The sequence below is a fragment of the Setaria italica genome, chromosome V, assembly GCF_000263155.2.
Source record: "Setaria italica strain Yugu1 chromosome V, Setaria_italica_v2.0, whole genome shotgun sequence".
Taxonomy (NCBI): domain Eukaryota; kingdom Viridiplantae; phylum Streptophyta; class Magnoliopsida; order Poales; family Poaceae; genus Setaria; species Setaria italica.
In genome coordinates this window covers 39,952,263-40,021,889 of record NC_028454.1, presented here as the reverse complement: position 1 = coordinate 40,021,889, position 69,627 = coordinate 39,952,263, and the positions used below count along the sequence as shown (strand labels likewise).

General features: G+C 45.4%; 6 protein-coding genes, 1 non-coding gene and 1 pseudogene across 9 annotated transcripts; 3 read left to right on the top strand and 5 right to left on the bottom strand.

Annotated features, from left to right (window-relative positions):
• The first annotated feature begins 19,614 nt into the window (after nucleotides 1–19,614).
• LOC101768033 lies at nucleotides 19,615–21,175 on the top strand (annotated as a pseudogene).
• A 5,479-nt stretch (nucleotides 21,176–26,654) lies between these two features.
• On the top strand, nucleotides 26,655–29,181 carry LOC101768416 (trans-cinnamate 4-monooxygenase). The gene is made up of 3 exons (XM_004970328.4): nucleotides 26,655–27,586; nucleotides 27,734–27,867; nucleotides 28,239–29,181. The coding sequence occupies exons 1-3, from the start codon at nucleotides 26,670–26,672 to the stop codon at nucleotides 28,835–28,837; spliced, it is 1,650 nt and encodes a 549-aa protein (XP_004970385.2). The 5' UTR covers nucleotides 26,655–26,669; the 3' UTR covers nucleotides 28,838–29,181.
• A 1,968-nt stretch (nucleotides 29,182–31,149) lies between these two features.
• On the top strand, nucleotides 31,150–41,446 carry LOC101767744 (probable inactive serine/threonine-protein kinase scy1). 2 transcript variants are annotated; one of them, XM_004970327.3, is made up of 21 exons: nucleotides 31,150–31,487; nucleotides 32,682–32,780; nucleotides 33,183–33,334; nucleotides 33,499–33,571; nucleotides 34,017–34,139; nucleotides 34,454–34,562; nucleotides 34,925–35,004; nucleotides 35,146–35,227; nucleotides 35,415–35,554; nucleotides 35,679–35,789; nucleotides 35,888–36,004; nucleotides 36,105–36,194; nucleotides 36,622–36,675; nucleotides 36,783–36,857; nucleotides 37,397–37,472; nucleotides 37,593–37,692; nucleotides 38,563–38,632; nucleotides 39,128–39,201; nucleotides 39,526–39,635; nucleotides 40,290–40,538; nucleotides 40,820–41,446. In XM_004970327.3, the coding sequence occupies exons 1-21, from the start codon at nucleotides 31,362–31,364 to the stop codon at nucleotides 41,182–41,184; spliced, it is 2,475 nt and encodes an 824-aa protein (XP_004970384.1). In that variant the 5' UTR covers nucleotides 31,150–31,361; the 3' UTR covers nucleotides 41,185–41,446. The 2 variants fall into 2 exon arrangements, with proteins under 2 accessions (XP_004970384.1, XP_004970383.1); XM_004970326.3 differs by having other exon boundaries at nucleotides 31,151–31,487; nucleotides 39,526–39,641.
• An 88-nt stretch (nucleotides 41,447–41,534) lies between these two features.
• On the bottom strand, nucleotides 41,535–44,000 carry LOC101767633 (putative pentatricopeptide repeat-containing protein At3g11460, mitochondrial). Its single transcript, XM_004972175.3, has one exon. The coding sequence runs from the start codon at nucleotides 43,937–43,939 to the stop codon at nucleotides 42,017–42,019; it is 1,923 nt and encodes a 640-aa protein (XP_004972232.1). The 5' UTR covers nucleotides 43,940–44,000; the 3' UTR covers nucleotides 41,535–42,016.
• Nucleotides 44,001–44,896: 896 nt separating this feature from the next.
• Nucleotides 44,897–47,401, bottom strand: LOC101767347. Its single transcript, XM_004970325.2, has 3 exons — nucleotides 46,890–47,401; nucleotides 46,634–46,783; nucleotides 44,897–46,502 (listed from the first exon to the last, which is right to left on the bottom strand). The coding sequence occupies exons 2-3, from the start codon at nucleotides 46,749–46,751 to the stop codon at nucleotides 45,271–45,273; spliced, it is 1,350 nt and encodes a 449-aa protein (XP_004970382.1). The 5' UTR covers nucleotides 46,752–46,783; nucleotides 46,890–47,401; the 3' UTR covers nucleotides 44,897–45,270.
• A 947-nt stretch (nucleotides 47,402–48,348) lies between these two features.
• Nucleotides 48,349–48,422, bottom strand: TRNAI-AAU. The gene has a single exon. It is a non-coding gene; the product is annotated as a tRNA-Ile (tRNA).
• Nucleotides 48,423–49,094: 672 nt separating this feature from the next.
• LOC101766948 (probable inactive receptor kinase At5g58300) lies at nucleotides 49,095–54,366 on the bottom strand. Its single transcript, XM_004970324.2, has 3 exons — nucleotides 53,949–54,366; nucleotides 50,639–51,991; nucleotides 49,095–50,009 (listed from the first exon to the last, which is right to left on the bottom strand). Exons 2-3 carry the CDS (start codon nucleotides 51,918–51,920, stop codon nucleotides 49,384–49,386), a joined length of 1,908 nt encoding a protein of 635 aa, XP_004970381.1. The 5' UTR covers nucleotides 51,921–51,991; nucleotides 53,949–54,366; the 3' UTR covers nucleotides 49,095–49,383.
• A 2,077-nt stretch (nucleotides 54,367–56,443) lies between these two features.
• On the bottom strand, nucleotides 56,444–61,303 carry LOC101766529 (uncharacterized protein DDB_G0271670). Of its 2 annotated transcripts, XM_004970323.3 has the most exons (5): nucleotides 61,030–61,303; nucleotides 60,833–60,930; nucleotides 59,517–59,637; nucleotides 57,504–58,610; nucleotides 56,444–57,145 (listed from the first exon to the last, which is right to left on the bottom strand). In XM_004970323.3, the coding sequence occupies exons 2-5, from the start codon at nucleotides 60,877–60,879 to the stop codon at nucleotides 56,729–56,731; spliced, it is 1,692 nt and encodes a 563-aa protein (XP_004970380.1). In that variant the 5' UTR covers nucleotides 60,880–60,930; nucleotides 61,030–61,303; the 3' UTR covers nucleotides 56,444–56,728. The 2 variants fall into 2 exon arrangements, with proteins under 2 accessions (XP_004970380.1, XP_022682984.1); XM_022827249.1 differs by lacking the exons at nucleotides 60,833–60,930; nucleotides 61,030–61,303 and having other exon boundaries at nucleotides 56,628–57,145; nucleotides 59,513–59,637.
• Nucleotides 61,304–69,627: the final 8,324 nt, after the last annotated feature.

Below are 69,627 nucleotides of genomic sequence, written 5' to 3'. Positions count from 1 at the left end.
GGACTGCCAGGCTGCATTTCCACACAGATATCTGCAGCCGCTCTTACCTGAACTATCTTGGATCATTTAAGGCACGTGCATTAGAAGTTGCCAAAGCTCAAAAAGTACAGGACAGGTAGCATTATGCACCTTAAAGAACTTGAGTGAGTACACCAAGATGTACGCGTTAATGATCTAACAAGAAAGAACAAATCCCTGTTGATCATCATTCTCACAACAAGACCCTATTGATCACTATCAGAAATCAATATATGTCAACATATCAAGTGAAATGTGATACATGCTGTATGCGGTTGGTGTGAGACTTGATGCCAAATCTATGACCTTTTGAAAACAGTATGCAAAGGTACCACTCATGAGCTGTCCAAAGTTGCTGTCATAAGTTTACCTGTACTAATCATTTGTTCTCAGTTTGACTGCCTTTTGATTGTAGAAAGCAAGGGTTAGCCTGATGCCTTGTGTAAATAACTGGCTGTGTTTGTATTGACGTTAGTTGCATGTTCATTAACTTAATTCTTTTATGACTAAAGTAACACAGGCATTAGGCAAGTCTTTCACTCATATTACTCATGTAGACACAGTTATGACTATCTTAACCATCTTTGAATTCTGGTCAAAAGTAGTTGGAAAAAATGTCCCCACAAGTTTTTGTTAATCTGATCAGTAAAGATAATGAAGTATATGCTTTGTGAGAACTCACAATCCGAATGATACAGTATACTTTCCCAGCTCAATATTTGGAATGCAAAAGAGGGAAGATGCTGACGGGATTCTTACATGTTTCAGGTGATGTGAGCACGGTGATGACACGAGTACAGGACAGTCACTAGCTATGTTTCATGGTCAAAAAAGTCCCTCTCCTGAGCATGCCTTCAGATTACTTTTCTGAAAATCAGGCTGCAGCAACTGGGACCTGAATTCATTGCAATACCACTTTCTTTGATGTAAATCACTATATCTTCAGACTACCACTACTCAACCACAATATCGCAGACTTCATTGTGCTCAACCGACAGCTGGAATTGTTATGGAATAAAACTCCGTGTCACTGTAATAAAGGATCACTTTAGAAAACCAGCACGATGGTCACGTGTTCATATGAGGTCATTCAGTCACGGCACAGGCCATGATACCGAAAGTGATTTATATGCTTTTCCAAAAGGAAGCCACAGAAATCTCTCCAAAGTAAGCTGATTTGGACTAGACCATAAGAAATCCAGTGCGTTCAAGTGTTCCAGAATAGTTTAGAAGTTAGCCACTTCTCTGTCGTTACTAGTGTAAACTATAAAAAGTAGCATATCAGCCTTACAAAACATATTTTGAGAATCATGTCAAAGTTAAACGAATGGTTGGCTAACATTCATTTCATCGGTGTATACATGTATCACGATGCAGTCATAGAGATGTGCTTAGTTTACCTCATAAGCGTTGAAAATTATGCCAGTTGCAGATTGCGACCATCTTAACGCGTTGGAAATTGATGTGACCTGCGGTCTTGGGCTCAGGAGATGGGTCATCCAGCAGTCCAGCATCAAACCGGGCTTGTCAAGGATGCAGATGACCAAAAAATGGGGGTGAAATTCTGGGATCCTGAAGTGTTCAAACAACAGTTTGGCCAAGAACAGTAGTACAGCACCATAGGCCATCGGGCTCGCAGAAACGGCGGAACAGGCAAGGAGCAAACCTGAAACCACCCTCCGACGGTGCCTCAGCCGCGGGGATCCCGCAACAACCAATAGCGTAGGCGGCGCATGCTACCCATCGCTACCATCCCCGGTCGCGCCGTCGTCTCCTTGCATGATCCGTCGTAGGACGTGTCCGAGAGGCGGCCGTGGCCGCCGCCTCCCGCGTTGCCGTGCGGGGAGGAGAGGATTCGGTGGAGACTTTCGTGGGCCGCCGCCGCAGCCTTTTCGCCCTTCCTCTCTCTCGTTTTGCGATCGAAGATTTTTTTTTGGTGGGCTCCTGCTGTACTACGCTCACTAGTCACTACTCAGAGTAGTGGGCTTTCTACAAGGCTTCAACTGCTTTCGCTGGGCTTTTTTTTCTTGGCAGACTGGGCTTCCACTTGCTGGCGCTGCTTGCATATTTTGGCCCTCTCCTCTTGGTGCTTGACAGGCAGGTATAGGCGGTGGCCATGATTCCTGCCTAGCCCTTCTTCACCGGTCGCGAAGCTCGACGGTCATCAGGCCTGTCACCAAGCACGGCAGTCTCCTTGCCCTGGCTCCGTTCTACCGCATGATTGGATCGGCACAAGGGTCGCCGGCTCGCCGCCCTGCCCTGGCACAAGAGTCATTCTGTCAGCCGCTCGCAAATTCTTTTTGTGCATGGATGCAATGGCTGGTTTTCAATTCACACTGTAGGGATACATGGCTAGCAGCGACCCTAGTCACAACTCACATTACAAACCATCACGATAGAGACCCTAGTCACAACTCACATTACAAACCATCACGACAGACACGTTATCCTATGAGATCATAAAGTAGTCATAGCAAGCCATGATACTGAAAGTGGCTTCTATGGGGTTTTTTTTTGCTGAGAGGAAGATACTGAACTCTCCCCAAAGTTAGATAATTTGGAATTTGGACTAGTACATAAGATGAGTTAACCAGTGCAAGTCGTGAGCTGCAGAGTAGTCTCTACTCTCTACTCTGTTACTACTACTAACAAATTAAAGTATCCTCAAACCAGACTAAGAATGTGATTATGCGAGATGAGAATGAGAAAATTTGGTGGGATTGGTGGGCTACTTCCTGCGCCGTTGCGTGGTCCAAGGTTCCGTTGGGCTGCTTTCTGGAGATCCCGCGTCACGAAACATTTTTGTTGGACCGGGCCCTTCTGGTCTGCCGGAAGCCTGGAAGTGCTAAGTGGGCTTCATTTCGTTTTCGACCGTTTTGCACTCAGCAGAGGGCCCTTCTGGCACTGAGCAAACGTTTGAGGGCCCACGGCCCCCTCCTGGTCCTGGCCCAGGCCCCGCGTAGGTGAAAATTTTGGCTCACCAGCGGCCCATATGGTTGCTGACTGGCGCTGGCGCTTCGGAGAGCATTTACAAACCAGAGCCTGTGTAACACACATGTATGCATGATAAAGACTATATGCTACATGTGAGATAAGATTACCTTTAGTTGAGTCTTTTCTAAATAGCTACATGCCTGGGCTGAGTAACATACTTCTCAAACAATAGTGTCTTTACATCAAACGATACTGCAGCTTCCCCTTGAGCACTAAGTACAGAATCCACAAATGCATCTTCCGGCTTGGGAGTGTCTACCCATCATCCGGGTGATTTCTTTGGCAGTAATCAATCACTTTTTGGACCAATAGCATAATGGCATGTCATAGCTAAACACAAAAAGGAAAAACTGAGTGATACAGGCAACTATTTACAACCAGAAAAGCAACTGACACGCAACGGAATAAAACTGAGTGATAACATATACAATTCCCGTATCTTCCCAGTTCCCACTTCCCACACGACTCCGCCTCACCCTCGCCAGGAAAACAGGTTAGATAACCAGAGACTTGCATGTGACTGGGCGGCAAAGAAACAAAAACGAATCATGCGGGAGTTCACCCTGTGGCATATCAGAGACCGCGGCAGGGAAGACGATGAAGACAAAAGAGAAAGCAAAGGCCAACCAGGCTGCAAGTGTCAAGAACGATGAAGAGATGAACACAAGAATATGGTATGATGACTGAATTCAGGAGCAAGATCTCAGTACAAGCACTGCTGGTGAGACGGCAAAACTACTTCTACCGCTACCAACTACCTAGAGTTTACTGTTCATCTTCTCAATACTCAGCAAGTCCTCGTTCGCCTTGAACAGACTAGAACGATTCCAAGCAAATGGAGAAATTAATTAACTTAAGTAAAATACAGAGATAAATGTGCTTAGGCGCTAAACAAGGTAAACTAAAGTGGGCTGTCGGTCTTCAGTTGAACTTGGGTGAACCGGTATCATCCACATGATGCTACTCTGATGAAACTGACTGTCTTAGCTCTGACAGAACTGAATATGAATGAATAGCTCAAGACCTACTGAAGAGGAAGAAAAACATCAACCAAACAAGGTACAGACCTCTGATTATGTGTGTTAACTCTAATAAAACTGAATATGACTGAATAGCTCAAGACTACAAGAAGAAGAGGAAGAAAAACATTAATCAACCTCTAAATATCCTCCATCATCTTATTCTTTTTTAGCACTTTTAACACAAGGGGCATAGGGGTGAGAAGCCGAGGGAGGGAGATACCTGTTTTGTGTTGCCACTTGATTCTATGACCATAACGCAGAATTGGGAGTAAGATCTCCATAGTTTGTTGTGCAGGTAGTAAGAAAATTGAATCAATTATAAAAACAAATGTGGCGGCAACTGAATATCTTGCAGTTCATAGATAGCAATACAAAATGAATAACAGAATTGGCCAAAGTCTTAGCATTGCTCTTAAGTATATTCTTCCACATTCTTCCACGTGCGTTACCAGAGCAATCCTTGTCCTGTTACATACTGCATTATAGTAGCCCCTGATGTGAAAAACAAAAAATAAAGCACTGAATGGGATTGAAAATTTTGAATGATAAGAGATACTGAAAACCTAAAATTGAATTCAAAACATGCAAATCAAGATCAAGTTTCCAGAAGTTTTGCAAACCTGCAAAAAAATGAATTAATGAGGAATGAATGCATAAAACAAAAAACAGAGTAGGAAAGAATAAGAGGCCAAATAGTTAAATGACTAAACAGAACACAGCACACAAAAGCGGAGAGAAGAGCTATTCCACTAAACATAGATAAACTAAGTGCTTCCATTTTCATTGAGTCCTGGACTCCTTTGTTCATCCTAATTTCAGTTTATGCAGCTCACAACCAAAGTAGGAAGAGAAATAAACTTTGCAGAGGCGAATTATGGCCAAAAGGTCAATCAAATTCACTCAACAAACCTAATGGTTACCAACACAAGAGGATAATCTAGGCTAGGTGGGTGCTTCATTGATTATTTCTTCCTTCCAGCTTCCATACAAGACGATATGAAATGACAGTATGCAGCGTTACTACTGAAAGTTGAGACTTGAGACTCTACAACAAGAAGGGAAAAACAAGCTGTAACATTCGAATGAAGAGAAGTAGGCCATTTTGGTCTGAATGGTCCAAACAAGAAAAAAAAATCATCATGTATGCAGACTTGCAATGGCACAAGTCAGTGTATAAAACAATAATTAAACAACGAGGATAAAATAAAATGAATTGATAACCTATCACTGAATAAACCTAAGATTGATAACTGATCAGGTGAAACTTAACACTGAACACATCTGAACTGAAAAATGGGGAGCAGTTAATCCCCACAATCGCCCATCACTCCATGACTGCAGCAATCGCAAAAGACATTCGCTCCCCCCCATAACTAACATTAAATCAAAACTCATAACCATACCACTACCACATGAATCCACAATGAACATTCATGCAGAAATCATGGCGCGAAAGATAAATGAAGACAATGTGTGCGGGGCACCTAGATGCGCGGAGGACAGAGCCGCCCTCTCTGCTGCCCACTGGCGGGATCACGGAAATTTCTACGAGAAACAACCTGCCGGGTCCCAACTGCCGCCACCAAAGCTATAGGGGGGCAAAAATGGATGTCCAATGCCGGTAGCTAACAGGCCGACGAAAACAAACGGGCCAACAAATAGGGCAAGCAGCAATAGCTGCACGAATCTCAAAAGAATCGCAACCACAGAAATCCAAGTGAAAAGGAGATAGAAAAACAACCGAGTGACGTATAGAAATTCCGCAAATTTTTCTTCACCTGGAGCACGAAGCCTCAAACTACCCGTTGAAAATTCTCCTCAAATTACCTCCATCAATCCACGCACGAGAGTCTGAGGCCCAGCTGATTGGATTGGAGGCGCCTAGGCGGATGCATATGGAATTGGAAGGGGTTTTGTCACCGGAGAGGAGGGGATGGGTAGCAATGGGCAGGCACTGCAGGGCAGCAAACATCAATGGCAGCAGTGAGGTGACGGATCAATGTTGTGCTGGAAAGTGGTGTGAGGATTGCTGTGTGGTTACAGAGACCAGGGAGAGAGGTGAGCTTAGGGGATGAGACAGATTGGGAGTACCTGCACATGAGAGGCTGACAGCCGGTCCTGAGAACAGCCAACGACGACGGCTGCGCTGACATCAAGGTCTTCACACGTAGAGAGAACATTGCTGATAAGACGAGTAGATGTACAGCCATTGATCGATAAAGTTGCCTCCAGGTTACCTACTTGGAAAGGCAGGCTACTCAATAAAGCAGGCAGACTAACTTTGGTAAACACGGTCCTCTCAGCAATCCCAACATATTTCCTCACTGTGTTTGCTCCAAAGAAATGGACAATCAAGCAAATTGATAAAATTAGGAGGAACTTCCTCTGGAAAGGAGCAGATGAAGCCAATGGAGGACATTGCCTTGTCAGATGGATCAATGTGATGAAGCCTAAGAAACTAGGAGGATTGGGCCCCTTGAATATGGAGTTTTTTAGCCGAGCACTGAGGTTAAGGTAGGTATGGTACCAGTGGCGAGAACTGGATAGAACTTCAGCTACAAGCGATGCACCAGTTAATGAAGTTGATCTGCAACTCTTCAGAGTCAGCACAGTAGTTACAATTGGAAATGGCCACACAGCACAGTTTTGGAATTCCTCCTGGTTGGATGGTAAAGCTCCAAGAGACATCGCCCCAAATCTCTACAATCTTGCGTGGAGAAAGAATAAGACAGTCCATGAGGAGATCATTGAGCACAATTGGACTAGAGGGCTCTGGAGAATGAATTCAGTTACAGAAATGGCAGAGTTTCTTTTACTGTGGGACTCAGTTCAGAACATAACTCTAAATGATCAGCCTGATGCAATTGCCTGGAGATGGTCTGCAAACGGAGAGTACAGTGCCAAGACAGCGTATCTAGCTCAGTTCAGAGGATCCTATTGCACATTCCAACCAGCAGCTATTTGGAGGGCGCAAACTGAGGGCAAACACAGGTTTTTCACTTGGCTACTGCTGCAACAAAGAATCTTAACCGCTGACAGGCTTCTTGCACGAAACTGGCCATGCAACCCTGTCTGCCCTCTCTGCCAGGTGGAGCCTGAAACTGCTACACATTTGTGTCTCCAATGTCCATTCGCGTTGCAAGTTTGGCGAAAGGTCAGTGATTGGGCAAGTGGTATGGTTACTGTGCCATTGGCCGGTTCAGAGCTTCAGACATGGTGGTGTTCATCCATCAATGCGGCTGCGAAGGAAAAGAGACGAGCAACAACAGCAGTTCTCATTTACACGGCATGGAATCTATGGAAAGAGCGTAATAGGAGGATTTTCGATGGAATTCAGTGCTCTGAGTTGCAAGTTTTCTTCTTTATCAAAGAAGAAATTCAACTTCGACAGAAGGCCTGTGGCACGCCGAGTGTCGACTAGGAGCAGCATAGTGCATCTTAGAGCTATGAGATCGGAGTTTATATTTCATCATGTAATCTTATTTATGTAAACGGTTCACTCATCTCTCTCCTTATATGATATGGCAGTGCTCCTGCCCCTTTACGTTTCAAAAAAAGATACTGGAGATCAACGTCACGACAGCCTTGTCCACTACCAAACCGATTGTCCTCACCTCAAATGAATGATAAACGCACATAGTATGGAAACTTTTGTTCCCATTGGCAACTGTCCGACATGGTCTGGCGCATCAATTTACCTTTATTTTAGCTAATTAAGTGTAAAAGGCTTGATGATACGATACCACATGTTCTGGCATGTAAAAGGTTTCTTCGAAATTGCTATCACACCATAAAAATTGAAACTATGAAGAAACTTGGTACAGAGCCAAAATCTGAATGACAGTCTGACACGGTCTTCAAAACAAAGTTCGTTCAAGGTGCAGAGCAAAAATTTCTGACAGCCTAACTGGTTTCCTCATCCTGGATGACTGTAACTAAGAAATGAGTTAAGTACTTACAAGGTTGCTTGGAGACAAATCAAACAGCACCCTAACCATCTCTACTGTGAAACAACAGCCAGTTCCAAGCATGTTATCTGTTAATGATTTCTCTAAATGTTAGACAAAATTCCTCCATCATGTCATAAGTCAATCAAGTTTAGAAATTTAGAGAAATGTCAAAGTTCAGTTTATCTGATTACCAAGCATTTCAAGCTCAGGTGTATTATTCTTTCCTTCCAACTCACAGGTGATTGCTGATGATCCCTCAATGGTAATTCCTTGAAAAATTGAAACGTAGCCAGGAATCAATAGATCAACTAAAGCATGGAAAAAAATAATCAAATTAATACACTGTCTTTGTCTGATACAAATACTGCACAAAGATAAATAGAGCTATAGAGGAACCTGCCAATCCTTCCTAGATCCAAATCCTAAACCAGGAAATAAAAAAATAAAACAACAATTTACGTACCAAAATTTAATGGCCAAATGATGCTACCGGTTCATATCAGATGGCTTCTGAAGCATCAGCATGGATCATTATGAGCGCATAAAAGAGAATTCAACAATTCGTTAATCTACATCCCTATTATCACATTCCCCAGCCATCATGAATAACCGCCTAAAATGCGATAGGTCTGGAAGTTCGTCAAAGTAATTAACAAGCTGCCGCCTCCATTATTACTTCTACACTGTAGATGGATTGCTTCAAACAATGTGACCATTTTGTGCTACATAATATTAACAAGGAAAACATCCACTGTTTTGAATAATAAAGAAAAAGTAATAAGATATTTTAGTACACTTTTCAAGTTATCCAATTAATTCATTTATATGTGGAATGTAAATGTTAAAGGTGAAATTTAGATATAAGAAAAAAGGATGGGCCACTGGATGATAAAAGAGATCTAGTATATAATTCAATTGCAGACAGTCGCTATGCTTCTGGTGCTTCTTCAAATAATGTTGTTCCATTATACTCCCTCTGTCCCAAATTACTATTCGTTTTCGCTTTTATAGCTACATAGCTTTTGATATACACCTATATATATGCAATGTCTATATACATAGCAAAAGTTATGTATCTAGAAAAGTCAAAACGAGTATCATACTGTTCAAGAGGAGGAAAGTGATCAATGACTGATCAGCCTATGCCTAGTATTAACTGATACAATTTAATGTTTTTGAAAGTTAAATTAACCATAACTGAAGCGAAGTCTTTGAGCTGAAATTAGCCATAACTTAAGTTTTTAACCATAACTGAAGTGAAGTCTTTGAGCTGAAATTAGCCATGACTTAAGTGAAGTTTTTGAGCTGAAATTAGCCATAACTCAACTCATATTTGCAAATGGCAAAGTGAATATAAATGAAAATGATGAGACCAAAAATGCAAATCTCATGTGAACAATGGCACTCGTAAAATAGTCCAATATGTGCATTCCATAAAGTGAACTACATGTCACCAACATAGTTTTGCCATCGAATTGAGCTGGTTATCATCGTGTATTGGAATACAAAACCGAACATTTTCACTACCAAAGAAAACAATAGTTGATTTTTGCTACACACCAAGGTTTGACTGAACTTGTAAGAATCATGATGGTAAAACAAACCCCATATGTCAATTAAAAGAGCATGCACCTTCCTCAGTTAAGTGAATGTATCCAAGGTTTAATGGGTATGTTAACTTGACAAGAGTTAAAACAATAACTGAACTTCTTTATGTGTTAAGCAACCATAGCTTCACAAAGCGGCCGTCAGTGCCACCAGTCCTCCCCCATCTTCCCTAAACCGAACCTTTTTGCATCTGAATTTTGGTTATGTATACAACAATTTTCAGCTCACTGAAACAAAATGTTAAACATATCAATGTGATAAGAGAAATAATTACTAAGATGGTCCAGCAAGCCTTGTCAAGCTTCAAGCTTCCTGACACTGCGGATCTTATATTGCACCCTATTCTAACCAAGGAGAGCAATACAGTTTTCGTTACAACTACAGATCTTCTATAGCAAAAATTCAAGACTAGGCTACTTCTAGTGCCACTTATATCTGTTAAGAGGAAGAAGGATCCAAGAGATTTACAACTTGGATCAAAGCGTTAAGGGAATAATGTCCATTTCCATTTTCACAGAACAGAAATAACGTCTGGATGCAACCAGATGTTTGAGACAACGAGAGAGAAAGTGTGAAGATCCCAGCAAAAGAAGCCATATTGACATCTTACACAGTTACACTACCCTAACTGACCTAATCTCCATACCAATTAGCTTATTTAACCAACTAGTATGCTGTTGAGTGCACAAAGCACTAGCTGACCACACAAAACAACACTGCTCTTCCAGCAGCAACACCATCTTAAACCTGCTTCAGACAGAGGAAATGCAACTTCTACGATTGATCTGAACTTCTCGCAACTGAGTTTCCAACACTGTCAACCTTGCAGTTCAGACAGCAGCACTTGCTTCTTCTGAAGCGGGTAGCAGTGGACATTCACACACCGTCCTTGGCATCCCATCACTTTCAGCACCAGAGTCCGCACCAGCCAGTATAACCTCTCGTGTGTTGTTAGGGTACAATCCTGCACAATAATGGATGAACACACAAGCATCGCATCTCATGGATGTTTAATCAGTTTTTTTTTTGTCAAAGGAGCCCTTATTTCTCACTTTCCATGTTGCCCAGCAAATTGATGCCAACCGTACCCCTAGTAAACATATGCCGCACTCCTGTCAAAACTGTTTCAATCCAGCTACAAAACTGTTGGTAGCTGTTGGGTTTAGTATTAGCCCCAAAACAGGAAGCAATAATAGCACATGCCACTCATCACAGCACAACCAAAGAAAGATGATCCGCAGTTTCCTCTTGATCACAGAAATTACACGATGGGTCTCCCTGCCATTTTCTTTTCAACATATTATCTTTAGTCAAAATAGCCATATGCAACCACACAAAAATCTTATTTTCTGCAGAACCTTAGCTTTCCAATTCTGTTTCAGATTTTTCTCCCCTATCATACTTGGCCAAATGCTCATAAACAGATTTCACTAAAAAATTCCCATTTTTATTCCAGATCCACTCAAACCTATCCTCCTGATCTTCTAAGACCACATTATTTAATCTACCTAGTAGCCAGAGAGTAAAATTGTTCTTGGAAGAAAACTGGTAGATTTCTATTGAAAATGAGTCACCCACCAAGCTGCAGCAAAGTGCACGAACCTCATAATAAGACACCCTGGCCATAAAAAACCAACTGAAAACAAAACCAATTATCATCCAACCTTATTTCGAAAATTAGTATTAATACGTCAATAATCTTATCTGACAATACACATTGTTATCGTTTCAACAAGGGCACTGGCAGAGCCAGGGCCTGGGCTGCAGCCCTGGTTCCAAGCCAAAAGGACAATGCAAATTCTCTAGACATTGTACAGGTGTCAGAGGTTCAAATGACTGGATCTTGAATTGACACTTGATTAGCCCGCAGGCTGATTGCCTGTTTCTGTCTCCGCCCCTGAACAAGGGGGCCCTTTGTACAAGATGCAACTAATATGACTAACTGCTGGCTTGCTGCAAGAACCTACTCTCCCTGATTTGGTGGTACAGACTCTAAAGAGGAACCAAGAGCTAGCTACCATGAAATTCCAGAATAATATGACACAAAATTGCACCTTTTCTCACTCATTCACAGGATCCAGCAGTTTCTATGCAGAAATATGATAAAAATCGTTACCAGGGATTCTGAATTCCAGCATAGTACGGCACAAAATTCCAGCACAATATGACACAAAATCGCACCTTTTCCCACTCATTCGCAGGATCCAGCAGTTCTATGCGGAAATATGATAAAAATCCTTACCAGGGATTCTGAATTTCTGATTACAAAGGAATCCGGCGCACTGTTTCCCCCCTCTTGCCGCAAAGACCAAAGGCACTCATTACAATCACTGCAAAGATGACTCTCTCCCACCCCCCAACTCCATCCGCTATTCCTGGAAGCTGAAACCGGAAAGAGCCTGCCAGCCAGTAGTCAGGCGGCGATCTCCCTCCGCCGACAACCCTAACCTCGATCCTTCCGATCTCCACTCCCTCCGCCGACAACCCTAAGAAGCCCAATTAGAGGCCTGCCTTGCTATATATGTAGGCCTTCAGGACAGCCCAACAAGCTGAAAAGATTCATCAGAAAGGCCCAGCAACAAAACTAAACTAATCCATCAAATTATCCACACACACTCAATGAATGAACATTCCAATGCACAAAGATCAATCAATCCAGTAACAACCGATCAAAACTTCTAACCTCTTACACAGGCAATTGCCTTCACTCAGCAACAATAATCTTGCAGTATATACTGCAAACCTCCTGCTCAACTGCCTCCATACAGTTATGGGGCTCATGCCTGTCGCACAACTTTGAGCCGCCGCTGGGATTCGGGAACAGCCGTGGTCGCAGAGGGACTCCCAGGTTCCCGTCCTCCATCTCCACTGTCTGAAACGTCAATGGCAAGGAGGTCACGCAATGAAAACAAATTGAAGTTAATCAGCTAGAAATTAAGAGTAAAACCTTAATTCCGTCAGTTAGATCACCCGGGAGCTGATGGTCGTGGATCAACAGCCATCCATCCTTCCTGACAATATCGAAAACCTGGAAATCGTCTGCCGCGTCATGATGGTGGTGGTGCTCTTCACAGAACCAAGAGGAAAATGCCAGCTCACACCCGGTACAAAATCTATCAGGGAAATGCCGGCGGGTGTAATCACAATTGACGAGTTGATGGACAATATCCCGATTCTTTCCGCTCTTAACTGCGGCAAGCTGCTCGAAACAACAAACAAATTTTCACATGAAGCCAGAAAATCACAGCTTGGCAATTTGATCAATAAGCGTTAACATAACGACAGGAACACAGCAAAGAACAACATGAACCGACCAAGAAACGGAAGAGATCAAGAAAACCGCAAGAACGAACTAACCAGCCAAGGAGGCCATCACCATACCTCAACGGCCGACAGAACCCAATCAAGAACCGATTTGGGAAACAAGAATGAATCTCTGTCAAGAAGCTCGAAAATCGCAACTTGAACATCCGATGATGAGTGGCAATGTGATCAAGAAGTGCTAAAACAACGGCAAGAACGACATCAAACGACCAAGAAACTGAAGTGCTCAAGAACGCCGCAAGAAGCCAAGAACGTACTAACCACCCAAGAAAAATCCATCACCATCCATCAACGGCCAACAGAACTCAATCAAGAATCGCTTTGGGGGTCTTATGTTACCTTGCAGCTCGGGCTGCAGTGCTCCATCTGGACCGGGATGTGATCACCGCAGGGCGCGCACTCCCCCTGAAACCAGTTGTGAGGCAAGTTTGGCCGCTCTCTGCCGAGCATGACCCAGCTTGTGCCCTCGTGTTCCACCCTCTGAATCTTTGACCAATTATATCCGAGGCCTCCTCTCTTGACGTTGAGGGCTGAAACCGCTGGAAAGACACCCTCGAGCATTGTGATCTGCAAAGACCCAACGAAAGCTCAAGCTCAAGAAGTTATGTTCATAGTTCAAGAACCAAGACCAACGAAAACACAAGATAGAACGCGGAGTTTTCTTCTACAGAACTTACATCCATTGTACGTCGGGGCCCGACCCCGTGATCAGCAACCCCGTGATCGGGGCAGCACCGCAGGCACACGGCCTCCCGACAGATGCTGCAAAATGTCCAGCCGCCTGGACATGGGAGCCTGAAATCAACCTCCAGTAGGCTACCTAGGTAGCCCGCCATTGCTAGCTCGGGGGAGGCTGGGTGAGAGAACCGTTCGGAAGAATGAGAAGGGAGGGAGGAGGAGAAAGTTGAAATTCAATTGTTTCTTTAAGCGTAGATGAAAATTCTTGATTGGTGCAAACCTTTATATTGACACTACCCCTGACATAAGCCATAATGAAGTCGGTAGCCGGATTCAGTAACTTGCCTCACGCTGACTTACCTCTTCATCTCCCCTCTCCATTCTTGATCCAATGGCTCACATTGATGCAACGGAAAAACATTAGAACTTGCAGTTTCCAAGCACAAGAATTGGTAGTACTGAAGCAAAAACCGAACTGATTACACAGGAAGAAATTATGCAACCAAAAACTGAATACAAATTAGGCTTCAGTTCTTTAACAAGTCACTGAATCAGACTAAGACTAGTTTAAGATGGTATAAAAAATCATGATCACAAGAACAAGTGGATTGTGTTCAAGTATAACTTCAGTGTCTTGATAAGATTCAGACTGCAGTTTCAAGAACAAGACTGCAGACTGCAAACTTTAACGAGAACTGATTCAGCAAGAATATGCACTCTCTCTACATTGCCAATCTCTGAAACTGCATTTTGGTCAAATTGGAGATTCACCAACTTCAGTAAACCAAATCACAGATCAACAACACAGATCAAGCACACATCAACTCAGGTCAAGAACATAACATAGGCTTTGACTTACAGGTCAATAATGATGCACATAACATCAAACAAGTCCATCCAATAGTCTAAAATCTTTGTGATCTGAACTGGTCTTCCTGGTGTTGCTGAATTTGAAGAATGTTTGTGTTGTTTGAGAAATTGCATGTTCAAACTTACAGTATGGTTAGTTTCTTTATTCACAAATGACTAATAGTAGGATTATGCAACTTAGTACCCATGTTCATGTATGATAAAAACTTTACAATTACGAGTGACAAAATCACAAATAACAATGACTGTAATTTGAGCACCAAAACACAGATTGAGACTTGCTTCAGTTTTGGTGGATCAGTGTGATTACTTGTTTCAGTAAAGACCATATAATGATGCCTGTGCTAAGGGAAATGTTTTGTGTTGGAGACTATCCACAAAATGTATGTTGTGATGTCAGCCTTCATGGTTTGCCCTATGCGAGCACAAGATGCATGTTGTGAAATCAGCCTTCATTAATGTCCCTGCCTCGTTATACAGTAGTTAATGTGGATTTGTATGCTTGAGCTAATCATGGATCACAACCTGTGCTTGCATTGATATAACGGCTTATGAGGCTTGCAACACAGAGCTCTTCTGTAACTTTGCATACGACTTGGTGGTTTAAAATGGTTTAATAGGTACAAAACAATTTTATAGGCACCCACTGAACACTGAGCTCGGTAACTAAATTTTTCTGAACTCCAGCATGCTTATTTGTAATCTGTATAGGTAACCGCAGAATGTTAAAATGGCTTAATGGGTATAATCTGTATAGATAAATGCAGGATGAACAGCTGTTACTCGGTTTCCATAAACTAATCATCTCTTATCATGTCGGATAGGCCAGGAAGAGTGCCACATACGGATCGGCAACGATTCGGCGGATGGTTCTTATGGTGGCTCTGGCTACTGGAGTTCCTGTTTCTTCTCAACCTCAGATCCACCTCCTTTAAACTTCCTGAAGTGCAGTGTAGAACAGAAAGCTGATGCGCCAAAAGGAGGCCACAGCAGTCTGTTCTTCACTCAAATTCTCAAAATCTTTCTTTTCTCTAAAATTTATTTACCACTGTTACATTTGGTTCAATAATCTTCGATTCTATTCTCCGATTTTGCTTTGTCGGATTTGATTGACGTGAAATTGCAAATGGATGGGATGTAATGATAGCATATGTTACTGCTGACTTCTATAGTACAAAGGCAGATCATAAGTTAAGATGCCTTGATCTATTCTATTTTGTTAATGCCTTAGTAGATATGACGTTTTGCAACTAAGAGTTAATTTGCACATTTTTACAAGTGAGGTTTCTATCCAGTATACCCTTTGCAGATGTTGCATATATCTCGGTGCGTTCCATATGTTCCTTATTTGCTCGTTTCTTTTAAGATGAAAAAAGGTAGGTTCAAATTTAATGATTGAAATATGTAGAGGGACCCAAAACAACTCTGGCCTGATTAAGTTATGTAATCATCTTGCTTCTCAATTTCTCATCCAACCAGATAATATGCAAGTCACCGGACTTGGAAAAGGATCAATAGCACATAGCTCATGTATTTTGTTTCCCAAAGTTAGGATGGTGCAATATACAGTTCTGGAATCGGGAATGAAATGAATATTATTCTAAGACTGACAATTTTTAGACCATGGCATATATATGATGACGATTGACGACGAAGAGGAATCTAATATGGGTCTATCTAATATGTATGGAAAATTGGGAGTATGATGTTATTGTCGGATGAAGAATCGTGAGGCTCTGGAGCACTTAGTTTTTAGGGTACTTAATGCTCAGACACCAATATCAAGTGCATCAATTTGTATGAAAGAGGACACACATTTGCAATGGTAGCTGGCAGTAGAAGGTCTATTCAATAACTTCTTTGCTTACTCATCACATTGTTTACCCCCCCCCCACACACACAATGGCTTATAGAAAGGACTCTAGGGTACCCCTAGGCGGGTTGCCGGTCTAAAACACCGACACAGCCCTCCGATTGGGTGAAGCGTAGCTGTCAGATGAACTCATAAAAAATCCACGTCTGCCTCCATTTCACGCACCCACATGGGGTATGCGCCACCCGACCCCACGTGGGGCCGCTCGCCCCCCTCCCCCTCGTCCCCATCCCACGCACATGCGCGTGGGACCGTGAGGGCCAGCTCGACGGCGCCCTAGCAGCTGCAACACGTGAGTCCCATTGCGACATGTGCAACACCAGATCTACTTTTTGCAACATCCAGTAACATAGGTCCGAAGCAATTAGAACACAAACATACGTCTGGAACACTTGCAAAAACTTGCAAATGCTGGAAAACACTTGAAAAGCTGTTGCAAAATATATACGACATCCTGATGAAACATTTGGAACGGATGTTTGCAACATACGTGTATAGCCACTGCAACATATGCATCATCTGGATCTACTTTTGCAATATACGTATGAAAAACAGATTAAACATTTGGAACAGATGTTTGCAACATACGTGTATAGCCACTGCAACATGTGCAACATGTGCAACATCTGGATCTATTTTTGCAACATCCATATGAAACACTTGCAACATACATCTGAAACACATGGAACATATGCAACATCTGGATTTACTTTTGCAACATCCATATGAAACACTTGCAACATATATCTGAAACATCCGAAACACATGGAACATACGCTTGCAACATGCAACAAAACCTGACGGGAAGAGCACTGCACAGTGGAATCCAGTGTTAGGAAACGATGGAGGAGGAGGATGACAGCAGGTGGACGACACCTTTACCCATGGAGCAGCTCCTCCGGTGGCTGGTGCGGCTTGCCCCTAGCCCAAGGGAAGCGGTGGCCTAGGCCCGGTCGTGCCGTAGCACTCGAGTGGCAGCCTGGGCGGCTGCGGAGGTGGAGGCAGGGTAGGAGAAGGGGCGACGGCCTGGGTGGGCGCGAACGCCGACGACGACGGGGAGGCTGCCGCGGTCGGGAGCCAAGCCCACTCCCTGGCTCCAGAGGGAGAGAGAGATTTGTTGGGTGAAAGGAGCGGTGGGTGAAGGGATGAGGCAGGGAAGGCTTCCGTGAGACCGCGTGTGGAAGTGTCTAGTGGAAGAGAACGCTTGGACCAAACTGGGCCATGTAGCCATCCGACGGGAGGACTCGTGTTCGGACGTACGACTTATAGCATTTCCGTTTTAGGTTTGGACCTAATTTTAATTCTGGTTCCACCTGTTTCTTTTTTCCCCACGCTATCCTCTCCTGAATCACGCACCGATGATGGACCAGATCCGAAAAGTCAATTTTTTTTTCCCACGCTAACCTTGCGCACGGACGGACCAGAATCCGGAGCACTCTCCAAATCCAAAAACTCGGTTTCTTTTTTTTTTCCACACTAACCTCTCCTGAATAACTCTCAACAAAAACCGCGAGAAGGGTTTTGAACCCTGGTTTTAGGCTTCCCAAGAAAGAAGCACACCACTTGCACTACAATTTTTTTTGTGTTATATGAGCGCATTCGACCTCATTTGAATGTTCCAGCACATCCCATAAGCCAACCGGTTACTATCATCAGTCATGCGTGGCAATAGATATAGTCGCGTTCCTTTTATTATACGGGTATTAAAAAAATCCATAGCATGAAGTTTTTTATAGAAACAAATTCTAGCTAGATGTTTATTTTTCAAACTTTAGGACTATTTATCAGCTTGAAAAGAAAAAAAACATGTTTGGGGAATCTAATTATATATTGGAGTAGAAGAGGATAGAAATGAATGAGTATGAAATGGCGCACTAGCAAATATGTAGAGATTCACGGAGTTCAATAAAGATATAGTGATAGAAGTGGAAAAAATCCACGAGTTTCAAAAATCCAATTATCATTTCACCATAGCAACGTATGGCATTTTTCTAGTCACGTACTCCCTCCGTTCAAAAAATGATATTTTAACATTCAAAATTTGTCCTAAAAGAATGACATTCTAGGATTTTAATCTTATGCATGCATATAGAAAATGGAGAAAATATTCTTCATTTTTTATTCTCCATTTTCTATATGCAAGTTGAACTAACTAAGGGTACATGCATCTTTTTCATTCACCCCTAATATGTCTGAAAAATCTAAAAAATCAATTTTTTTTGGACGGAGGGAGTATGCAATGGCAACACAAGTTTGTGTTGGCCTCAGGATCCACGTACGTAACGTGAGTTTTAAAAAGGCAAAAAAAAGCATTGAGATTTGCAGTGAAACTTAATTTCTTATTTACTAGATATTTTAAAAAAAATCACACGCATGCTGGACGTGCATAGAACTAGTATTGAGAAAAGAGAGTGTTTTGGTGGAGTACATTTTTCCCAATACAATAGTTGGACTAGGGATTGGGCGTATTGTAGATGCTACTGGAGTTCGGTTTGTTTCTTCCAAATTTAATAATTCATTATTCATCATTTATCAAAAGTAATATCTCCTTTGATAGTCCAACGAGCAGTAACTATATCCCTCTAACTATCTGACGACAGATTTGATCATAAAAATCTATCTAATTTCTGACCTTCTGACTACAATTAACGGCTCTCTTTTTCCTTCTTACTTTATCCGCTCCCTTCCACATCGTGCCTGACACCGCCGCATGCTTCTGCCTAAGGACGCGCTCCCCCACCTCCGCCCAGCCTGGCTCCGGCGGCGCCATAGCATGGAGCTGCCGCCCCCGCGACAGCTCCCTCCCTAATCCGGCTGAATCGGATGCCCCCGCACCAAGCTCTGCCCAACCGCCATCCTCAACCACCGTGGCCGGCGGTGCCCCCGTCACCTCACCGTCCTACCCTCCGCCCACCTCCTCCGCCATGCCGACAGCCTCCCCAAGCATCTCTCTACAGTCAGGACCAAACCTGAACCGAGTTTACCGGAGTTAGCCATTGTTGGAGAAGAAGAGGAGCTCGCCGGAGAAGAAGAACCACACGAATCTCAAATTGAGTCCTACAATAACAAATTCGACAAATTTCTCCCCCAAATCTGTCAACGGATGTCAACGGATACTTAACAAAACTCTAACTATTTTTGTGCTAAGCATTGTGATTCTACACGGGAAGTAGTCGTAAACCGACAACTCGTAACCTGCTACACGGCTGAATAAATATGTGCCACGCACCCCTTGTTTGGCATCGTTTTCCAAAACTTTTGAACGGTGCCCGTCGTGATGCCGCCTGTGCGACGACCCAGCGCCCATCCCGCCGCAAGTCCGTACACAGACGGGTGGCTGTCACGCCGCTACCGTATCGCATTCGCATCTGACGTTGGCGGCGGTGCGCCTCCGACCAATCTGCCCGATGACATCCTCTTTGGGATCTTCTCCCGCGTCTCGGGCGCCGCCGACGTGTCGCGCTGCGCCGCGACCTGCCGCCACTGGGGCCGCGTCCGCGTGGTTGCCGCGCGCGCCGCCGCCATCTCCCGCGCCCTGCCACCGCCCGCTAGATTCCTTCCTCGCCTCGCCCTCGGCTTCTTCCACCAGCAGCAGAACGGCGTCAGCCACTCCGTGCGTGTGGGGGCGCAGCTGCGCTTCATCCCGATGGCATCTACCTCGCTGCTCCTAGGCCCGTCCGGCGGCGGCGCCCGTCTCATCCACGAAGGCGGCGCCTTGTTCGAGCACGCCCGCCCCATCGCGTCCCGCAACGGCCGCTTGGTGCTCGAGCTCCGGCGCGAGGCGCGCGCCGACGGCCTCGCCCTTTGCGTGTGGAACCCCATGACGGGGGACGCGGCCGTGCTCCCAACCCTCTCCGGCAAGGACTCTCCTGGAGATTACGCATGCGCGATACTTACCGGCGACGACCTCGACGGCGTGCCGCCGCGCTCGACGGACTTCTTCCGCCTCCTCCTTGTCTACAACCGCCGCGCGGCTCCACAGCACTGCGGTCCTACTCGTCGGACACCGGCAGCTGGGGGGCAGAAGGCAACAATCCCGGTGTCAAGATCAGCTGCCATGTGCTCCGCCGGCTAGGCCCGGCCGTCGTGGTCCGCGGCGTGGCCTACGTTTGGCGTGCGGCTCGATGACGGTACGATGGCGGCGGCGGCAACCATGGACGTGTGCTCGGTGCCTTACGCGCTAAAGAACTGTAAGCTGGACAAGCACGTGCTGGGCGTGTCGCCGGACGGGAGATTGCGCTTCGTCGCAACCGGGTTCGTTGCAAGACGACTCCTTGTAATCTCCTCGTTGATCTCACAGCTTCAGGGCAGCGTCCACTACGACAGCACCGCCGGTGATATAAGCATCGCCGTACCCCAGATCGAAGTGACGAGGACAAATTGGAACACCATCAAGCTGCGGTGGTTCGGCGAGAAGACCGGCACGCTCATCTTCACCGTCGGGGAAACCGTCAGCACATGTGCGATCTTCGCGTTGAACCTTGCTAGCAGATCACTGGAGAAGCTGCCCCACGGCGTGAGCTACCATGCGTGCAGAAACCTCTGTGGTTATGAGATGGATCGGGCCGCGCTCCTTGCGTGGCTAGCTCCTCAGTAACATATCCCGTGTAATCTTTCTTCATTGGTCTCAAGTTTTGAGCGGAGATGCTAGCGTCCGAACTTTCAACTCCGATGCTACCATCGGACGATCGAGAAAAGGGAAAATTCTCGCCAAAAATAGTTATACGGATGTTTCACGTAACATTTTATCTAGATCTCGATTGAGATGGATAATGTGCACGTATACGTAGCTGATGAAGCTACCATGGCTCACAGGCTCACAGCCAATAAAAGCGTGATCACCGTTGTATAAAAAAGATGCAACACGGTACTGTATTTTTTATTTTTTTAAAAAGCTCAACATTGAGGATGTACTACTTCAACATTTTGAATAAATTGTACTAGTTTATTCAGAATTTTGATTTATATTTCACAGATTGTTAATTAAGTTTAAAAATATTAAAACATGTATAAACATACAAAATCATAATCCTATAAATATTGTTAAACATAGAGATTGGAGGGGGAAATGATAACAAAAGAGCAAAAAAGAAAAGCTTATTTCTCTATGCTATATGGCCTATTATTGATGACTAGTAAGAATTAGACCCAGGGATATTGAACTACTTTGCATGTCTTGTGAAATCATCTTTCACGAGATGGATGATACAGGTCCTGCGCTATTATATTGACCAGCGATCTTTGACGAGTTTTGTGCTTGCCTAAAATTTGTTTCAAGATTTTCTTTCCCTCATACTCTCATAAGTTCTCTGCATAGCTTAGGAAACATGATTACTCTTTTTTGAAAGCAAAAACATGATTACTCTTGAGAAGACCAAAAAACACTAAGAGCATCTATATCAGGGTTTTAAATCTTCGGATGTAGCTACCGGTATCTCCACATATAGCTGTTCGATAAGGGTCCAACTATTTGCTCTCTAATTCAATATAGCTACTGTAGCCTCATTTAGCCGGCGATTAGTTGTTTGAAGGCATATCGCTAAATGGCTTAGCCGAAGATTTAAAATAGTGATCTACATTAACGAATAACTAAGACGATGACCAATCACTAGTAAAAAATTCACCTTCCATGCGTCCCATTTTGTCCCGGTTTAAAGTTGGTCCGGGATAAAAGGTTCACCAACCGGGACTAAAGCTTGGTCACTGGTGGGGGGCTCACCTACTGGAACCTTTTATCCTGGTTGCAAAGGCTAGTGGAAAAAAAAGACCCTGAGAGGCCTTTTGTCCCGGTTTGAAACACCAACCGGGATAAAAGGCCTCCTGGGATTTCTTCTTCTTTTTTTTTGCAGCGCCTGCCGTGGTGACCCGTTTTATCCCGGTTGGTATTACCAACCGGGATAAAAGGTTGGTCTTTTGTCCCGATTGAGTGATCTGGGACAAAAGGACCCCCTTTGTTCCGATTGGTTTATCCCGAATGGATTTTTGGGAGATTTGCACCTTACCAATCGGGACTAAAGGCCAATTCTTTACCGGTGAATAACATCGTCGTCTGCTAAAGTCACAGTGGGTGTAAGATAGCATCTGGAGCCAGCATTGGCCGCGACGTCGCGTGTCGAGATGCTGTCAATCACCTCAGGACCATGTCGGAAGAAAATAGAAACGATGCCATCCCCATCCTTACCTTGTTAGATTTTTTTTTCTTCTCGAATATGCAGGAAAGTCGCGCATCATTGTATTAAGTAGAAAAATAGTTTACATCTACGCTCATCGGAGGAGCTGTTTTGTTACCTCGTTAGCCCAGACTAGCAGTCTGGAACCTTCCTTGGATTAGTTGGTTGGTTAACCACCCTTCCCCGGAAGTGTCCGCGTCGTGGCGGTAGGTGTCATCACTGACCACTCCATGGACTAGCTAGTATCTGCGCGAGATGGATGCAAACCTACCAGTTTATTTTCTCGGACTTCCGCTGTGCCACCAACCAAAAAAATACGTACGGGCGGACGGCCAGCCGGCGCCCATACAAAGCTGGTTCGAAGAACATATGGCGTCAGACGACGGCCACACAAAGTCCATGCGTCACGGGTGACTACAGCTGCTATTGGTAAGCAACGTCACGGGTGATCACAGATGCTCCTCGCGTAAGCAACTGTAGTTGGTGCTGTCGTGCGATTCTCCTTCATTTCCTTCGTATTGATGGCACCTATCAGCTGTACACGTGGATTCATTATACATAGGTGCCATGTATGCATCGACCATGGTCCTGTCCTGTGTGTTTCACCGTGAAATGCAGGCTCGGAAAATGGGCACTTCAAGCTCTTCCCGTACTCCCTCCGTCCCATAATAAGTACATTTTTATAATTTAAAATTTATCTTAAAATAAGTGCACATATAAAAATGAGATCACCTAACTTTAGGTTATCTTCTTCTACTTTTTCTCTTCCCAAAGTGTAATGATTACATCTTTATAGGGTATATATATATAATTTCTCACTAACATTAATCTCTTCATCCAAACTCTAGAAGTGTATTTATTTTGGGATAGGGTGAGTATGTAAGAATCAATATTCACTATGCCAGAAAACATTTCCACTTGCGGTCAAAACCAATTTCTGCTGGCGGGTCTGGCACCCGCTAGCAAGCCACTACCAGCAGAAATGGTCTCTCTACTGGCAGGTGGACACCCGCCAGCAAAGATATGATTCGTATTGGCGGGCGATTAGAAGGCCCACCAGCAATGATATTTTTAGGAAAAATAAAAAAAATGGTTGTAGTCGCTCGTGCTATCGCAGCACCGCCACTCGTGTCGCCTGGGTTGCCCACGCTGCTCGCTACAATCGCCCGCGCTGGCCCTGCACTCGCCGTCCACCAGAAGGCTGCACCTGCCACCCGAGGCTGCCCCGCCGGCTGAACGCGCCGCCGACGACGGCCATCGGCTGCTGCGCTGCAGGCCATGCCCGAGCAGGCCGCCTGCGCTAGGCATGCCGCACCGCTCGCAGGCCACCTACGCCGGCATCCCCGCCGCCCGAGCCGGCCACCCGCCAGGCATCCCGCGCCGCCCGTCCAAGGCCCAGGTGCAGCTGCCCTGCAGGAGAAAGAGATAAGATAAAGATGTAAGGATGCGGAAGAGAGATAGGAAGAGGAAGAGATAAATACCAAGGGAGCTGGGTCCACGCGTACACGGGGCACGCCGTGCCACCCGCCCAAGCCTCAGGTGTAGCTGCCTTGCAGGAGAAAGAGATAAGGTGAGAGAGGAAAGAGATAAGATAGAGATATGAGGATGCAGAAGAGAGATAGGAGGAGGAAGAGATAAATACCGAGGGAGTTGGGTCCACATGCGAAATGCATTTGTGCTGACGGGTGATATAAGTACCCGCCAGCACCGATGGAGGCCATCTATACTGGCGGGTGGTTATGTCACCCGCCAGTACAAATGTGACGGGTTTTAACGGGGTTGGCCACTTGACCATTTGTGCTGGCGGTGGTAATCTTGCCCACTAGCAGTAAAAAATCAAGGTGGCAGCACAAATCGTTTCTGGCACAGTGATTTAGCATAAACCAATTGCACCCCCAATATTTAGAATTATATTGGATCCTGTCACAAATAAGCAGCACCGTTTGTCACGTGTAGTTAAACATTACCAAACTTTAGGTACACATTACTAATAATGATTTCATGTGCCCCACAAAACAAGAACATCGATCACTCTCTGACTACTCTTTCTATACAAGCACAGCCATGGAGTACGTACGGTGCACCCACAAAAGGCCGGCTGGACAAGCAAAATGCCAACCCGACCTGATGCACGAGCACGACCCAACCTCCTCGCCGAGAACGATCTGAGACGGACGAACGAACCGATCGTTCCACCACGTAAACCAAAAGCCCCGGAGAGATCCATCACACTCTACGGAACACCAGAGACATGCCCATGCACAGTGTCTGCGGAAATGGGCGGCCACCAACTCACCGAGGAAGCAGCGGACAACATCGAGCGAGTGACGCGTAGCAGTCTTGCACGGCTGCTTGGAATGCTGGATTTGTGGCTGGCCGCGATGCCAAATGGCTGTGGCTACCCCTCCGGTGCCGGGTTCACCAAACCACTCTTTACGGACGTCGTTACTATGATGTACCAAATATATATACTATAAAAATGAAAAATATAAAGTTCTCTTATTGTGTTCTTTAGGTGATGCGGATTTAGATTCTTATCCCCTTTCTGAACAATTTGATTTTATATTATGTATAGTTCTTTACTAAGTAAATTACACCCACCATACAATAGGTGGATGCAAATTGGTCCAACAACTTGTAAAATGCTCAATTCAATATAATAACTTGATAGGTGGGTGCAGATTAGTCCAACAACTTGTAAAGAGCTCAAGTTAGCTTAATGACTTAGCAAATTTGTGCACCTACAGTCCAAACGTTACATGACAACGTATTAAGCAAAGTGCATGGACATACAAATTTTCTTGCAATCAATAATTCTGTTTTTTTATCGTTAATCGTGACATGTCTGTTGCTTCTCAACGGTGCTTAACTTATTTGTTCATTAGTTAAATTGAATCAAATTTAAGAATTATGCAATTGGCATTACTAAAAGACTAAAATAAATAAGAAAGATCTTTGGACCTTAGCTTTCTTCTGTGCTTCTCCTCATGTATTCAACTGTAAAAGAACCATGTCTATTTCTATTATTTTTGCTCATTTTACTTTTCAAAAAACTACATGAGATTTAAAAAAATATTTATGTCGAATTTCTAAAAGATATTGTTAGTATATATTAACATATTATTTTTTAGCTAAACAAAAATGCATATCATCAAACATATAAAATAGTGTGAGCAAATTTATCAATATTGAATATGAAATTAAATATTCCTAATCAAAATTAAATTATTGTATAAAAAAATTAATACGAAGGTATAACATTAATTTCCTAAAAACATAAAGTTCTTGTTCTGGGTGAATACATTACCATAGCGACACGAATATTAATGGTCAAATAATGCTCAATGACTTGTTCGGACGCGAATATACTCTGACCCAGCATTAGAAAATAGGTTGCTTATTATATTACCTGGACTGCGGATGTACCAATTTGACAAGTTATTGCACTAAATTGGGCAGTTTACAAGTTTTTTATTAATCTACACCAAGCTATCAAATTATTATACTAGATTGAGCATTTTTCACGTTACTGGACCAATCTACACCCACATGACAAGTTATTGTACTAGATTGAACATTTTATAAGTTGTTGGACCAATTTGCACCCACTTAACAAGTTATTATATAGTTGGTGCAATTTACTCTTCTTTATTTTGATAACAAACATCGTCCTTCTCTATATTTATATAGTTCTACTGTCATTCATTTGTCTTTCTTGTCTATTCAACGAATATAACCTATCAATTCCTTTGAGCTCTAACCGAGCAAGGGATCATGAGTTACCATCATATGGGATCAATTATTGAACATAAAGTTTCATACATCTATGTATCGTTCATGAAAAAAAAGGTAAACGGAAAAATAACAACCAAACACTTGGAACATGGACCAGAGTCAAAAGGAAGCTCTCACCTACCCACCAAAAAACCTTTTCTGTGCTACTCCAAACCCCAAAAATCATTGGCCACACATCTCCTCCACTCTGGTACACACCCTGCAAGCCCAACCAAGCGCAGCGCCCTCACTGCCGGTGGGCCCCGACCGTGGACTCACTAACGCCGCATCCACCAAACCCCCTCCGGTCCTCCCCTACGGCCCTACCTACCGCATCGCCGTCAATTGTAACGCCAACTCCTCTGTCGTCCCGCCGGCTCACCTTTATATGCGCACGGACGTGTCCCTTGGACTCTACACTCTCCAGGAACAACCGCCGTTCCAGCGCGCCAACACAACAGAGACACACAAGAACAGTGAAGAGGGCAGCGTGCCCGCCATCCATCCCGGCTTCGTCGCCATGGACCTCCGCTTCGCGGAGAAGCTCCTGATCGGCCTGTTCGCGTCCGTCGTGGTCGCCATAGCGGTGTCCAAGCTCCGCGGCCGCAAGCTCCGCCTGCCTCCCGGCCCCGTCCCCGTGCCCATCTTCGGCAACTGGCTGCAGGTCGGGGACGACCTCAACCACCGCAACCTCGCCGCGCTGGCCCGCAGGTTCGGCGACATCTTCCTCCTCCGGATGGGCCAGCGCAACCTGGTGGTGGTCTCCTCCCCGCCGCTGGCGCGGGAGGTGCTCCACACCCAGGGCGTCGAGTTCGGCTCCCGCACCCGCAACGTCGTCTTCGACATCTTCACCGGCAAGGGCCAGGACATGGTGTTCACCGTGTACGGCGACCACTGGCGCAAGATGCGGCGCATCATGACCGTGCCCTTCTTCACCAACAAGGTCGTGCAGCAGTACCGCGCCGGGTGGGAGGCTGAGGCCGCCGCCGTGGTGGACGACGTGCGCGCCGACCCCAGCGCCGCCACCGAGGGCGTCGTGCTCCGGCGACGCCTGCAGCTCATGATGTACAACAACATGTACCGCATCATGTTCGACCGGCGGTTCGAGAGCATGGACGACCCGCTCTTCCTCCGCCTCAGGGCGCTCAACGGCGAGCGCAGCCGCCTCGCGCAGAGCTTCGAGTACAACTACGGCGACTTCATCCCCATCCTCCGCCCGTTCCTCCGCGGCTACCTCAGGATCTGCAAGGAGGTCAAGGAGACACGTCTCAAGCTCTTCAAGGATTTCTTCCTCGAGGAGAGGAAGTGAGTAGTTCCTTCATCCATTCCATAATTTCGTTGGACTAGTGGCAGTGAGAGAAAGTGGGAGAGCAACCGGAACAAACAGAACAAGCACCGTGCGACTCTGACGAAAAATCATATGATGTGCTCACATGGTGGGTGTTTCTGCAGGAAGCTAGCGAGCACCAAGGCCATGGACAACAACGGGCTCAAGTGCGCCATTGATCACATCCTGGAGGCGCAGCAGAAGGGGGAGATCAACGAGGACAACGTGCTCTACATCGTCGAGAACATTAACGTTGCAGGTACGTGCAGTACAGACTAACTTAATCACCCTTCAGGATTAGCATGGCAAAAGACTATTGTCCCTGGAATTTAGTAGCCTAGACTAGAAGTTTCTGTCATGCACTTCCAAGACGCAACGATGGCGCCATGTGAGGCCCAGGAACATTCTGCAACAAAAACTGTACTACAGCACTTGTGTTGACAAGAAGGCTACAACACCTGCAAAAACGCTTGACGTGATAGCCCAACATACCAACCAGTGTCAACAGTGTCCGTGCATTGCAATTTTCATCACAGCTACAAAAATAATCGATCAATTTTATCACAGTCGGAGCTGCAATGCAACTGACAGCAGTAGCTCACTCGTTCTTGTCTGTTTGTGCCTCTGCAGCGATCGAGACGACGCTGTGGTCGATCGAGTGGGCGATCGCGGAGCTGGTGAACCACCCGGAGATCCAGCGGAAGCTTCGGCAGGAGCTGGACGCGGCGCTGGGCCCCGGCCACCAGATCACGGAGCCGGACACGCACAGGCTCCCCTACCTGCAGGCCGTGATCAAGGAGACGCTGCGCCTGCGCATGGCTATCCCGTTGCTGGTGCCGCACATGAACCTCCACGACGCCAAGCTCGGCGGCTACGACGTCCCCGCCGAGAGCAAGATCCTCGTCAACGCCTGGTACCTCGCCAACAACCCTGACAGCTGGAGGCGGCCCGAGGAGTTCCGGCCGGAGCGCTTCCTGGAGGAGGAGAGGCACGTCGAGGCCAACGGCAACGACTTCAGGTACCTGCCCTTCGGCGTCGGCCGCAGGAGCTGCCCCGGCATCATCCTCGCCCTCCCCATCCTCGGCATCACCATCGGACGCCTCGTCCAGAACTTCGAGCTGCTGCCGCCGCCTGGCCAGGACAAGATCGACACCACCGAGAAGGGAGGCCAGTTCAGCCTCCACATCTTGAAGCACTCCACCATCGTGTGCAAGCCGAGAGCGTTCTAGCTTCGAAGAGCTGGCCGTGTGTGATCGATGCTCCGGAGTGGGAATGCTCTGTTCCATCTCTTGGCTGTCTTAATTATATAGTAGCTCTCTATCTCTTCAGAGTAGATAAATATTCAGACAAATGTTAATCGCAAGAGAGGGTTGGACAGATAAAAAACAAGGGATGAAATGTAGAGATCTGATAATTATTCAATGCAGCGTTCAATTGAAAAAAAAAACTCGTTGCAAATAACCAAGTCTGTATCAAGGTTTTTGGAGTCAGTAAGAAGCATGTACGCACACATGCCACTTACCGCTCACTCCCAGAGCTCTGGCAGAAGCAATGCAGTTTTCCTTTCAGATTATTGCAGAGTCTCCGCATGACTTTGGGGTAAACAATACAATTTCTATAGACCATTCCAATTTCTCCAAAATAGTACTGATATCATGGCAGTTTTCTTCTGGTTTAAGCAAAGCAAGAGTTGGCATAGGCAACATTGGTTGTGATGTTTAGTCTCTCCTAACTCTTAACTGTCTTTTTGGTAGCTGGATGCATTATCCCGCGGGGCGGTTTGGTGTTTCCTTAATTTCATACTTATCAAAATATAAGCTAATTTCATAAATTTTGTGAAGGCAACTTTTTAGTGATTAGCCCTCCATAATTCTTGCCCATGTCTTGCGGTATGTGATATAGTTGTAGTATTTTCGCAGCCAATGTTTTTTTTGTCATGGTGGCATGGCGAAAACGGTGAAATTCTTATGTGGACGATGGCGGCAACAATAATCGACAATGAGGATAAGTGCTATATTGTCATCATAAAGATGAGAATGGAAACGACTATGGTGGGATAGAGTGGTGTGTCCCAGCATAGCAGCTAGCCTCTCTAACGGGAGGCGTTGGGGGCGATATGGGGAGATAGAGCAGGAGGTAGGCACGAGTCAAGTAGGTTTGCGAGGACTCGCATGCAACTGAGTTGCCGGTCAATCGGGTCGTAAACCCAAAATAGTCCGCATCTAGTGGCTCAACGGACAAATGGAGCCATAGACAAATGGAGAATACACTTTAATACAGAGAGATTTATTGCAATAAAATTAAATTAACCACCCATTGCCCAGTTCTACTTCTTTTTCCTTTTCTCATCATGATTGATCCTGAATTTGCTCATTCCCTGTTGCGTGTGTTAACCTGCCTTAGCGGTTCTCCTATTCCCAAAGTCTTGCCTACATATTTGCTATTCTGCAAACACTGCCAACCCCTCATCATCCATGGCAGGGGTGAAGCTACATTAAAAAAATGCAAAACAGTGATTGAGGTAAATTTTTCACCATATTACCAATAACATATTAACTCTATGCACCCACAAGCCAAGCGCACCCCCTCCAATTTGCTTTAGTTTCGCGATGTTGGTATGTTGTCTAAGTATATAGGACCATATTTCTAACTATGAAGAACCGTGTACCTAGAGATAGTGGTTAGAGAAAAAAAGAGAAAAGTAGTAGATAGTTGTGCTCATATGATGGATAGGAAGCTAAATTTTGGACGACGAGTGCGAAAAAATTTCAATGCCTAAATGCCAAATCTTCCAAATGGCTAAGATCCTGTTTGTTTCCATTGTAAATTATATAAGTTGGAGTATAGTACCCATATAGTAAAAGTCCATCCTAAAACCGCAAATAATATGAAATAAGCTATTATTTGCGGTCCCATGTTGATCCTAAAGTGTTTTTTTACCATATTAGGCTCTGTTTAGATTTTGTTTTATACTCACTCCGTTCCAAATTGTAGGCCGTTGTGGCTTTTTTATGCATAATTTTTGCTATGTATATAAATATAGTGTATGTCTAGATTCATAATAATATCTATTAACCTAGATAAGTTAAAATGGTCTACAATTCGAAACAAATGGGTATAAAAAAAGTAATGTTTCCGAGCTCCGCATTGAACCAAGTTGGCAGAAGCGTTATTATCAAACAAATTTAAATACTATTGCCTCAGTGGTCAGTGCCAAATTATAACCTTTGAGCACAAATCTCGAGGTTTAGCTTCTACTATTGTTCTAATTCTTCGAGCACATGCTTGATGCTTCCTCTGCATCTTTTCTCTGAAGAAGCTCCCTTGTCAATACTTGTCCATGCCTCGGTACATGCACGGAATACAACTAGCATGTGCATGGTCATTGCAAAGTTGCAAACCATGCAACTTGTCGTGCCGAAATACTTGCATTGCACTTTCTTGCTAGAATGAGCTGTGCCATGCGCTCTGTCCGTGTCCAGATTCTCTAATCATCAAGGGAAGGGGCAAAAGTGCAAATATTTTTGACCCCCTCTTCCAGGTAGGCCCCTCTCCCGTCGTGCCGGCGTGCCCGGTTTCCTCTTCCCCTTCCTCTCACCTCACCCTCCTCGACGCTACTTGTCCACCGCCCCGGATCTACCTCGCCGCGTCGGCGCGCGGGACACCACCCACCGACGCGAGGGGGCAATCGAGGCGGACGAAGCGCCGCGCCGGAATTCGACGGGGCATCGACCACCGGAGGCGTAGAGCAAAATGTTCAAGTTCCTCAAGGAGGTGGTCGCGGGATCCGGATCGGGCCTCAAGGACTTCCCCTACACCATCGGCGAGCCCTACGCCTCCGCCTGGGGCTCATGGACGCACCACCGCGGCACCTCCAAGGTACGCCGTCCGCACTCTTCCCCGTCTCTCCCGATCGATCAGATCCCCCGTAGGGCTGGTCGGAGGTATTCGCTGTGTCGCTGATTAGGTTCGTAGGCTGGAACTGTTCGGTGTATCGCTGGTTCTGTTGGTCGACTTCGAGTTGGAACAATCCGGTGCGCTATGCTAGCGTGTATTTTGGTGTGCGTGTGAGGGTGTTCTGTGGGCTGTGGCCCGTGCGCTCTGTAGCAGGTTGAGCTCTCGGTGCTGTTTTGGTGTGGTTTCGACTGTGTTGGACTGTTGCTAGATTTAGTAGCTTCTAAGGATCACAATTGGTTGATTCATTGTAGAGTTGACTCGAGTTAGTTTGGTTTTAGCGGATGGAAGGTATTTGGTTTACATTTTGCAGGATAGTTGTGTGCAGTTGTTCAAACCTGGGTATGCTGGTTTGATTGTGTAATTCTTGTGGAGCTCACGTGCCACAGCATGCCATCCAACTTGGTGAGGTTCAAGGATAATGAGGATATTACTGCTACCAGCACTTACGTTGCATTTGAGTTTTTGGTGTTATATCTAAGTTTCTTCATGATATTTTTGTTATCTGGAGCTATGCTCTTGATTTCATCTGGTGCTATTGGAGTGTACGGGTATGAGGTGGTTTCTGGGATGTGATGCCTTGGGACGCCTGTGATTGCGATGTTGACTGCGAGTATTGCAATAACTGATTTTGGCCTGAAGGTCTCACACTATACTTGGCAGCAACTGACTCATTGCTTGTGTGGAGTTACCCAAAACCTTTTAGATTCTTTTGGTCCAACCTTGGAGTTCTTTAGAAACTGTAAGCAAGTTTGAGCCTCTACAAAGGGTTTGGTGCACACAGCTTGTTTCACTATTACATCACACCAGCAGTAGGCTGAGAAGATGATAAAAGCAAATAATTACCAAACCTAGGATGAATTGCAATCTTAGTAATGGTTAATATATTTTCAAATATGCAGAAGTTTAGAGATCGTGTGTCATGTTATGATTCTGGTGATTATCAGCAGTTGATAGAGTTTTATTATTCATCCTAGGTCTACCATTAATACTGATTTTTCTGGTGCAGTTTTGATTTCTTAAGCTGTTATTCTTTTTTTCACCAAAGGATTATTTTGTCTTAATTTTTGTTAGATATGTATGCCCTTGCCAACACTATTTTTGCCTTGTCTTCTCCAGGATGATGGATCGCCTGTGTCAATTTTTTCTCTGTCAGGGAGCAACCCTCAGGACAGACACTTGGTTGCTGGTCGCAATGGTGTTAAGAGATTACGAACGGTATGCTAATAACTGTAGTCATTCGGTTTTGATGATCTATAGTGCTGTAAATTTAAGAGTTAAGACTTAATGTGCAGTCTGTTGTGGCAAAATGTCAAGGCTTAAAAAAAAATCCCGGTGGCAATAAAGCCTTTTTTTTAACTGAAAATCTGGACAATCCCTTAAATATTCTAGATCAAATGGAAGGCAGCAATTTGTGCCAAAAAAGAAGAAAAAGATTCTTGTGATATTTCAGCATTACTTCTATGTGCTGTTTTGCCCACAGCATATCGCATCGTTTCTGTTGTCTTACTTTCATCAGAAGGAGCACCTCTGAAATATACAATTTTTTTCTTTGGTAAGTTTGCTATTTTGTTTCCCAATATCTGCTAAGTCAGTTTACTGCTGTTGTGGCTACTGCAGGTGCGGCATCCAAATATCTTATCCTTTTTACACAGTACTGAATCAGAAGTTCCTGATGGACCTGCCATGAAGCACACAATTTATATTGTAACAGAGCCTGTTATGCCACTTTCCGAAAAGCTCAAGGAACTGAATCTTGGTGGCACCCAGAGGTACCATGATCTTCTTGTACTTTTGTGTTCATCAAAATGTTCATTCACTAAGAAAAATCTTGTAGTTTCTGGCATTTTATCAATATATTTTGATTCACCCCTGTTATTTGTTTATTTATTTTCATTGAACTACATGCCACGGTGGCTAATAAATAATGGTGCAGGGATGAGTACTTTGCATGGGGGCTTCACCAGATATCGAAAGCTGTGAGCTTTCTCAATAATGACTGCAAGCTTGTAAGTCCCTGCATTAAGATTTGAAGAAGATTGCAATCTGGCTAAAACCTTACATAATTTGTTGCTTTGCGATATTCACTCATAGATTTTGCATTGATGATTTCTCATCATCCATTCTTGCTTGTGGTTGTTTTGTGGCGTTTACTTGTGGTTTTATTTAGTTATAAATGATGGAACAATATTATGAAGCATGTGGGTCTGTATTCGTGTATGCTGCTTGCAACAGAGGTGATTCTTAAAATGATTATTTTTTTACTGTTCGAGTCTCGATCTAGGACATTTCCTTGTTTTGATTATTTGATGTGGGTGCCTTGTACACATATCATTGGATTATATAGTGCAGTCAAATTAAAACGGTGCGGTGTTAACACATAATTGGAAACTACAAAGGCTGGAAATGCTTTGTTTCTTAAATGACCTGATTGCCATCACTTGATCAATTCAGGTTCATGGGAATGTATGCTTGGCGAGTGTAGTTGTCACACAAACTCTGGATTGGAAGCTTCATGCTTTTGATGTTCTGTCAGAATTTGATGCTAACAATGAAGTCTCTGGTAGCCCCATGTTGGTAAGGACTTAATCCCACACCTTTATTTATGTTAGTTATATGTATCGCATGTATGCTTCCCTCTTCTATATCATTTGGTGAATATTCAAATAGTGCTATAAAATATATTAAAGCTTGAAAACTTGTTTTATTTAAATTTCTACACCTGTTTTGTTAGGGTCTACTTAGGCTGTTCCTAGAAATCAGGTTCAATATCTCTATTAGTACCATAGAAATTGATGAAAAAGATGGATTTTATAAATAATTCCTTCATAAAATAACAAAATGTTTGAGTTTATCTAAAAGCTGTTCTGATTTTTGTGTTTTTTTTGCAGCAATTTGAATGGTTAGTTGGAACGCAGTACAAGCCGATGGAGCTGACAAAGTCAGACTGGGCCTCAATTAGAAAATCACCTCCGTGGGCCATTGATTCTTGGGGACTGGGTGAGCATATCTAACTCTTAATTGTTCCTTGTCCTGCTCCTGCATTGCATGCTTGCAGTGATTAGGCCTATAGATTTGTTGGCTACTGTATGGGAGAAATTGTGTTCTAGCACTTACTATATGGGAGAAATTTGTCTGCACTTGTATCCATAGCTCCTAATCTTTTATGTTAAGTAATACTGAGGTTTTGGATTATTTATAGATAAAGGCACAAGGAACTAAACAGAAACATCAAAGTGTGAATTGATAAACTGATGCCATTCAGACTTATCTATTGTTTGCCTTCAGTGGTCTTCAATTCTTCATCATTTGGTTGCTATTTCCTTAAAGTTGAAATAATGAGAACATGACACTTATGACAGGGTGTTTAATTTATGAACTCTTTTCTGGAGCAAAGTTGGCTAGAACAGAAGACCTTCGAAATATTGCTTCAATCCCAAAGGTTTGCTCGCATAATTTCTCTTAGGAACTTATTTCGCAATGTGCTAACCTTTATTGGTTTTGGAGTTTCCCACTGGTCTAACTGCAGAAGTTTCTATGCATTTGTCATTTTGATGAGTTATTTACTATTTCTCCCTTGCAGTCTCTGCTTCCAGACTACCAGAGGCTCTTGAATTCCACACCTTCTCGTAGATTAAATCCTTCAAAACTTATTGATAACAGTGGTAAGTTCAACCCTTTTTTCTTGTCATTTAGTCATTTTTTGGGGTTCCAATGGAATTTTATTGAATCAATACATTTCTTCAGTGCTCAGTGCCTCAGTCTTATTACAATATTGTACCCTACAAGGTGGACGGCAATTGCATTAGTTTTTAAAAAATTGAAACAATGTCTTTGGCTCTTTGTTTTCAGAGTTTTTCCAAAACAAGTTAGTTGAGACCATCCAGTTCATGGAAGTTCTTAATTTAAAAGACAGCGTTGAGAAAGACAGCTTTTTCCGGAAACTCCCAAATATAGCTGAACAGCTTCCTCGTGAGATAGTCCTAAAAAAGGTACCCTCAAAATCTAGAGTTCCCTTGATTCATCCATACATGATTATTCTTTCTACCTTCGTTAATAGTTTTCCCAACCAGCTGGGTGATCATGTGCTTATTATCTGGACTACTTTGTGCACAGTTGCTCCCTGTATTGGCTTCTTCTCTTGAGTTTGGTTCAGCTGCTGCTCCAGCGTTAACTGTTCTGTTAAAGATGGGTTCCTGGCTTCCAGCTGACCAATTTAGTATCAAGGTGATCTTTTATTTCCACTTTTGATAGATTTGTTATGGTCAGCGCTGTTTTATGTTACATCAAATAGTCTGATTAATAGATAATGCTGGTGCTTTCAGGTTTTGCCTACTATTGTCAAGCTTTTCGCCTCCAATGACAGAGCTATCCGAGCTTGTCTTTTGCAGCACATAGATCAGTTTGGGGAATCATTGTCAGCTCAAACTGTTGATGAACAAGTATGTAATCTCTTTTGTATACAGACAATTGGACATCTGCATTTGTGTTTCTGGAACATTTTCTGCATAAATATATCTAATAATTTCTCTCTTTTTTTAGGTTTTTCCTCATGTTGCCACTGGCTTCTCCGATACTACTGTTTCTATTCGTGAACTGACATTGAAGTCGATGCTTGTTTTGGCACCAAAAGTGAGTTGCTTCTATCCTACTGAGCATATAGGTCTATCATCGAGAGATGTAGTTAAAATCTGATCATTCACCTGAGCTATGAAAAAGTATTAACTGTTCTGTCAAAATTTTCTGAATTTATCATTTACTTGGCCATGATTTATATTCCAAAGAAATCAAAAACCTTACATGTATTCCTTTGGTAACCAATTTTGGCATGTGTTCAGTTTTGTTCTGGAAATGTGTTTTTTCCAAGGTTAAATATTATCCAAAGTTAGGGTTAAACTCCGACTACTGATTTACTCCTATCATTTACTTTAGATGCAGGAGCGTGTACATAACACATACCAAATTGCCCTCCTGGGATTTTAGATCCTCAGGCAGTCCTTTTTATTTTCTGCTGAAAACTATGTTCCCTGATGACTAATTGTCTGGCCTGATACTGCAGTTATCTCAGCGAACAATCTCAGGATCCCTCTTGAAGTATCTCTCTAAGCTACAGGTGGGTGCTGTTCTCTTCTGATTGAGATGCCCTTTGACTCTGTTATACCTGGTTAGATTTGATGAGTTTTGTACTGCAGTTATAGTAAGCACTGCTGTCTGTTACAGGTGGATGAAGATCCCGGAATCAGGACAAACACTACAATTCTTCTTGGCAACATTGCAAGCCACATGAATGATGGGGTCTGTCCCAAAGATACTACTATTGTGTTACCTGTTTTCCTTGTTGATTTTCCTTGAATGTGTTATGTTCTAGTTAGACATGGTGAACACATGGCATTATGGAATTTCTCTGAAATTAGCTATTTTTAACATGTGTCAGTTGTGCATAAAGGAAAGGTTTGTAGCATTTTTTTTACTCTGGAAATCCATATGCTCTAATTCTGCTTTAAACACAAAATACAGTAAAAAAATGAATCCATAGGTATTGTGTATAAGCTTTTGCTTCCACGTTCAAGGTTCATGTTTATGTTAAAAGTGCTGGTTTTCACAGCTGACCTGACTGTAGGCCTGGTTAAGGGTATTCAGCACTATTTTACTGCTGAGGAAACATGATAAAGAAAAAGAAAAAAAAATATGATGAAAACTTCCTGTGTGGCTGTATCTATAATTCGCTCCTAAGTGAAAAGTAGAACAATATCTATATTAACCTGGAGATGGATTATGTGCTATTCTAGCATAATCTTTGCCTCTTTTGCTGACAAGGCTATGTTATCTGACAGACCAGGAAAAGAGTCTTGATCAATGCATTCACAGTCCGTGCATTACGAGATACCTTCCCTCCGGCCAGAGCAGCTGGTACATACCTTTGCAGATGTGCTGCTTTAGTACTTTTAGATCTATCCAGCAACAAGTATCAGAGCAAGTGTGCATGCTTTGTACCATAACTGACATTTGTTTACTCTTGCTTCATGGCAGGAATCATGGCACTGAGTGTCACTAGTTCATACTATGAGATGACAGAAATTGCAACTCGCATCCTGCCTAACGTTGTTGTCCTCACATTTGACCCAGATAGGTACAACCTCAGTCTCTACATTCTCCTTGTTTCATGTTTTAAATAACATGCTTCATCCCTGTAAAATTGCTGGGGATCTGTGAGATGATCGAGCGTGAGGTTTTATGGCGCTAGACCAGGTCTTGGGCCCCGTGAAGGGTATGTGTTTTGGTGAAGTTTTCACAATTGTAGTTGGCCCATTTCTCACACATATGTTGTAGACAAAAGAAGCGAAAGGAAGGACATGAGGTAATAGTCTTTGTCTCATCACCACACTTGAGCCCAACAGCTTCTCATCACCAATTCCTCCGACCCTGTGCTACTGCCTGCCGTCTACTAGTCTACTGCTACTAGCCCAACCCCTTCACCTTGCTGCTGCTGGAGAGGGAGAGAGAGAGGGAGAGAGAGATTGGCTCTCCTCACTTAGCAAGGTTTGCCTTGCCTCACCTTGCCAAGCAAGGCTAGGCTAATGAGCGATGTTGGGCAATAAAATCATGCCAACATGAATGCATGGCACTATTCATTCCATGTTTGGATATAGTACCATCAAATGTCCATCAGAGTTCTTTTTTTTGGCCCCTGTGAAGCAAGTTTTGCTTACAACTTTCTGTGATAACTGCGGGCCCATGATTCAGTAGCATACCACACAAAGATAGAGACATTGTTTGAGCACTCTGCACAGTTGCTAAAATAAATTTGCTTGATGGGTGCATTTCCAGTTTGAATAGAAGTTGTAAAGTAAGAAATGAAGTTAAACAATCTAGGTGGCAGGCGGTTGATTCCAAAATGGTTAATTGCATCCCATTTGTAACACTGCATTTCGAACTGTACTTTTCTGCATGATGCTTTGGTGATTTGGTCTTTAAAACAAATCATGTGATGTTTCTACAGTGATGTGCGAACCAAGGCTTTTCAGGCTACCGATCAATTCTTACAAATAGCTAAGCAACACCATCAAAAGGTACCCATATCTAGTTTGTTGTTTATGATCTATATCCACTTTGCTGGATCACTTTAGCCTACTAATATTTTTGCAATTCTTGTGGGTTACTAGCGACAGGCAGTATAGATTGTATTTTTTTTTATGTTCTGAAGCATCTCTTATCTTAAGACGTGATTAAGGCAGAAGGTAAAAATCAATAAAAATATACATCTGGATAATGCCAATTAAAAACACATATTCTAAAAGCATCACTGCAATTGATTCTGGATCCTACCATAAATGGAAGGGATCCTCAGAAATCTCATTTGCATTTTGAGCTAGTTATTCCAACTTTGTTCATTTTGATTCAAGGGCTTTTGTGCTTTACTGTTTTTGGAACTGCTCCTTTTACATTATTTCTGGGATAAGGTCATCTTCTGTAATTTTTACTAGTAGAAGTATTCTACTTTACCTTTATGTTCTGTCAATTTGCTATTCTTATGTTGTCTGATGTTTTAATTTTGTGTACTATAGCTTACCACGGGAGACATGATGGTGGCTGAAAGTACTAGTGTTCAGTTAAAGCCTGGAAATGCCAGTTTACTTGGGTAAGCTGTCTTGCCTCTATGTTGGCTGCCAAAATGGACACAATATTCTTTATTAATTTGGGTGGGTGGCTTGGTTCTCAATCAAATCATCTACACCAGTAACTAGTTATTTTCTCGTTGAAAGCTTGGCCTAAATGCATTATAAACTTCTGAGTGCCAGTAATATATTTACATGCGTGTATCAATTGTGTGCTGTCCAAAATCTACGCAACAGTAGAAAAACATATGCTGATTCTAAGAAGCCACCCCAATGCTAATGATTTGTTATTTTAGTCTAATTTAATGTTCTACTGGATTTTTTTATTCAAACTCGTCTGAATCCAGGTGGGCCATGAGCTCTATTACTCAAAAGGGTAAACCTTCTGATCATGGCTCAATATCTACTGCAAATGCCAGTAATTCGCAAGTTTCAGCAACCTCCGCTGCCACTCCAGGTATAGGTAATTTTATTCTCCCAACTGCTTTAATCCCTAAGAATCACCACATTTCTCACTTGCATAAAGTATATCTGGAAAGAGGATTAAGAAAGTACTCCCACCATACTTGTTTATTTGTCGTTATTGACTAGCGATTTTTGTTATGCATTTGACTACTATTAAAGAAATAAATGGATGAATCTTCCAATATGATTTTCATATAAATCAAACTTTAGAAGTCTCACCTATCAATGGTGGGAGTACTTTCTTAATCCTAACCTTGACAAACAAGAATTGATAGTGTCATATTATACTTGAATCGTAACCTTGTGGTATACCTATAGTACCTTCTTGCCACATTCCAGACATCTGTCCTAGTATTTAGGCCCTGTTTGTTTTAGCTTGCAGATTGCTACAATCTAATAATCTGCAAGCTGAGACAAACAGGTCCCAGGTTGAGTCCCAGATTGTGACAATCCATAGACCAGATTGTTACAATCCAACAATCTACTTTCCTCAGCTTGCAGATTGTAACAAATCTACACGCTACAATCCACAAGCTGCAAGCTAAAACAAAGAGTGCCTTCTTTTTGTTACGTTTTGACTGTGAATACCCCTACTTAAACTTCACTTTGAAAGGTCTACAATTGAGAATCAATTCTATTGCCACAGGTACTCAAGCTTCTACTGTAGGGCATGCACCATCCACATCCAGCTCCCTTGATCATGCTGCACCGGCATCAGCAAGGTCTTCAGTAGATGGATGGGGTGAGCTCGATGATGGTAATATCCATGAGGAGAATGGCAGCGATAAAGAAGGATGGGATGATGTAGACCCATTTGACGATAAGCCATCACCCTCTCTTCTATCCAACATACAAGCTGCTCAGAAACGTCCAGTGGTGCAACCAAAGCAAGCAGGTAAGTTTGCTTCTGTCAAGTGCATTGGTTGGTTTCACGCAGCTGTGTCATCAACTTTCATTAAAAAACAGTAGTAAAAGGTGATATTACTTAGTATTGTTGCTAAGATCATAATGAGAAATTACCTCCCTATGTGTCAATTACATATAGCCCCTTGACCCACTTCTCAACTTCACATTGGATGACATTTCCAGTATACATCCTTGTGATGGTAATGAGCTAATTGATTATTAAATAACCATCTAATTCTTGTTTTCTTCTATTGATTTTGTCAAACACAGCTGCAACCTCAGCCAAATCACATCAACTGAAAGCGCCAAAATCAGAAGATGATCCTCTATGGGGTCCTATAGCTGCTGCACCACCCAAAAGTGCATCAAAGTCTGCAGACGTCAAACCATCAACGTCACATAATGATGAGGATGATCTCTGGGGTACAATAGCGGCACCCGCTCCAAAATCATCTGGGAAGCCTTTGAAGGCGGCCGCAGCAAACAGTGACGACATATGGGGTTCGATTGCAGCACCTCCACCATCAACCAAAGCTAGACCCTTAGCGTCATCAGGTAGGGGTCGAGGGACAAAGCCGGCACAACCAAAACTTGGTGCTCAAAGAATAGGAAGGACATCCTCAACTGGGATGTGACGTCTTATGATATCAAGTGTTGTATAAGAATGCAAAGTTGTCCTCTTGTTTTTTTCCCCCTTTGCTTTCTGGTCTGTCCAGGATACCATTCTTTGTAAACTAGCCAAAGCATTTATGTGGACACGATTTTGACCATTGTATTAGTCTTGTTTTACCGTTGTGTATTAAGTAGCTCCAGAAGATGTATGTACATCACAGCCAGAGTCATCTTGAATCGATATTATTAATATACTGGTCTCGCCTTATTTTGGCTTGATTACTACTTTGACAATTCCCTTTTTGTGTTAAGATTAAGCGTATACTTATGGTTGACATGTAACATATACAACAGTACCACCCTTGAGCTCAAATTATGTGGGAAGAATGTAGACTAGAAATCGTTCCCGACTTTTTGAATGCAGCCATTCCATGTAAGCATGTAGCTATGCTGCAGTACAGTATGCGATCTCAAGTATCCACACCGAATCTGCATGCTTTGTGAATAGGTAAAGAAAGATGAAGGGAGTTTGGCTGTACACCCTGGATGGTCTTAGAGCGAGAGTGTTGCGCAGCCTTGCAAATTACTTCCCTGAATCCAGTGTTGCGCTCGTCTTCCTCGGATTTTCCATTAGACGTCGTCTTCCTCAGATTTTCCATTAGATGTTAGCAGGAAGCAGCCACGACGTGAACGGTTGATGGGTGGTGTTGTCAGCTTGTAGCACATCTCTATATCGGCACATTCGAAGTAGCGCCTTGTTCTACTATTCGTCGCCTATGCCCTGAAGTTTAAGGGCGTCGGTTTCTGATGCTTTGCAGACAATGATTTCCCACAGCGACTCAGCGAGCACGTCCTTCACCAGTAATCTTTGCAGGAGCAGACTCCACCCTCAAAGCGATGGAAGCGGCTGGCGTCCCTGACCAGGAACGCCCGGTTGGCAATCCCAGAAACCGCCTTCAAGAACGAGTGGCAGTCCCCGCACACCCTGAGGTTCTTGATCACCACGATCTCACTGCCGGCCTCGGTGTTCAGCAACCCAAACGCCACGGCCAACTTCTCGCTGTGAAAACCGACCAGCCGCTGCGCAGCAGCCTTCTCTGCGCCTCCCTCGGCCGCCCCACTCTGACTCACGCCTGGTCTCTCATTCACCACCTGCTCCAGCCTCATCACGAGCTCGTAGATCCTCTTCGCCTGCGGGTGCGAGTGATCGTCGGCCATGAAGAGGTGTACCCGCCCCTTGTGCTCGAGGTAGCTGCACCCGGGCTCCTTCTTGAGCCCGCGCTCCTTCATCATCGCCCGCACCCTCGCCACGCCGTCCAGCTGCCCTGTGTCGATATATATGTTCGACATGAGCACGTAGTAGCCCGCGTTGGTGGGCTCCAGCTCGACGATGTGCTCGAAGGCCTCCTCCCCTACCTCCGCGTTCTTGTGTATCTTGCACGCTCCAAGAAGGGCACCCCAGACCGCGCCATCAGCCGGCATGGGCATCGACGAGATGAGCTCTCTTGCCTCTTCCAGTCGCCCAGCACGTCCGAGGAGATCCACCATGCATGTGTAGTGCTCCAGAGTCGGTCGCAATTTGTAGGCGCTTTCCATTGTTGAAAAGTACTTACGTCCCTCGTCGTACATCCCGGCGTGGCTGCACGCCGACAGGAGCCCGACCATCACGATGTTGTCAGGGCGGATGCCTTCTGACACCATCCTTTCAAAGAGGCTGACGGCGACGTCGCCGTGTCCGTGCATGCCGTACCCAGTGATCAGCGCCGTCCACGACACGATGCTCCTCCTGGGCATTTCGTCGAACAGCTGCTGCGCCCGGGGCAGGCTGCCGCAGCGCGCGTGGAAGTTGATCAGCGCGTTGCACAGCTGCACGTTGGTGCGGAAGCCGGGGAGTCTCTCCCGCACGTAGCGCTCGACGTCGAAGCCCACGCCGCGCGCGCCCAGGTGCGCGCAGGAGGAGAGCACGCCGACGAGCGTCACGGCGTCAGGTTCCACCCCGCCGCCGTCCGGGCCATGCATGCGGCGGTAGAGCTCGAGCGCGTCAACGGCCAGGCCGTTCTGCGCGTGCGCCGAGAGCACGGCGTTCCACGACACGAGGTCGCGCGAGGCCGCCGGCATCTCGTCGAAAACCCGCCGGGCGAGGGCGGCGCCGGCCGCCCCGCCGCGCGCGTACGTGGATATGAGGCAGTTGGCCACGGAAGTCTCGGCGGCGAGCCCGGCCCGTGCCGCGAGTGCGTGGACCTGCGGCACGGCGCTCAGAGGCGCGGCGGGGACAAGAGCGAGCAGGGTGACGGCGTCGAAGCGGACCGAGGCGGCGCGCATGCGGCGGAAAACGGCGAAGCACGCGGCCGGCATGGCGTGGAGCGCGCAGCCGGAGATGGTGGAGTTGAACGCGGTGCGGAGCGTTGTCTGGGGCGTGCACTCAAGAGGCATTTCGTCGAGGAGCTGGTGGGCGAGCGGGAGGCGGCCGAGGCGGGAGTAGGAGCTGAGCAGCGCGGAGAGGAGGAAGGCGTCGGCGGCAGGGAGCAGGCCGCGCTTCGCGGCGAGGGCGTGTATCTGGGCGACGCCGGATGAGAGGGACAGCGCGGCGCAGGAGATGGCCGCGGACGGGAGCGCCAGGGCGTGCGGCGGCGGCGAGGGGTCGCCGCGGCGCAGGAGGGCCAGCGCCTCCCGGTGTCGACCGAGGCGCGTTAGGGTGCGCACCCGCGCGCTCCATGGCTCGGTGAAGTTTGCGTCGCCGGCGAAGGCGGCGGCGGGTGTGGAAGGATCGGTGGCCATGGCCCATGGGTTATAGCCTTGTCATGGCCTCATGGGGGACAAGGCCATTGCAGGCGTTCGATGAAATGCATCTCTCGCTGGCATGCGGGCCCATCCTACCAGAAAGGACTCTATCCTGACCTGCAGTAGGTAAAGCAGCGTGCTCTTCTCTGCTTTGAAAAAAGAAAAGAAAAGAAAAGGAAAGGAAAACAGATCTCTCCGTCACGATGAAAATAAGTTTTTTTTCCTTTTCTTTTGAGACGATGGAAAGTTCTCTTCTTCTACCTCCCGACGGGAACTTGGTCCTCTGAATCAACCGGTATCAGTAATTTATTTTCGGGACAACTACATACATGCCGGCACTTTGACTTTTAACTGTATGTTTGCTAAATTTGCACAATCGCTCATGTTTTGACGAAGTCAACGCACTGTTTTGATGGCAAAAGCTGGAAAAAAAAAACTAGATGGGTTGACTTGATCAAAGCAAGGGCAATAGTGCAAAGTTGAATAAAAATAAGAACAAACGATTTAGAGATCAAAATTTGGGTAGAATTGCAAAATGCCCTTCATTTCCCTCCTCTATCAGCAACTTCTTTCTTTGTCCTCGCCCCGTACACTCATCTTCCTCGTCTCCGCCGCCACCCGGTGCTACATCAATCCAGTACATGCACTGTGGTGCCTCTATCCCTTCCTTTACCCAATCAAACTAGTCTCATCAAACTATCCACGTCTTGCGTGCCCACCATCACCATCGGGTAGGCTCGTCATTGAAGACTCTCAGGATACTTACTCACATTAAAAAACTCAATGCTAAGTCCAATCTATTTGATTTTGAGAAATTTTATAAAAGAATATAACATTTAAAATATCAAATAATGTATCATCAAGAGATGTTTATGGTAGATTAATTGAAATTTGATGTTATATATGATCAAAGTTAGAAAAAAGTTTGATTTATGGCAAAACTAAAACATGATGTTCTTTGCATAGATCCTGTTTGAGTTCCCGTTGGATTCAGAAGACAGAAATAACAAATCTGATCGAGTAGGTAGCATAGACTAACATAAGAAGAATCCCCTCTTTACATTATGGACCAATACAATTCCATTACGAATTTCTTTCTAATTCACTAAAAGAATATACAAAGAATGAAAAAAAAACTTTGCATCTCTTCACGAAACCCCCCCCCCCCCCCAAATTAATCAGACTCGTTGTAATTTACACCCAATTTAATGAAATAAAACAGTAATTGGATGAAGAATTCTTCATGAATTCTCACAGATCACAAAGCCGCTGAAATCTTCCCCGCGCCGTAAGAAGGGACCCCAAAAATGTTCATGGAGCAGAAAGATTCAGCTGTGCTCGCCGTACCGCTGGCTCCGTAGAACCGAGCTGACGGAGCTGTACCCGAGCACGCGGTGAAGCGGCCCCACCTGCCCTGGCTGCTCGCCACTCAGGTTGCTCCACGCGCGCGCGTACTCGGTGTCCTCCCCGCCGCCGACGGCAGGCTGCGGCGCGGAGAAGATCTTCTTCGGGTGGTCCGTCGAGCCGCTCGCCGGCAGCGTCAGCTCGAACGCTTCGCCGCAGCCACCGCACTTCAGCCTGGAGGCTCTGCCGACGGGCAGGGCGGCCGGCAGCTGCAGTATCTCCTTGCACTCGTCGCAGACCACGAACGGCGTGCCGCCCAGCAGCGGTCGGCAGTGGTGCGCCCGAGCCCTGGGCCCGCCGCGCCGACTGCTCGAAACCGACGACGCCGACGACGAGGAGGAGGCGCTGGCGTCCCGGCGCGGGCGCTCGCCGGGCAGCGCCCGCGTGAGCTGCGACTCCAGGCGGCGCATGAGACGGGAGCTGCGCCTCGTTATCGTGCGCTTGCCGCCGCCGCCGTCGTGGCAGGACGCGCTCAGCCGAGGCATCATGCCTTGCCAATGCCCCTCGATGCTGCGCGGGTGGTCGACGGCGGCGATGAGCTTCCGGAGGTTGTCGAGCGCATGGAGGAGGTCCTTCTGGAACGCCGGGTCGCTCAGCGGTGATTTTTCAAGATTGACCGTCGGCTCGAGTCCAGACAGGACCGACGCCACCTCGAGTTCTTGGGAGCTTAGCGGCGATGCCCGTCGCCGGTAAGGCATCGCCGGCACGTCGGACTCCGAGTCGGTGCCGGATCCTCCGTCGCTGCGCACGTCCACATCGCCGCTGCTCGACCGCCTGGTTCTCCGCGACGACGGCCGGAGCTCGGTTACGCGGCCGTGCAGCGGCGATCCGCGTCGCGCAGCCTCCGTTCGGTCGTCCCGGTTCATGCTGGAGCTGAGAGGGCCGCTTCTCGCACCATCTCTGACCGACCCAAACCCTCTGTAGGCAGAGGACGACGACGCGGCTCCCGTGTCCTGCCTTGTCGGCACGGAGCTTCTACCGGTAGTTGACCTGCTCGCCAGCGACGGCCGCCCGTCGTCGTCGTCGTCGACGGCCCAGGCCGACCTCGGATTCGACGGCTCGACGTCGTCGGAGAAGACCGACGCGGTGTCGGCGGAGAGGATCTCGAGCTGCGCGAGCGCGTACTCGGTCTCATCGGTCGGCCGCGGGTTCTTGCCTGCGCCAATGCGGGAGAAGAAGAAGAACCGATCAATCGATCGCGCCGGGGACGAGTATTTGCCGGAACACGAAGGAACAGCGTCGTGTGCCGGAACTCGAATCGAGCGGCGGAGCTGTGCTTTGTACTACCTCGGATTGGCGTGCGGCACTTGCTGCAGTAGAAGATGATGGCGGTGAGGTCCTGGTAGATCATGGCGCGGCAGTACGGGCACCGCCCGAACCGAGACTTCACCTCCTCGGCCTGCATGACGACGGCGCCGGCCGCGGCGCGGTTCTTACCTGCAAGAACAGGGCAGGGGGGTTTCGTAAGCCGGCACCGACTAGAAGCGCGTCGCGTCGCGTCACGGCGACACGCCGTAGCAGAAGAACCGATCGAGAGGCTCACCTAGACGCCAAATCCTTTAATTCTCCCAAATTCTTCTTCAGCAGTTCATCCACTGATCTCAAGAGGGGGGCACATGCCAAGATTACGAACTGCTCTGTCGTCTGTTCCAAGAAACCCAGGCACGGACGGAAGATCCACCTCGCGAGACGTGAGGCCGAAGGAAGCTGGACGAGGAAGAATCGTCGTCGCTTTAAACAGCTAGGAAAAGCAGCAGCTGAGACTGGGTCGAGAAGAAGCTGTGCGCCACGACGAGAAGATTTGCTTCGATGAGAGAAAAAAACAGAGAGGCAGGCTGTTATGGAGAGATTGCTGCCTCCAAACCGCCGTTGACGCGAGCCGAACGAGAAGGTAGGTGCCAGTGCGACGCGCACGGGTGTTGAAAGCGAGGCGGGAGGAGGCGGAGACCCGGTCCCCTCGCGCAGAATGAACGCATTCCCTCACGGCAACACACGGTTCACGGGTTTAGTTCACACCACACAACCCCCTACCCTCTCTTCCAATGGCTGTTACATACAAGAATGGGAAAATTACTTGAGCAGTTTTGCCAACGACATGGATTAAAAAAGGATGGTTTCAAGTGTTGTTTGCTCAATTCTTTTGTCTCGATTGTTACTAGTAACTACGGAGTACACAAGCAGCCACGTGTTCTTCTGAACACCCTGATCTCTCACTGTCACCGGCGTTTCCTCGTACAGTCATGCTAGCTGCTAGTGCTATCGCATCAGTTCACTGTCGAAGACTTGAGGAAAGGGGAACCGAGGCCGGGTTCCTTGCTCTATCGACGCAAACATCCAATCTCGTCCCCAGCGAGAATGCAGTTGACGAGGTGTGCTGTGGTGAAATATCAGAGGTTCGATGCTCTCCCCGGAAACTGAGAAAGGAGCAGAATGAGAAAGTGAAACGGCCGAGCAGGACCCGTGGTCAAAACTAAAGAAGCCATTGGAACCGAGAAGCAAGGAGCCGTGTGAGAGGTGACACGGGCGGGACTGAAAATTCCGTGACAGCCCTCGCACGCGCTAGTAGCAAGTACGGAGTACTTGCCAAAATCCCCGTTTGTTCAGTAATCAGTAGCGATCGACGTCAACGCCAGGACCGGGATCGTATGGCTGCCCGAGTAAATCAGCGTCGCTGTCGTTGGAGTTGAGACCGTGTCATGGTGTACGGGCCACCAAGGTATCGACCCTTTCTCTGCGCTGGACGTGGGAACTTTTTCAAACACGAAACATCCTCCAAGCAAATCATTAGGTTGGTCTGCGCTGGACGACAGAGAGCTCATGTCTGAATACCTGGACGCCGCTTATCTTTTGATTGCACGGAACCTCGCGCCAGGAGCTAATAAGAATTAATTTGGCAGAAATTTCCCCCAAAAAAAAGGAAAAAAAAAGGATGTGTGGCCCATGCTAATAAGAATTAATTTGGCAGAAATTTCCCCCAAAAAAAAGGAAAAAAAAAGGATGTGTGGCCCATGCAGGTCTCGAACCTGCGACCTTCGCGTTATTAGCACGACGCTCTAACCAACTGAGCTAATAGGCCGATGTTGAATTGTATTTTTATTTTATAAATTTATTAATTTGTAAGTCAAGTCCCCCCATTTTTGTCATGTTGAATTGCTGGTTATCATTTGCCCTCGCTTCCACTTCCCTCGTGAACATTTGCACCCGCTGTTTCCCCTCAATACCATCTGAATTATGGGTCTTGCTTTTTCGGGAGCTGCCAATTTCTCATGTGTTAGAATGTCAATTTTTGAAAAAAAAATAGCATACACATATCATGTTTGCTTATACATCGATAGCGGAATCGTGTAAGGGCCCGTTTGGAGGACTGGTACCGCCTCCAACTTCATCTATTTATACAAACCGAAGCACTACAGCGTGAAACCATTTCACAAACTGAGGTAAGAAAATAGAAGCTGAATAAAATTAGTTTTTTTTTTCGCCAGTAAAACTGTTTTTTTCTCGTTTGCCTCACGGGCGGGACGAGCAAGAGCATCGGTCATGCATACAGCCTGCAAGTGGTCGGAAGCTCTCTAACATACTACTACAGCCAGCAAGCGCTAGCTAAGGACGGTACATCCAGATCCAGCAAGCGGTTGCTACTTACCACCAGACATCAGCTACCAGATAAAGCAAGACTTTCGTTTGGTTCCATCTTTCCAACTTCAATTCATTAAGGAAGCACCGCAAAATCCGAGCACAAGGAGTGGCAGAAATATAGAAGGGAAATTCAATTCATTAATCACGCTGCAGATATTATGTCAAATTACAGAGCAACATTATCCTATGAAAATCAGAAGAGCTACTGATTTAACTGAACGATACAATGGCACGGATTATCAATCAGAATAAGGAAAAAAAATGCACAACAGATTTACTGGAAACAACCGGGGATCGAACAGAAACTGCGCTACGCAGGACGCTATCAACTTTGCTGAAGCTCTATAAGCAACTCACTATGCAACCTAGTTACCGTCTCTGGCTAAACTATGCTGTACCCCTCATGGTGCTTGGGCAGTCTCCGGCTTGTCCTCCAAGGGCGTCCTTGTCCCCGAAGAGTAGGAGTTCCGGATCTCCGTGATCCTCCTTATCACCTCCTCCATCTTGGGCCGCTGGTCGGGGACAGCGGCCACGCACGCCATTGCGATCTGAAGCATCTGAACCATCTCGTCCTCAACGTTGGGATGCCTTAACAAGTCCACATCGAAGACCTCAGCGGTCCATTCCTCACGAACCACAGACTGCACCCATCTTGGAAGGTGCTCGATGGAATCCTCACGGCCGGGAGATCTGAGAGGGGCTTTTCCAGTTAGCATTTCAAGGAGCAAGACACCGAAGCTGTAGACGTCGGACTTCTGAGTTGATTTCTTGGTCTCAAGGACTTCCGGTGCCCGGTATCCAACAAGACGTGGGGCAGCCTGTGGAGTGGTCATGAGCTGTGCCAAGCCAAACTCAGATACACAACCGTCCTGGTTCTGTGATAGAAGGACGTTCGATGCTTTGATGTTGCCATGGATGAACTTGCCACCTCCCTCAGCATGAAGATGAGCAATACCACGGGCTACATCAAGCGATATCTTGACTCTTGTCTCCCAGTCCAATGGAGCTCTTCCAGCAGATTTGTTACCTGAAAGTAGTTACAATGAAATGCAATAGTGTTATTTCATTTCAACAGTCAACACATTAGACAAAGTTCTCTTCAATGAAGACCGATGCTTCTGGCATGAGCTAACACACATTAAAAACGTAATGCTAAATGCCTAAATCTTATTGATACACTTACAATGAGTGCTAATGCCCGTGCATTTTCATGTTGAAAAATAATGCCTGTGCATTTTCTAACTCATGGTTTGCCAAAAGGGAAAAGGTAATTAACATAGAGAAATGGTGGTAAGTTTAGTTGATTCTTTCTGACAGAAGAAAAAAAAAGTAATTATCCATATGACCTCACAATGAAACAAGAACTAACACATCAATTCTAGTACAAAATATGATACTGCTAAGTTTTCAAAGGAAATTATTTATCCCTCTCCTGAACCCACTAATAGCATGCTGATTTCACTGTAAAAGCCAATGAATCTATAGTTTTGGTTTTTTGGTTTCCTAGCTATATCTTAATAACCTTGAACTGGTGCATATTAGTCAACCTCAATTACCAGTTTCTGGCATCAGTATTAAGGAACAAGTTGAACAGGATAGAAAGCCAGAAATAAGTACTAATCGGTAATAACTAAAGAGGCAAAACAAAGAACATACCATGCAAAACAGCAGCGAGGCTACCAGACGGGACATAGTCAAACACCAATAGCTTCTCATCCTTGGAGTAATAGTAAGCACGCAATGGAACGACATTTTGGTGTTGGCCAACCCTGCCAATTATCTCCATCTGCTGTTCAAAGTCCTTCTTGCTCACCACCACTTCCTTCAGTCTCTTGACCACAACTGTGGTGCCATCCTCAAGAACAGCTTTGTAGGTGGTTCCATAACTTCCTTTCCCAAGAACTTCAGCAGAAGCTCTCAGTAAATCTTCCAAGTCAAAATTATATGAACTGCCCTCGAAGAAAACCAACTTATTCCTCTCTGCTTCCTGAACACCACTGCTGTAGTCTTCCTTAGGATTTTCTGCCCTGCCACCTGCAACAGCCTTTCCTTTGGATGAAGCTGTGGTAGGTTCAGTGTGCTTCTTTCTCTTGAAAATACATATCAAGAGCATGAGAATCAAAATAAGCAACAATACTCCTCCAACAGCAGCAATTACAATTATCACAATAGTTTTGATCTTTTTCCATAAGCTCTTCTTGGTCTTACTGGGTGCTAGGGGTGATACTGGAGAAGGAGAAGGTGCCGTTCCTGGACATGGATCCAAAGGAAATCCACACAGAAAAGCATTCCCCAAGAAGGAACTTGCAGGAAATTTCTGCAAGGAAGGTGGTATTGGCCCGCTGAGGTTATTGTTGCTCAAATTCAAATGTCTCAATTTGGGGAGTTGGAGGTCAGGAATGGGTCCCGAAAGTGAGTTATTCTGGAGAAGTAATGCAGTAAGTTGAGTAAGATTTTGCACTTTCAATGGAATTTCTCCATCAAAAGTGTTGTACGACAGGTCTAAGAATGTTAAACTGGAAGAGAGGGAAGTTGGTATGATTCCAGACAGGTTATTATGCTGAAGATAGAGGGAATGGAGGGCAGGAATAGATCCTACATCAGGAGGGAGGTCAACAGTAAGGCGATTGGACCTAAGGCTCAATACCTCCAAGGCATCTAGCTTTCCAAGAGTGTCCGATGGTATTGGACCAAAGAGTCCTACAGCAGGTAGACGTAGTGTATGTACACGGCTCTTATCTGGTGTGCATGTCACCCCCACCCAGGTGGTACAGACAGGTGTTGTGGAGCTCCAGTTGAGCTTCTTGCCATGGGGCAGTGATGCAGCAAATGCAAGAAGAGCCTGCTTATCAGAGTTGAGATCAGCACTTTTGGCATGAGGAATGCTTGCAAAGAGAAGAGAAGCAGCCACAAAGGCTATCACTGTAAGATGTTGCATGGTTGAGACTTGCTGGAAAAGAATTGGATTCAGTACTACTGTACAAGCTTTCCCATCAGAACTTCAATCCTCTAGCAGCACAAGAAAAGAAATAGAAGTTAGTGAAACAGCGCATAACATCAAGATCATATATTCATATTTCATATACAACAACATAGCCTTTCATATTCATATTTCATATAAAAGAAAGAATTCAGTATATGATGCATGATGCACAAACTTTTGACCTCTGACACACTTTCATCGCTAGCTTCCTAATGAGAAAAATAAAGACGATCAAAAGAATCTGAGAATTTTGAAAAGATGGGCATCTGGCAAATGTTGTAGAAAATAATACATCAGATATTTTAACCCCCAAAATACAAAAGAGATCTTCAAATAGATAGGCAGGAAGTAGACATTTTCTTGTACTAACAGCCTGTCAGTAGCATCTCTCCTTAGTTCCAAATCAAGGCCCCATTTTAGCTCATTTCATAAACAGACTCCCCGATTCAGTAAATAAATGTTAGGTATTCCATCACAAAACACAACACTTACGGCCTAAACAGAACTGTGACACACTAAAAGTACAAAAAGTTACTGCATTAGAACACTAAACAACAGAGTGTACCTTGTACAACATGACAATTTCTTCAGGAATTTCAGGGCAGCATTGAGAGCTACCCAAACTGTACCTACCTATGCTAGTACTTTGCATAACCCAGAATAATTCACTTTGGCAACTGGAGCTACCATGGTCAGAAATCAGAACACAGCCCTTGTTGGAATAAAAAGGAAAAGAAACTGGATTTAAGTGGTTAATAGTGAGGCATGCTATGAAGGGCGTCCCGCTGAAAGGAAACACACATGACCCTCATTGTCTTTTCCCTAGTCTCAACCATGAGACAAGCATCAAACTGACCTGCCATAGTTTATCTTCCTATTTTTAAACGGGGCAGTTGGGGATGGGATCAGGAGCATATGACAAAAGCAAACCATCCATATCACATCAGAAAGTAGCCATCATTCATCAGTCACGAGCCTCCTTTTAATAAAGCACATACCACATTATATTAACAAATTAGCTACAAAAATACTCACTAAACACTGCCCCCAAGCACTGGAATTATGACTAACAACCATCATAAGAGAACAGTGGCAGATAATGCCAAGAGCTGTTTAGCCAAAGTCTCCAAAAAGGGGAAAACTGCTAGATTCCTGTACTTGGAGCCTTGGAGGTGATCTCCATAATGTACCAGCCCATAATACTGCATTATAGCTGACCCAAACCTTCCCTCTACACCTGATGCAACAGTCATGCCGTTGCGTTCTAAAGAACCAAATGCTTACCAAAAGTGATGGCACATATACTAAAGGCTAGCACATAAAAGCGAAAGCTCTCTGATGCAATGCAAGAAACCAAAGGAAGGAAAAAGACGAGAGCTTTGAACTTTTGGTGGGGGGCTGGTTGAATTAATGCCGTTGTTCTATGCCCTGGATGGGCTAGCCTGGCATGGCCCTACACGCGAATCCATCCGCGTAATCGATTGTGAACCCAGTAAAGTGAGGATATGACTGTCTCAACCACACAAACAGCATTTACACCATAAAATCTTTTTCGATATGAAAAATGGGATCACTAACAAATACAGTGTAGGAAAGGAAAAGCAACCAAGAACTCATCACACCAGAGAGTAGTACTAAGTACTGACCAAGTGGTTCTTTAAATAACGTAAGATTCAAACTACCCAACTCTTCAAACACTAAAAATCGGTCAATTTTCTCGTCTGCTGAAGAAAAAAATAGCAGCTACAACCAACTACTCACATTTTATCAAATCCTAAACAGTGACCTTTTGCAAAAAGGTCAAACATAACAAACTACATTTCAGTAACCTGCAATATCCCATATGCCCTGCATAAATCCTCTCCCAAAGGTGGGGAATAGGGTCCAATCCAGAATTTAAAGTTGGCACCAAAATCAAACACCGAAGGCAAAGATTGCAGAAAACAAGAAAGCACGGACTGAAGAACGGAGAAGGCCCCAAACCTTCGGCTAGCAGAAAAATCAAGAAACGGCCGCCTCCCACTCCCCCTTCTCGCGTCCTCCGCCGCAAGATCCGTCCTCCGGCCGGAACCACGCGAGGGCGGCGGCGATTCGAGAGCCGCGGCCGCGGCTCAGCCCGATCTGCCCCCGGAGAAGGCCAGCATTGCGCCGAGGCGCCGCGGAGAGCCCCGGGCGGGAGTCCACGCCGGCGGCCACCCCCTCCCTCCTGCTCTCTCGCTGGAGACCCGGGAGCTCGCCGCGACTGTGAGCTGTTTCTCGTGCCTGTGCGGCTGTGCTGCTGCCCCTCTGTCCGGAGTGTCTGGGTGTGTGGCTTGTGGCGTGGTGGAGAGTGGAGTGGAGTGGGACGCGGGCTGGGCGCAGTGAGAGAACTCGAGTGTGCTGCGGCCTGCGCGTCGCCTGTGTGTACACATTTGGTGTGCATTTAAGAGAAGCGTGTCGGGAGCTTGGTTCTGGGGACTTTTGGGTGACGGATCTGCCCCTGAGCGTGACCGGCCGACCTCGGCCACGGCCAGAGCCGCAGCCCTGCAGAAGATGCGCTGGCGTGGCCTCTCTGGCAGTCTGGCTCATTGACTCCTAGAGTACAAACTACAATCTTCTCTTCTCCTGCCTTGGTTTCACCGTATGATGAACCAAGAAACATCAACCCTACATTTACCAGTACGCTCTCAGCTGTTTTCTCGGTTTTTCTTTTTTGCAAAAGGAAAAGGAATTATCCTATCCTCTTCCTTTCAAGATTTTATGAATCTCCGAGCTTGAATTATCGAGTTGGATCTCTGGAAAGAATGTGGCATCGTTTCTCTCTTCATTTTCGAAGATAACTGGTATTGGTGGGTGCTTCAGTACACTGTATTGATTAATTCCTGTCAACGGATACCATGGTAGGTGAAGTTGGTGAACCGTGAGAGCAACGCAATACAAATTTCATGGCTATTAATTAACGCCTCAGATCAACAACCCCCCCTTTGGCTACCTCAGGCAAGCACCCAAGCTCCAACGGCATGAACAGATTGAAGTGAAGCTGCAACAGCAATGTTCACAAAATGGAGCCACTCAATCATGTCATGTGTCAAGCAGAACAATTTTGTGCCGCAAAAATGTCGATCACATATTACCAAGTAGAAAAACTGCAACTGGTCAGGCTTCTACAGCATCAATGATCTGAAGTACAGTATTTGGCTAAGAATCCGCCGGTTCTTCAGGAGATGATCCAGCACGTTTCACTAATTAGCAAGAGGATGCAAAAGGTCATCATGCTCCAACGCAACATGACAACGGGATGGTTGCATCTCGTGGTCCATTATATCGGTGGTTAATTGAATAGCCATGCTACAGATCTACAGTACCACTATACTACCATACGTGGCTACATCTTAAACAATAATTTTGCAGTAGCATGTTGGGATCCAGAAACAAATTTATGTTCCCATCCAACTTCGCCGCTCCTGTCTTCTCAGCAGCCTGGATGAATCGACTGGCAAGCCAATGCCAACACAGAAAACTTTATTCCAGATGAGCTACCACCGAGCAGGCCCATTCGAGAAAAAGATTAAGCAGATGATTAACATAAGCATTTCAACATTTCAAGTTTAGCACAAGGTTGACGACAACGGACAGACAGGTAAACTCCAAGGAGAAGAACCTCCAGGCAAACCGTTACCTAGGGCAAATAAAAGAATTGAGAATTTGGGGGACCTGTTCTTAGCTCAGGTTATTTTCACCTAGAATGATGGTGCATCAGAGTGGTTGAACCACTGTCACAGCGACCAGTGGAGTTATTTGGTCAACCAGCGGCTCAAGATTCCACTTCAATTGCACTGGGACCACCTGTCGACTTGACTCGGTTTCCAGCAAATATTGTCCTAGACAGGTATGTCAGCGAGGTCTTAAACTTGAACATGCTAGTGTATTACGACCAGCTTTTACAATTTAGTAGATTATAAAGGGAAAAAAATGCGACAAAAAGGTCCTGCGAGTTAGGGGGTTTCCAAGAGAAAAAAAAAAAGAAACTACTCCTCAAATTGTTACGATCAAGTACCTGCATTCCTAATGAGTTTTCACATCCCCTAATCCCCTCTGACAGCGTTGACCATTTGATATGTCTTTCGTCTGGCCTCGTACATCCCTTTAGATACCTCACTATGGATCGGGTACGCTTTAATTCAATTTGATACACTAGAATTTTGATTTAGGAGGAAGGATTTATAAAAATATTGAGATCATAATGCCACGCGTGAGATAAAGAAGAGAAGAATCCTGATGTTGTCGGTCCATGCGAATTATATGAAGTCTAAGCAATGGTGAAACATTTGGAGACTAAGAGTCACACTGGAGGCTAATCCTGAGCAATATCGAGCAAAAAACTCTATGGGATACGAAAACTTATAAAAGTTACAGCTCGTAGGAGGGTTTTTGCCATTTTCCAATTATAAATCAACGCGTGGGAACAAAGTGGTATTACAATTCACGTCATCGTGCAGTGAACACTTGAAACTTACACATCATAATGATGTTAAGGTTGTAAATTGAGTATATATTGTGTTCCCATACATTGGGTATTTGGGTTTCAAACACAAAAATCACTCAAAATAGATATTCAAGCTATCAAAGGAGTACAAGGTACAAAACCCCACTATCTTTATCTGCTCTAGCAGATCTATGAAAAGATGGGGGAAGGAGGAAACCGAACAGAGATAGCAGCATACAGTCTGTAATAGCTAGGGAAGAACAGAACAATGAGCCCATCTTTACGGGTTGTAAACAGTTCATAGCGGACCAAATGGCTCAGGGAGCGGCTCAAACCTGTGATCAAACACTGGGCTCTGGTCAGACTTGTCATCCACACTGTGCAACCAACTCGTATTCTTGGTGTCCTCCTTCAGCAACATCGCCTCATATCGTGAATTGGCGTATATATCCAGTTCACTCAGAACCTCTTTTGTTCCAGTGCTTTCCCTATCAGGGGAACCAATGGAGCTCCCGCCATTGTGTGAAAGAGCACCACTAGAATCTCCAGAGAAGTGCCCATTGCTGCTGCCATTATCGGTGAAGCATCGGTCACCATTTGAGACGGAATGGCCTGGGTCTGACGATCGAGCTGGTCGGCCCTTGGTATTAGTAGAGCGAATGCTATGAGGAAATAGAGAGGCACCACGGATGCCACCCAAATTTTGTCGAATGTCCTACAATGAAAGAGTCATTCAGTTTCTTCTAAGCAAGAAAACCTACCTGCAAACTTGTGAAACTTGAAATAACAAGAGTCTGTTGCCAACTGCAGATCCAAGAGGTAAAACTTACCAATTCGTAATGTATTTTTTTTAAAAAAAATGCATCTTCTATAATTTACTAGATTCTTTATAACATTCAAAGTTACTACTTTAAACAGGCATAATCTGAAAAGTACTTTAGTTCAGGAATACAATAGCTGTAATCTTTCCTGCATACAGATGGAAACTACCTCTTTTTTCTGATTAAAATGGCAGAGATAGAAACACATAAGACCTTGTTCAATTCAATGTAAATATGAGGGGGTGAACATACCATGTGCCTGATAGCCATGTCAAGTGACTTCCTCGATATTGTCCTACCGAATCCATTGTCTGCAGCTGTGACAGATCGCGAGGGTCTAGTTGTTTGACCTTCCAAAACAGATCTTTCACTCTGCCTACTTTGGTGCCCATTGGTAGGAGAAGATGCCTTTGATTGTACATCAGAGAACTTACTTCGAGTGATAGCAGGCACAGACATCTTTTTTACAGGAGCTGAGGAAACTGGTTCAGCATTTGGCTTTGACCTGGCGCCCGAACCCATACCTGGTCGTACTCTACCAGCAGAGAGTGGTCGTTCTGGCAGTCTTGTCCTCAAGTTTGGTGGAGTTTCACTTGGAAAATCTGGAATATCTAGTGGGCGAACTGGAGCTCGTGGCCGTGTATTTGGGGAACTTGGACGGGATGATGGCGCTGATGAAGGTGCTGAACTCCGACCACTACTGGCTAAGGATCTGCCATTAGATGTCAAGTTATTGCTGCCAGAAATCCGCCCAACAGAAGGTGAGCGACCAACAGATGGTGCTGATGAACGCATGGTTGGCTGACGAGTGGGTGTGGATGACCGAGAGCTAGAACGGTTCACTGAAGGAACTGTACTTGATGAAGAACTGGTACGAGTTATTGCAGGAATTTTACCAGAGGATGAGCTGGGACGGCTCACTGCACTAGTTGTGCTTGAAGATGAACTGGACAAGATTCGAGACCGAGATGTTGGAGTTGATGATCTTGAGCTTTGTACTGACATGGTCTTGGGAGCAGTGGAGTTGGCCATAGAGCTAGACACAGAAGGATGATTTTTAACTGGAGTAGATGGACGAGTTTTAGTTGGTGTAGACGTACGGGCTTTGACAGGTGTAGAGGACCGTGTTGGCACTGGACGTGAAGATGTAACAGATGATTTTGATGCAGTAAGAGTGGCAGTCCGCTTGCTCGGGGTTGTAGGTCTTGAACTGATAGAGGAAATGTTTGCATTGAGGATTGATGAGCTGCTGTTGCTAGACATAAGAGTAGATTGAACTGCTGGGCGGGAGACAGAGTTACTTCGTGCTGGTCTAGCGGGAAATGTTGAATGCCCATTCTCTGGTTCAGAAGCGGAAAGCTGCAACAAACATACCATACAGTTGTGTTAACTATATTCATGATCCCCAACGATATGAGCAGCTGAGAGTAAATTTCAAAAAACAGTTCTGTAGCTGAGTATGTTCTCACAATTTGACTGAAGTGGGTGATTATCAAGTTTGCCATTTTGAACTACATGATACTTGATTTTCATGTCTCAAAAGTAAATTCCAGAATGCTGTGGAATTGTGGATTCAAATGTACTGCATGTACCATGGAGTACAACTAACATATGAGAGGTGTGTGCAATAATTTAAAGGTTTCCACATATGGTCACCAAATAATCAACCAACTATAAAGCAATTAATCAGCAAAGCCCTATGAGAAGGACAGTGATTTCTGCAATTGCACAAATAATAGTTATTCCTAAGGAAAGTTTTGTTGACAATATTGACAAATCATCGAGACATGATTGCTGAAAATAGAGTAAGAACTATGTTTTAGTACAATTTCATGTTTTAACATCCACTAATTTGACAGACTACCCAGATGATGAAGATGCTTATCAATCTTGTGCACACTATTTAAGACTGTACAGAAGATAAAAATGATTCTAGCAACTTTTTGAAGCTAGGCACAAAATGCTCTTGAATCCACTGTAAACTCCCAAATCAGTAGTTATTGCAGTTGTAGATCCCGTAAAGCATGGATAGATTATTGTTGCAAGGATGTCACAAACATTATTCCTTATGCAACTTGAATGCAGCAGTAGATTGTTATTCCTTATGCAAGCAAACCATTAATATGACCTGAGTGAATTCAAATGCCACTGATAATATAAAATATATATAACCTTCACAAAATATCTTGACATTGCATAGACAAAGATCAAGAAATATATTACATATAGAAACATTTAGCATATAATAACAGTAACTGTACCAACCCTCGATGCTCTAGTCGTTGAGGATGACCTGGTAACAGTGCGTTTAGTCACTGTTGAGGATGTATCTTTCTCAGCAGCATCAAGTGCAGGAACACGAGGGGTTCCAGGGGGCGTCAAAAGCCTGCGGAATTCATTACATATGTTACAAGATCGGGTCAAGATATGTAGTCACTCGTGCACACATGCCACATGATCCTGGACAACAGATATCAGAATATTAAGACACAGATGATGATGTTCAAGCACAAAAATAGAAGTTAGCTCCTACATCTTGACCAACAAGGCAACAACACAACAATCCGTTTGTGAACAATCTCATGAAAATGGCATCCAAATCAACCTTTTTGTACAACTAGATGTTTATAGTTTCTTTCTAGAATACGCAGGAGTACCGTGCATCATTACATTAAGACAACTGCACAGGTTAGTTTATGTTGCACATAAGCCACGGAAAAAGTTGAGACTACGACCTAGCAAAGTGTCTAAAGCTGTTGCTCCTGCCAACAGCCACAACCAAATCTCATCTGAAAGCTCCGCAGAATGGTCTGCACCTGTGGATGCATTATCTTATCATTGTAAATCAGTAATGCTTCCTAATACGGATAAAGCTACCATGTTCACTAAGGGCAATCGAAATGGTGCTATGGTTGCATGAAAGCAATAAACATTTCAACTAAACTTGTATTGAAATGATAAGAAAACACCACAAGTCTGATATGTGTACCTTCCAAATTTCACAATTACATGGGCGATGTAATCATATTCTACAGAAATCGCAGTATTTCATTTAAACAACAATAGAATCATTCCAAAATGAGATAATTTGAAGACATTCTGAAGTAGGAAACCCTATCTGTCATTCTATTCTTTTTATTTGATTTCCTCTTACTAAGAAAAAAAAAGTATGTATACATAACGTCCAGAGCTTTGCTCGTCATGGAAGGAGCCCACATGCCAACCATCAAGTTGCATGCCTATCTTTGCTCTCAGCATAACTAACTCCCCAGCTAATCCAAACAAGGTCCCTACCAGGCAGGCCAACCTTGCCCAATGCCCACAAGCAATCACAGTCAGCACACCCAAAACCCCCCAAAAATGATTTGGGAAAAACCCTGGAGAAACCAAGTACAATGAGTAGAGAGTCGTCGGGGAGCGACCAAGCAAACTTTCTAGACCGTTCGAGAACACCGCATAGCCAACCATTTTGACTACGTTCACGGCAACTATTCAAATGATTAACCAATCGCATGCGGCACAAAATCGTGGCCACATTAGGAAATCGGATCACCGCAAAACGAGAGTAATCATTCAATCACCAGTCATAGTCGTTCTTCCCGATCTCCGTGTCCAGCAGGTCCTCCATCTCGACCCCCCCACCGCAGACCAAAAACCGGCGCTAGATCGACACACGCAACTGCAAAAGGGGAAAAAAAATTTAAAACCACCACCCGTAAACTCAAAACGCGAACGATAAAACTCAGCGGTGCCGTTACGGTCCGGTACTCGCACTTACCCCGGCGATTGGGCGAGAGGGGGTGCGTCGGCGCGCCCGCCGGAGACGGCTCGGGCCTCGAGGGATTCGAATCGGCGGAAGGGGAGAGCCTCTCCCACCCTGCGCCGTGCTCTCCAGGGTCCTGGCCCTCTTGCTCGCGGCGAGGAGCTGCGCGTTTGCGCGGGTTTGAGACCGCGGGGGAAGAGGAGGCGACTGCGACGGGAGACGGGGCAGGGATGGATGCGTGTGCTTTGCTCGATTGCTCCGCGGTTTTTTTTTTTTTCTCGAGTCTTCCTTCCCTTCGTTTGATTTTCGAATCGCCAGGCGGTAAATATTGGCACCTGGTGAGTGTTTCTTTAGTCCATGTGGGCCCAGTAAAGAGCGCGGTCCCAGTGGTCAGTGGGTTTGGCTGCTCGTGGCACGGCGTGGCGGTAGCGAAAGGGCTGGTAATAAACTACTCCGTAAAACCGGACAAAGTGTACTTGAGGCGGTAAGCCTGGAGGTCGGCGGAGTCTTTTTGGACGGAACGGAAACGGACAGAGGCCAGGTGTTGGGGTTCAATGGGGGGCGCACCCTGACAGGTGGGGTCTCATCAACATCCCCACAGGTCAGTCGCTATCCATGGCAGCCAGAGGGCCCAGAGCCCACCGGCCACCGCTCCGGTCAAGGATGGGGATGTTGAGGTGGATGAGTGGATCACCGGTCCGAGCGCGCGGGCGATTGTTTAACAGGTGTCAGGCGTTACGGGCGCGACCGGCAGCAAGCTAGCGACGGGCGTTTTGAGTCACGGAATGCTGAGCTAGTTAATTATCTAGGGCCTTCCTACCTTAGGTCCCCCGTGCATCCAATTTTGAATTTGGGCCTGAAATGGGAGACCTACGAAACATTTGCATCCTAATAAATTCTTAATAAAATAACCAAAACGCGTGTTGTTTCTTTTTGCGTTTAGATTTAAACCAGAATGTCGCCACCCAACAATTCCCAAAAATTCGCATTTTATATCGTACAGCCCAGCAGCACAGTTCCAAGTTTGGTACGAGATCGTAATTAATGACATCACCTGCAAGCTTTATCATCACGCGTCGTCGTCGTGCTTGCGTACGCGGTACGCGCGTCGCAGCTGACACCTCAGGATAATCCGGAGCTCCGGATCCAGTACCTGGCAGGCTGCCGCAGGCGTGCCGCCGCCGGGGAGGCCGGAGGAGGGCACGTCTAAGCGCTGCGGCGCCGGTGCGCAGCGCACGGTTAGTTGGGCGGTGGCGATCGGCGCAGCTGCCCCGTCGCCGTCAGGAAGCCGGCGGGAGAGGACAGGAGATCGCACGCGCCATTGATGAGGGCCGGCCGAGCTATAGCCAACTTTGTTTCATTTACTGGCATCAGCCGCCTCTCGTGAATGCTTCGGATGGATGGACGAGAGCAAGTTGGGCTGTTACTGTAGGACATGTATATTGCAGCGGTCCATGCCATATTGTCATGCCAAATGACATGCGTGGCGCCATTGCCCCGGCAGGGGGCGCGGCGGCGTGGGCTGTGGCCACACAGGCATTTCCGCAAACAGCTGACGTCACGCGCATGCTCCAAACAACGGCGACAGTCATCGATTGCACTTTGCAGCAACCCATCCAGGACCGCAGGCGCCAGGCATGGCTTGCCTCAGCCTCAGCAGGAGCCGCATTGCAGAAATTAGTAAGGGAGGAACGGAAGATTCAGGATTGCCATCGATGGAAATCATCGGTCTTCGTCCTTCCCTCGCGGCAGCCACCCTCGAGTCGCTGATGATGGTGGCGCGGCTGGTTTGACGATGGATCGAGGGGTTGCTTTGTGCAATTTCCGTCAAGTTAAAGGGGCCGGGGTGCACAGAATCTGAGATCAAGTCCCCTGATACCTTGTTTGGTTGCCAAAATTTTTGTGCCAGCACTGTAGCACATTGTAGCATTTCGTTTGCATTTGTGAATTATTGTTCAAACATTAACTAATTAGGCTCAAAAGATTCGTCTCGCAAAGTACAACAAAACTGTGCAATTAGTTTTTAATTTCGTCTACATTTAGTACTCCATGCATGTACCGCAAGTTTGATGTGATGGGGAATCTTCTTTTTGCATAGTGCCAAAGTTGGGATTTGGGGTGAACTAAACAAGGGTTGAACTTGATCCAACGGACAAAATGACTTTGGGGGTGTTTGGATCCCCGGGCTAAACTTTAGCCCCTGTCACATCGAATGTTTGGACACTAATTAGGAGTATTAAATATAAGCTAATTACAAAATCAATTTCACAATCTCTAGGCTAAATCGCGAGACGAATCTATTAAGCCTAATTAGTCCATGATTTGACAATATGATGCTACAGTAAACATTCGCTAATGATGGATCAATTAGGCTTAATAGATTCGTCTCGCGATTTAGCCTAGGAGTTCTGCAATTAGTTTTGTAATTAGCTCACTAATTAGCATCCGAATATTCGATGTGACATGGACTAAACTTTAGCTTTAGTATCCAAACACCTTTCTTAAATTTGCAGGAAGACCCCTCATTTGGATCGTGGTTATCATTCGCGACCCAAATATGTACAATAATACCCTTCATTTGGATCGTGATGGTAGATCGCGATCCAATTTTTTACATAAACCCCCCTAGTTGCTATTGGGATACTTTATGGCCGGGTGCCGGCAGATGAACAGCGATGAAGAGCGAGGAGATGGTCATTATGAAGGCACAGCGTCATCAGAGGGTAAGGAATCAGACGGAGGTGTCCGACAAATTTCGGCCGATTCAGCATCACGGAGATAGTTCCATGTGCAGACGAAGGTCGCTAGGGGGGAGCCCTCAGCGTTGTGAGCCGCAGCCGAGCAAAATAGATCCCAGACTCCGAATCGAGGCCGGCGATGAGGATGTGGCAATTTCCTCATGAGGTTTGCTACGAGTTACTGAATACCATCTGCAGTCAAATTCAAAGTTTCAAACAACAGACGAGGCATAGTTTCTTTCAAAAAAAATTTGAAAGGAAAAAAAAGACGAGCTACAGAAATTTCAGGCAATTGCAAATGCAAGTGACTGAACCGCACTCCCCCCTTCTAAATTGTAAATCATTTTAGTTTTTCTATGTGCATAGTCTTTTTCATGCACCTAGATATTGTGTATGTCTATATGCATAATAATCTTAAAAAAGTCAAAATGATCTATCATTTGAAACGGAGTGAGTACTTAACTAAACGAGCGTCACAAATGTGGACACAGGCCTGAAGCTGTTGGGCTTTGCACCTGATGGCCAAAACTTTGCAAGTCATCACTCGTGTCTCCTCTCTTCAGAGCCCAGTGTCGGGAACAGGGAGAATAAGGTTGCTCCGGCTTCAGTCGCAGGAGATCCTACTAACCCAAAAGCCCAAAAGCCCCAAACTAGTTGCGTCGTCCTCCCGATCTGTAATACCTCTTGAGCGAATTGGTGCTGCAGGGGAGTACCGGAATTTTTCCAGGAGCCAGGTATACGTTTTCAGTGCCTGCATTGTGATTCTCTGCAAAGAGAGATTCAGAATAATCAGTAGCCTCAGTTTTACAGATTTACAGTTATACCACCAGCGAAATGCTCGCAGTTGCCAGTCCGAACATGGGCCTTTTCGCTTCAGTTTATTCAGTCGGCTTATCAGCCACCAAACAGTGTTTTTCTCTCACAACAAATCAGCCGTTTCAGCTTTTCAGTCGGCTTATAAGCTGAAACGAACAGGCCCATGGATCACAATGTACGATTACATTTTACTCAAAAAAAAAACAATTGGCATGCTACTGACTACAGAGATTCTTCTGCAGTTCTTTGTAGGTAACCGAGTGCTGTGCTATCTCAGCACTAATGCGCCAAGTTCGGTTCAGTCTACGGCCAACCCTGTCCATCTGAAACCTTTAGACCTGGTTTGGTTCGTTTGCTTATTTTTAAGCACCCGTCATATCGAATGTTTAGATACTAATTAGAAGTATTAAACGTAGACTATTTACAAAATCCATTACATAAGTGGAGGCTAAACGGCGAGACGAATCTATTAAGCCTAATTAGTCCATGATTTGACAATGTGTTGCTACAGTAAACATTTGCTAATGATGGATTAATTAGGTTTAATAGGTTCGTCTCACTGTTTAGCCTCCACTTATGTAATGGGTTTTGTAAATAGCCTACATTTAATACTCCTAATTAGTATCTAAACATTGATGTGACACTTGCTTAAAAATAAGCAAAGGGAACCAAACGCCCTCTTAGTTCAGTCTGTGACAGGTGTTAAATGTGAAGCCAAACAGGCCCGTAAAGTTTCCCGTTCTCGTGGCCTGTTTGGACGTCGGAACTTGGGACTGGGCCCGCCGGATCTGGCTCTCTCATCTCCGAGACCCCATCTCTCATCTGTTCCTGTCAGCATCCTTTTTGATGGCTTGTTACTGTCAACTTCAGACGTACTGCAAGTCTCCTGCCTATGTAAACCAGCACTTGCCTTGCCGTTTAGTTGAAGCACCTAGCTAAAATCCGTCCTGCTCAATCTTCCACCGAAAGCTACCGCTCCCCTTGTTAAACTATGGCCATGTTTAGTTTCCCACCAATTCCCAACTTTGACACTATGCAAAAAGAAGATTCCCCATCACATCAAACTTGCGGTACATGCATGGAGTACTAAATGTAGACGAAATTAAAAACTAATTGCACAGTTTTGTTGTACTTTGCGAGACGAATCTTTTGAACCTAATTAGTCAATATTTGGACAATAATTCACAAGTACAAACGAAACGCTACAGTGTGCTACAGTGCTAGCACAGTAATTTTGCATCTCCTAAATTTGCCAACTAAACAAGGCCTATGTCCTCGCGCCTTTCGTGTGTGAATGCTGCTGCATTTGCTTGATTCCGTTGAGCTCCGAGTCGGAGAGGACTGCAACTGCAATGCTGTTCTCCGTCAGTATCAGCATCACTGCATCAGCATCAGATAACGCATAGAAGAATACCTCGCCCAGAGAACATCGCCATCGACATCCACCGGTGCCGTGGAAGCTAGAAAGTGAGCGAGCCACAATCTTCCTGGATCATTCCTTACCTTCGACTCAGGATTAAACTTTTCTCACGTCATCGAGCTATCCATTATGCATATACAGTTCATCCGGCTAGCTCATCATCGGCGCCGTTTTTCCGATGGGATTTAGCTGCGTGTCGGGCGGCGAGTCCGTACTTGAGGCGCCGTCAGCGAGAAGCTCTCGACCCGCCTGCGGTCAACGCGCGTGCTGCCCTTGAAGGCTTAACTTACTTGTCCCTTTCTAGTAGGATTTGGAACGAATCTGAAGCAACGTAAAAGGCTTAGGCCCCGTCTGGAGGCCGGTACTAAATTTTAGTCCATACCATATCAAATATTTAGATACTAATTAAATCTATTAAATATAGATTAACCGTAAAACTAATTGCATAATGAAGACTAATTCGCGAGATGAATATATTAAGTCTAATTAATTCCTGATTTGATCATGTAATGCTACAGTAAATATGTGCTAATCATAGATTAATTAGGTTTAATAGATTCGTTTTGCGAATTAGCCACGACTTATGCAATTAGTTTTATACAATTAGTTCACGTTTAGTCTGGTATCTGTGACTTAGAATTAAAAATTAATCCACGGATTTTATCAAAAAAAAAAATTAATCCACGGATCCAAACACCCCTTTTAAATTATGGCGTTGGTCCTTCTTGTTCTTTCTTCCGCGGCGGATTAGTCAGGGCGTGTTGGACCGTCGGTTGTGCGCACCAATCGGAGACGCTGCCGTGGCCGCGCCCTGGATCTTGGCAAGCCGTTTGTAAATGGAATCCTTAACTTGTGCAGCAACTTCTGATGCTTAGTCACTGGAGTCTGATGCTTAGTCAGATATGATAACTTAAGATTTTTCTTTAGAAAACTGCTTTGCATGTACTAAACATGTTTCCCCTGAAGATGTGAGGCAGTTGAGAGAAGTTAACCAAACTCCTGGACCGTCCAGAAGCGGCTGCAGTGCACACACGTACGCATCTTGGAAGCTGAACCTCATGATATCTCGTGATGGCTTTGGCTTCCTGTTTTTTCTTCCCGGCCTCTCCGTGGACCTATGGTTCGAAGTCGGATTACCTGCCATGGCTTCAATAAGCACGGCACGGGACAACCGGACAACTACCAGGTTAGGATTGGAGCACGTCCTTCGTTTCAGTTTTACGCGTCACTTCTGTGCACCAGCTAGGACGTGATGTTTACTGGGATTTTGTTGATCTTGTGTCTAAAAGCTTCTGTTCAAACCCTGTGTTCCTAGTCTAGTACTACTGACTCACCGCGGTGTCACTGTTCCTGAATACTCGACACCTACGGTCAAGGCTCTTTTATGTCCAGGTGTCCTTGTCTTGGACGGATCAACGAGAATTACGTACGTCTTCTGCTTTGGTCACGCTCAACCGACGGTGAAAGCTACGAATCGCCTCGCTGACTTGACGTTCTCCTCCTAATAAGATTACTATGTGACAACCTGTGTGCTGTTGAATGGATGCAATATTACGCAATGCATGTTTTCTAAATTAAATTTCACTAATTTTTACCAATTTTTGGAAAAAAACGAAAATACTAAATTAAAGCAAAAAAGAACGGGTCAGATTGGGACTTGTAGGCCCTCGTGGCCTTGTTTGTCAGCTAGCTCATCATCCGCGGTCCGCGCCGTTGTCTCGATGGGATTTGTCTGCGTGTCAGTACCGGACAACGAGTCCGTACTCCAGGCGTCGTCAACTAGAAGCTCTCGATTGACGAGTCTGATGAAGCAAAAGCAGAGCAAAGGTAAAAGCAACCAAAACTTGTCCATTTTTATCCTTCCTTTTGGCTCCCCGGTGGATCAGAGACGATGCTGTGCCTCGGATCTCGGCAGTTGAAAACGGAAATCATCGGAATTCTGCTGGAACGAGGCGTGCGTTCAGATCTTGGCATGTCTTCCCTGAAGCAGATCAGAAGCGGTTGAGGCAAGCTAACCAAACCTGGACCATCAACAGAAGCAAGCGGCTGCGGGGCGCGCACGTACGCATCTTCCGTGCTCAATTAACGTTGGATTACTACTGGTCGTGCACTCGTGATGGCGGCCTGACTGACTTCTTCTTTGATTTCCTCCCTCGTCCTTGCTGTCAAATCGGCAATTCAATGGCTTCCGAGAAACAAACAATTGGAGCTTCAGTTTTAGATGTCACAGATGATGATATATCTGCACCACCAGCTGGGAGTCTAGGACGGGATCGATGTAATCGTAAGCTCATTTACGAAGCACGACTTCTTTGGGAATTCTGCTTGCAAGAGCCCCATGTTCTAGGAGTTTGCAGGACGCCGGGCCGGGACTTGCCCGAGAGCCTCAGCTGCGCGTCACTGTGCTGTCACACTGTTCCTGGACACTCCGGACGTCAAGGCCATTGCTCCTAAAAATGCTCAGAGCAAGTGGAAGTGTCCTTGTCATTGACCGATCAACGTCGCCGTACCAACCAGGAAAAACAACTCGCCGATACGGGTTCCGACGGAAAGAAAGAAGGCGAACAGTGTCGCCGACAATATATCTTCCCGCGCTCCTTGTCACGACAGCCTCGCTGACTTTGTTGGCCCGCTGACCGGGCTTTTTAATTTTCGATTAGGAGGCTGCTAATGAACTGCTCTGTGGCCATGCAGCCACTTTGCGTACCGTACGGATCGGATGCACATACCTACTGCAATGCGTGCCACTTCAAATCGTATGAGTAGGTCGAGTTCACTTTGTTCAGGACCGGTTCACTTAATTTGTGATAACGAAATCATCAAGGGCGAGTGACGCTGGGGTGATGGACAAGATCAGTTCTTCATGATGGTGCCTCAAACGGGTTCGGACTCAGCAATGCCTGTACGGTAGGCTACTAGCCTATTTACAGTACAAGCACGGGCAGCTGAAACACAGCTCCTTTTTCATTCGGATGTGAACTCGACACTCCGAAAGCTATTGGATACAGTGATACTAGTGTCTTTCGGTTTCGGAGCAGGGACTTGTGTGACGTCTGTCTGTGCATAGGATAACTGAAGCAGAGGACTGAAGGACGCGTGTGCAGAGTGCAGACCATTTGTCCTCTTTCTGGAATATGTCTGTAAAGTTACGTAGGAACAAAAGGTAGCAAAATCAGTTTATGCGGCATGATTGTGGCTGCCGTTATTTTACACTTGTCCTATATATAGTGTTCCTGATCTTGAACGGCAACACCCTTCTCCTGTTATTTTTCCCATAAGATACTCCTAAGAAAAAGGTGATCTTTGTATCCATTGGAGAACGCTCGGAGTGACTCGGACGCAGCGCGAGAGAAAATATAGAATAACAAATACTAGAGTGAGTACTCCTTTCCTATTTCCATCAGAAGAAGAGATCCATCTGGGTCCCTACTATACAGATTATAGAATCATCGAAAACGACGTGCACGATAATGTACTAGTAGTATATAGTATACATTATGCTATTTTTGTGACCCATTTCATCAAGAGGTCGTACAAAAATCCGGTAGCTGGAAGCATCACTAGTCGTCTAGTCCCCTCAGCGTCTACTACGGAGTCCAGAACCAGAAAAGCAGCGGCCAAACCAGCATCTCACAATAT

Excerpts from the sequence above, each read along its gene's own strand:
- LOC101767633 (XM_004972175.3), bottom strand. The coding sequence starts at position 43,939 with ATGGCCACCGATCCTTCCACACCCGCCGCCGCCTTCGCCGGCGACGCA.
- LOC101768416 (XM_004970328.4), top strand. The coding sequence starts at position 26,670 with ATGCGCACGGACGTGTCCCTTGGACTCTACACTCTCCAGGAACAACCG. Across the intron at positions 27,587-27,733 it reads TTCTTCCTCGAGGAGAGGAA|GAAGCTAGCGAGCACCAAGG; the intron begins GTGAGTAGTTCC and ends GTGTTTCTGCAG. Across the intron at positions 27,868-28,238 it reads CGAGAACATTAACGTTGCAG|CGATCGAGACGACGCTGTGG; the intron begins GTACGTGCAGTA and ends GTGCCTCTGCAG.
- LOC101767347 (XM_004970325.2), bottom strand. The coding sequence starts at position 46,751 with ATGCAGGCCGAGGAGGTGAAGTCTCGGTTCGGGCGGTGCCCGTACTGC. Across the intron at positions 46,503-46,633 it reads GTGCCGCACGCCAATCCGAG|GCAAGAACCCGCGGCCGACC; the intron begins GTAGTACAAAGC and ends GCATTGGCGCAG.
- LOC101766529 (XM_004970323.3), bottom strand. The coding sequence starts at position 60,879 with ATGGAGGACCTGCTGGACACGGAGATCGGGAAGAACGACTATGACTG. Across the intron at positions 59,638-60,832 it reads GGGAAGAACGACTATGACTG|GCTTTTGACGCCCCCTGGAA; the intron begins GTGATTGAATGA and ends TGAATTCCGCAG. Across the intron at positions 58,611-59,516 it reads CAACGACTAGAGCATCGAGG|CTTTCCGCTTCTGAACCAGA; the intron begins GTTGGTACAGTT and ends TGTTTGTTGCAG.
- LOC101766948 (XM_004970324.2), bottom strand. The coding sequence starts at position 51,920 with ATGCAACATCTTACAGTGATAGCCTTTGTGGCTGCTTCTCTTCTCTTT. Across the intron at positions 50,010-50,638 it reads CCTCGCTGCTGTTTTGCATG|GTAACAAATCTGCTGGAAGA; the intron begins GTATGTTCTTTG and ends AACTACTTTCAG.
- LOC101767744 (XM_004970326.3), top strand. The coding sequence starts at position 31,362 with ATGTTCAAGTTCCTCAAGGAGGTGGTCGCGGGATCCGGATCGGGCCTC. Across the intron at positions 34,563-34,924 it reads CATTGATTCTTGGGGACTGG|GGTGTTTAATTTATGAACTC; the intron begins GTGAGCATATCT and ends CACTTATGACAG. Across the intron at positions 36,858-37,396 it reads CAAGCCACATGAATGATGGG|ACCAGGAAAAGAGTCTTGAT; the intron begins GTCTGTCCCAAA and ends GTTATCTGACAG.